Source organism: Miscanthus floridulus, chromosome 4 (assembly GCF_019320115.1).
Source record: "Miscanthus floridulus cultivar M001 chromosome 4, ASM1932011v1, whole genome shotgun sequence".
Lineage (NCBI taxonomy): Eukaryota > Viridiplantae > Streptophyta > Magnoliopsida > Poales > Poaceae > Miscanthus > Miscanthus floridulus.
Genome location: NC_089583.1, coordinates 82,200,562 through 82,260,654, shown reverse-complemented (window position 1 = coordinate 82,260,654; position 60,093 = coordinate 82,200,562). Strand labels below are relative to the sequence as shown.

The 60,093-nt window shown below is 44.5% G+C and overlaps 3 protein-coding genes and 1 pseudogene across 4 annotated transcripts; 1 reads left to right on the top strand and 3 right to left on the bottom strand.

Annotated features, from left to right (window-relative positions):
* The first annotated feature begins 14,540 nt into the window (after positions 1-14,540).
* On the top strand, positions 14,541-21,852 carry LOC136549888 (aldehyde dehydrogenase family 7 member A1-like). The gene is made up of 14 exons (XM_066541312.1): positions 14,541-14,875; positions 14,999-15,085; positions 15,612-15,743; positions 16,243-16,315; positions 16,977-16,999; positions 17,089-17,152; positions 17,529-17,574; positions 18,434-18,614; positions 18,855-19,031; positions 19,113-19,277; positions 19,897-20,037; positions 20,133-20,230; positions 20,761-20,910; positions 21,468-21,852. The coding sequence occupies exons 1-14, from the start codon at positions 14,738-14,740 to the stop codon at positions 21,520-21,522; spliced, it is 1,530 nt and encodes a 509-aa protein (XP_066397409.1). The 5' UTR covers positions 14,541-14,737; the 3' UTR covers positions 21,523-21,852.
* Positions 21,853-21,892: 40 nt separating this feature from the next.
* Positions 21,893-25,936, bottom strand: LOC136549887 (uncharacterized). 2 transcript variants are annotated; one of them, XM_066541310.1, is made up of 10 exons: positions 25,309-25,936; positions 25,123-25,214; positions 24,895-24,997; positions 24,532-24,794; positions 24,145-24,309; positions 23,924-24,040; positions 23,232-23,384; positions 22,594-22,811; positions 22,363-22,516; positions 21,893-22,253 (listed from the first exon to the last, which is right to left on the bottom strand). In XM_066541310.1, the coding sequence occupies exons 1-10, from the start codon at positions 25,529-25,531 to the stop codon at positions 22,035-22,037; spliced, it is 1,707 nt and encodes a 568-aa protein (XP_066397407.1). In that variant the 5' UTR covers positions 25,532-25,936; the 3' UTR covers positions 21,893-22,034. The 2 variants fall into 2 exon arrangements, with proteins under 2 accessions (XP_066397407.1, XP_066397408.1); XM_066541311.1 differs by having other exon boundaries at positions 24,145-24,276; positions 25,309-25,933.
* A 7,711-nt stretch (positions 25,937-33,647) lies between these two features.
* LOC136548708 (uncharacterized) lies at positions 33,648-35,246 on the bottom strand. Its single transcript, XM_066540140.1, has 4 exons — positions 35,102-35,246; positions 34,549-34,859; positions 34,385-34,463; positions 33,648-33,901 (listed from the first exon to the last, which is right to left on the bottom strand). The coding sequence occupies exons 1-4, from the start codon at positions 35,244-35,246 to the stop codon at positions 33,648-33,650; spliced, it is 789 nt and encodes a 262-aa protein (XP_066396237.1).
* Positions 35,247-49,423: 14,177 nt separating this feature from the next.
* LOC136551857 (uncharacterized) lies at positions 49,424-50,172 on the bottom strand (annotated as a pseudogene).
* Positions 50,173-60,093: the final 9,921 nt, after the last annotated feature.

Genomic DNA, 60,093 nt, shown 5'->3' with positions numbered 1-60,093 from the left:
AGGTGAACTCGCTACGAAGGAGTGATCGGACTCTGTCTTTCAGCGTCCGGTCAGAAGACGTCCCCGCGTCCGGTCTCTGGATGCGTCCGGTCGGTGTCCACTAGATGCATTCGGTCGTGATTCTAGAGGATATGGACCTCTCTAGAATCGACCGAACGCTGGGTGGTAGCGTCCAATTGCTACCACTAGAGCGTCCGGTCAGTTGAAATCGTGCGCGACTCAGATTTCTTTCCCTATTTCTTTTTCTGACTCATGGGGCCACCCTATTTAATCTAAATCGCTGGCGGTCTGACCTAATTCGTTTTTGCTCATGCCGACATCAATGCCCGAGTCCTTTGCCATGCTGTCGTGTTCACCTCTGCCCTAGCTGCTGCTGTCGTGACAGCCCGCGCCAAGCTCCTCACACCGCCACGCCCGAGCATCACCGCCGCACTCGCCCCGTGCCAACACGCCCTCACGCCTCCACTCCTCATGCTGCCACACCATGCTCCCGTATAGTGCCCTATCCAGAGCCACCGTCGTGCCCGCTGCTCAAATCTCTCGAGCGTCGCCAAGCACCCTAGTCCTAGCTCCAGTCGTGCAGCCAAGCTCCACCACAATAGCATTGCCATTGCACTTGCCCTAATTGCTGTGAGCTCGGTCCTTCATCCTCTCGGTCATCGATTCACCGCTTGCGTCACCAATCTTTGTCGAGTCAGAACCCTAACCCTAGCCGAGTCAGTGGTTCCCCGCGGGTCGCTTCTCTTCTTCTTGGATTGCCGGTTCATCAGGTAGCAAGCCACTCGCTTCTATTTTGCATCTAAATTGCTTGCTCTCTTAGGGTTCCGCATCTATTAGAAATATCATACTTATTCGTATATCTATCTATTCCATCATGCAGCGAGTCAGTGTCATTAAGGTGATAGGTGCTGTTGTTAGTTAACTTAGAGCCAAGCTCGCGAGTATGGATCGAGGCCAAGCCTCAAAAGTGTCAGTGGACAGTTGATCTTTTCAGCGGCAGTGGTTCTAGTCAGATCTGATGGCTCGCACTAAGAATATTGGTGGTGGTCCAGGAGATGATGATCAGAGGCCTTCGCCTTGCCTGCCTACAGGTCCTAAAGGCAAGGCGACGAAGAAGGTTACATCAAAGAAGCGCAAGTATCCTGATGCAAAAATAGCCAGAGTAGCTGCAGTCGCTGAGGTCGTAGAGCGTGCCGAGAGAGGAGGTGCCCCATAGTGAAGTTGTTATTGCAGATCATCTGTCACCAGAGGCGTAGGGCAGACTTGAGCGTATTGAGCCGTCTTCATGGTAGTCTAGCTGGGACTATCATGATGGCAGGACAACGTCTTCTCATTGTGGATCCTCAGCCTCAGGGGCTGTCACAGCAGGAGCACAGCAGCAGCCCCCACCAATAGAGCCAATAGAGCATACTTAGGAGGGCCAGCAGGCCGAGGAGGCCGAGGAGACTGAGCAGGCACCCCAGCCACAGCTACGCCGCTCTGGTCATAACCCGTGTGTTCTAGTCTCACCAAGGCCAGCTACTCAGTGTAGGGGATCATGCCCACCGCCTAGACCACAGGGTCCGCCTCCAGTGACCCACCTTGACTTGAGGGCCGCCATGGCCAAGCAGGTTTAGCAGCTAAGGTTTGTAGAGTTTGATGTATGGTTTCCTCCGAGGAGGGATGAGAGAGTATCTGAGGGATTCTACACACCGCTCTAGGAAGACTTCTATAATGCATATCTGAACAGTGGGGCAGTTTTCATATCTCAGTGGGTTTGTAGCATTGAGGCTATAGTCGCAGCAGCTGGAGAGCATATTCGCCCCTACCTTGCATATTTGTCGGGGTTGACAGATTTGATTGGACGGACTAGAGTATATGTTCCATCTTGGGTTCGTCAGTTTTATGCTTCTCTCTATATTGACCCGCACCATAGATATATTCACTTTGCATTTAGAGGCAGAGACTACCGTCTGATGAGTCAGAGGGTCAGGGAGATACTAAGGCTATAGGAGCAGCCTGTCAGGTTACATGAGGTCTGTTATGGACAGACAGAGCCTCCCAGGCGTCCTCATGGTGGCAATGTGCCCCCTACGGACTTGGTTCGGCACTGCTTCAAGGAGCCTTTTGGCGAGGGCTCGCGTAGGAACCCCAGTGACCTTACTCCGACTGCTCGAGTACTAGAGGCTATTATGAGAAGGACACTGCTTCCTAGGATGGGATACAGAGAGAGCTTGACTCGTATCTAGCTATGGCTCCTCAATGCCCTGATGCAGCAGAAAGTGTTCAATATTTGGGATCTTCTTCTATCTGAGATGGAGGACACGATAGCTGAGGGCTTCAAGGGTCGTAGGCAACTACCCTATGCACACTGGATTACCTTCATTATCCTCAAGGCAGTGACAGTTAGGTCACCAGAGATGGTTGCAGAGTACAGAGGTGCCACCACCGAGTTTCCTGCTTATAACATGGCATAGAGGATCAGGCATAGCACGCCATAGGCACCCAATCAGCCTCACCATCGTCCAGATATACCAGAGTCTGTAGCTCAGCAGGATGAGATCATTAGAGGCATAGCAGCTACTGAGGAGGAGGAGCTTGAGGCTTAGTAGGAGAGGAGCGAGTCTAGTGATAGTTCGGATGATGACTACCTACCTATTCCTTTGATGCCTCCATGCAGACATGATGTAGAGGCCGACAGTTCTAGTTTCGCTCCACCTGCACCGTAGACGGACCCTGCTTTGATTGCTATCCTTGAGTGGATGTAGCAGGATCAGGCTAGATAGGCTCAGGAGACTGCTACCAACTTTGCACAGTTTCAGGCTCGTCAGGATGAGTTCCAGTGACAACAGCAGGTCCACCAGCAATAGCAGTAGCAGATGCATCAGTAGTAGTTACTCATGCAGCAGCAGCTTTTGAGATTCATGCAGCATGTAGTGACAGCCATTGGGGCCCCATAGCCACAGCTTTTGCCCCAGATTGGTCAGCCTACTACTACTATGATGACTCCAGCAGTACAGCTGAAAGGTCCTAATATGGCTAGAGGGGGGGTGAATAGCCTATTTAAAAATCTACAAATCAACTAGAGCAATTTGATTAGTATGACAAATAGCGTAATGCAAACTTGCTCTAGCTCTACAAGGGTTGCAAGCCACCTATCCAACAATTCTAGTTACAATGATTACTTAGGCACACAAACTTGCTAAGCTAGAGAGCTCAACTAGATGAATGTAAATAATAAAGCAAGCTCTCAATTCTAATTACACTAAAGAGATTGTATCAACTAGTTTGCAAGAATATAAATAAGTGAGTAGGGTGATTATACCATCGTGTAAGGGATGAGCCAATCACAAGATGAATATATAGCCAATCACCGGGAGAATGCCAAAGAAAAGAGACAATCGATTTTCTACCGAGGTTCACGTGCTTGCCAACACGCTACGTCCCCGTTGTGTCGACCAACACTTGGTGATTCAGCGGCTAAGAGGTGTTTCACAAACCTCGTCCACACGATAGGACACTACAAGAACCGACCCACAAGTGAGGTAACTCAATGACATGAGCAATTTACTAGAGTTACCTTTCGGCACTCTGCCGGGGAAGGTACAACTCCCCTTACAATCACCGAAGATGGCCACGAACAATCATTAACTCGTGCTAATCCTCCACCGCTGCTCCAACCGTCTAGGTGGTGGCAACCACCAAGAGAAATAAGTGAGATCCGTAGCGCAACATAAATATCAAGTGCCTCTAGATGCAATCACTCAAGTAATGCACTTGGATTATCTCCCAATCTCACAATGATGATGGATCAATGATGGAGATGAGTGGAAGGGCTTTGGCTAAGCTCATAAGGTTGCTATGTCAATGAAAATGTGCAAGAGTTGTTGCTTGAGCCGGCCATGGGGCTTTAAATAGAAGCCCCCATCGAATAGAGCCGTTGGCTCAAAAAACAGGCTGACTGCACGTCGACTGGACGCTCCGGTCACACTGCACCGGACGTAGCATCGGATGCTTCGGTCGGGAATACCGGATGTGTCTAGTAGCTTCCAGACTGCCACGTGTCCTATTCAAACCAGCCTAGCCGTTGCTGCTCATTTTGCCGATGATCGGACGCTGAAACACAAATGACCAGACGCTCAGTCGCTGCGTCCGGTCGAGTCCAGTAAGCCTCCTTGCTCGACCGGACACATCTGGTGATACCGGACCAGATGCTGCTAGCATCCGATCGGCTGTCCTTCGTATACTGTTGTTTCTGATTCACACCAGACGCGTCCGGTGTGGCGACCAGACATGTCCGATCGCTGAGTCTGTCGCCAAAATACCGGACATGTTCGGTCACCGACGCATCCGGTCACTCTATAACCAGCGCGACTAACTCCTCTTCGACTCTATCTTCTACACCCTTGCTCAAATGTGCCAACCACCAAGTGTATCACCTTGTGCACATGTGTTAGCATATTTTCACAAACATTTTCAAGGGTGTTAGCACTCCATTAGATCCTAAATGCATATGCAATGAATTAGAGCATCTAGTGGCACTTTGATAACTGCATTTTGATATGAGTTTCACTCCTCTTAATAGTACATCTATCTATTCTAAATGTGATCACACTCACTAAGTGTCTTGATCACTAAAACAAAATGGCTCCTACAATTTTACCTTTGTCTTGAGCCTTTTGTTTTTCTCTTTCTTCTTTTCCAAGTTTAAGCATTTGATCATCACCATGCCCTCACCATTGTCATGATCTTTGTCATTGCTTCATCACTTGGAGTAGTGCTACCTATCTTATAATTACTTTGATAAACTAGGTTAACACTTAGGGTTTCATCAATTAACCAAAACCAAACTAGAGCTTTCAATCTCCCTCTTTTTGGTAATTGATGACAACCCTTTCACAAAGATATGAATTGAGATTTAATTGAATCCATGTTGCTTGCCCAAGCATATTTACCATGTGTAAAAGAATATGGACAAGTTTCATGAACTCCAAATGATAGTAATTGCTCCCTCTACATATGTGCTAAGAGTTTGGATTGTAGCTTACACATATGCTTAGATAGGAAATATAGGAGTCAATTTCTACCAAATGATGCTAAGGTATAAGAGATGGACCTTTGAAGCGTGATACCAATCAGAGTGCACCAATATACCATCCTTAGCATCATTAGTGACTAGACATAAACAAAAACTAGAGTACCCTAGGAGATCAACATTATATGCAAGGGTCTAGTTTCCATAGAATGAGCATAAGTCTAGTTACTTAGCCTATGCATACTAGTTTTTCATTTCATCATTCAAACCTATAACTAGCATACACCACACAAGCATGGATATTGAAATTAAGAACTTGTACCATGCAAGCAAATATATGAAATGTTCATTCAAATGCATCATATATGAAATGTCTCTTATACCATGCTCTAGGTGCTTGTTTCAATCCATACAAAGCCTTTCTCAACTTGAACACATGGTTGGGCTTCTTTTCATCTTCAAAACTGGGAGGTTGCTCAACATACACAAGCTCATTGATGTACCCATTGAGAAATGCACTTTTCACATCCATTTAGTACAATTTGATGTTGTGGGCACAAGCATAAGCTAGCAAGATTCTAATTGCTTCCAATCTTGCAACCGGGGCATATGTTTCTCCAAAGTCAAGACCTTCAACTTGAGTGTAACCTTGAGCCATTAATCTTGTTTTGTTCCTTATCACTATCCCATCTTGATCTTGCTTGTTCCAAAAGACCCACTTAGTTCCAATCACATTATGATTCTTAGGCCTCTCAACTAAATCCCATACATGGTTTCTTGTGAAGTTGTTTAGCTCTTTATGCATAGCATTGATCCAATCAACATCCCTCAAAGCTTCATCTATCTTCTTAGGTTCAATGGATGACACAAATAAGAAATGCTCACAAAATGAGGCCAATCTTGATCTTGTTTGCACACCTCTTAAAATATCCTAATGATAGTGTCCAATGGATGATCTCTTGCAACATTGGTTGGTTGAAGTACTTGCACTTGATTGCTAGTATTTGATTGATCACTTGGTTGAGATGATGAACTAGCCATTTGTTGATCTTACACATTGCCATCACTAGTGCTTGCTTGGATTTGATCATGAGAACCACTAGCTTGTACATTTGAGTTAGAGAGTACTTGATTCTTGTCATCTTCAATATCAATCACCTCTCTAGGCCTTAACTCACCAATGTCCATGTTCTTCATTGCATTGACCAATTGAGTGCCTCTTACATCATCTAGATTCTCATCTTTCTCTTAGGAACCATTTGTTTCATCAAACTCCACATCATGAACCTCCTCAAGAGTACCACTAGCCAAATTCCAAACTCTATAAGCCTTGCTAGTAGTGGAGTAACCAAGCAAGAAACCTTCATCACATTTCTTTTTAAACTTGCTCAATCTAGTGCCTTTTTTCAATATATATCATTTACAACCAAAGACCCAGAAGTATGCTATGTTGGGCTTTCTTCCATTCAATAGTTCATAAGGTGTTTTCTTTATCATGGGGTGACAATAGAGTCGGTTGCTATAGTAGCAAGCCATGTTGATTGCTTCGGCCCAAAATGAATGACTCACATTGTACTTACTCAACATTGATCTTGCCATATCAATCAAGGTTCTATTCTTTCTTTCAACTAGCCCATTTGATTGAGGAGTATACTTGGCCGAGAATTGATGTCTAATTCCAAATTCATCACATAGCTCATCAACTCTAGTGTTCTTAAATTCACTACCATTATCACTTCTAAATTTCTTGATTGTTGTTTCAAACTCATTGTGAATGCCTTTGATAAATGATTTGAATGTTGAAAACACATCACTCTTATCACCAAGAAAGAACACCCATGTGTATCTAGTGAAATCATCCATAATGACAAATCCATATTTGTTTCCACCAATGCTAGTATATGTGGTTGGTCCAAACAAGTCTATGTGCATCAACTCAAATACCTTAGATGTGCTCATCATGCTCTTCTTAGGATGTGTATTACCAACTTATTTTCCAGCTTGATATGCACTACATAGCTTATCCTTCTCAAATGTGACATCTTTCAAGCCTCTAACTAAGTCATGCTTGATCAATTTGTTCAATTGTTTCATTCTAACATGACCAAGCCTTCTATGCCATAACCAACCCATGCTAGACTTAGTGATCAAACATGTTGACAATTGAGCTTCTCTAGCATTGAAATCAACTAAGTATAGATTCTCATATCTAAATCCTTTAAATATCAAGTTAGAGCCATCTACACTTATGATCTATACATCATCCACACCAAATATGCACTTGAAACCAAGATCACACAATTGAGCTACCGATAATAGGTTAAAGTTCAAACTCTCTACTAGTAGCACATTGGAAATGCTCAAGTCATTGGATATTGCAATCTTACTAAGCCCATTGACTTTGCCTTTGCCATTGTCACCAAATGTGATACTATCAATCCCATTGCTCTTGCTTTCATTGATTGAACTAAACATTCTTGGATCACCGGTCATGTGTTGTATGCACCCACTATCAAGCACCCAATGCCTTCCTCTGGCTTTATAATTTACCTACAAAAGAAGATCAATTTTTTTTAGGTACCCAAACTTGCTTGGGTCTTTATAGGTTAGTCACCAAGGTCTTTGGTACCCAAATGACCTTCTTCTTTGGGCCCACAATTGGTGTACCAATGAACTTAGCCTTCACACCATTGGCACCCTTATAAAGCATGTAACAAGAATCAAATTTGATTGAAGATACATTAGGTAGCTTGTTCTTGTTAGTCTTACAATTTTGCTCTATATGCCCAACTTGCTTGCATCTATTGCAAAACCGACTATTATCCTTCACAAAGCTAGCTTTGTGAGTGACAAAGGCTACCTTGCCTTTTTTGGGGGTATAGCCTAATCCCTCTTTGTTGAGAGAAAACCTTTGGCTACCCAAGCACTTTAGCAAGTGAGCATCTCCACCATAGGCATTGCCTAAAGCATGAGTGAGCTCATTAACCTCCTTCTTGAGGGTTTCATTTTCCACCATTAGTGATGTATCATTCATAGGTGAAGTAGAAGTGATAGTGCTACAAGAAGAGTTAGTGGGAGCAACTATAGTGGGCATAAAAGAATTATCAATAATATCACATGTTAGTCCCACATCACATGTATTTATCACTTGCTCTTTCTTGGCCTTCTCCTTCTTGACTTGCTCAATGAGAGAGAAGTGAGCTTTTTCAAGCTTAGAGTGAGTTTTGCCAAGCTTTTCATGGGCTTCCATTAGCCTATTATGAGTGGCATTTAGCTCATCAAAGGATTGCTCAAGAGATTTTAATTTCTTGTGCAATTCTTTGCACTCCTTTCTCTTCATCTCATTGCAAGTGTGCACTTGCTCACACATGTCCAAGAGCTCCTCCTTGGAGTACTCCTCCTCATCATCATCATCATTATCATTCCTACAAGAGTCACTTTCACATTCATCATCATCACTCTCATCATATTTTACCTTGGTAGGCTTTGCCATGAAGCATATTGATGGAGTGTCGAAGATGGAGGGCTTGTCGTTGATGGCCATAGCCTTATCATCAATATCACTTATATCTTCATCATCACTTGATTCTTTCTTGGACTTGCCCTTGTTTTTGTATGATGATGAACTAGCCTTGAATGCTATGCTTTTCTTCTTCTTATCCTCTTCTTCCTTCTTGTCCTCCTTGTCATCCCCCTCTCTTTCCACACGGTATGTCTCTTGTGTCATGACATCACCTAGTACTTGGTTGGGGGTAATGTCCTTTAATCCTCCTCTTATGATGAGCAATCTTAACATCTCAAATCTTGGAGGTAAGCACATCAAGAATCGATGGGAGACATCATCATCCTTGATCTTCTCTCCCAATACCTTCAAGTCATTGATAATGACTTACAATCGATGGAACATCTCCGGAATGCTTTCATCTTCCTTCATCTTGAAGCTTGTCAATTTATCCTTGAGGATATACAACTTGGCACTCTTCACCGCTGGTGTGCCCTCATATGTTTCCTCCAATCTCTTTCACACCTTATTTGCTCTATCACAATTCTTGATTTGCTCAAATACCTTGGAATCAATGGCATTGTATATGGTGTTGAGAGCCATTGTGTTGCATTGCTTATTGATCTTATCTTGATTGGTTGGATCATCGGGATCAATGATAGCATAGTCATTCTCGATCACTTCCCATACTTGATCATTGATTAAACCAAGATACATCCTCATCTTTCTCTTCCAATAACCATAGCATGTGCCATCAAAGATGATGGTTTGCCCCCCACATGGTTGAACACAACTTGAGCCATAATTTGACACCGAGGTTGTTAAGCCTTTAATCAAACGGTGACCACGGCTCTGATACCACTTGAAAGGTCCTAATATGGCTAGAGGAGGGGTGAATAGCCTATTTAAAAATCTATAAATCAACTAGAGCAATTTGATTAGTATGACAAATAGCGTAATGCAAACTTGCTCTAGCTCTACAAGGGTTACAAGCCACCTATCCAATAATTCTAGTTGCAATGATTAATTAGGCACCCAAACTTGCTATGTAACTACTCACTAAGAGCTCTCAAACTTGCTACTCTAAATAGCTCAACTAGATGAAAGTAAAAAAGTAAAGCAAGCTCTCAATTCTAATTACACTAAAGAGCTTGTATCAATTAGTTTGCAAGAATGTAAATAAGTGAGTAGGGTGATTATACCACCGTGTAGGAGATGAACGAATCACAAGATGATGATTAAGCCAATCATCGGGAGAATGCAAATGATAAGAGACAATTGATTTTTCTCCCGAGGTTCACGTGCTTGCCAACACGTTAGTCCCTGTTGTGTCGACCACCACTCAGTGGTTCGGCGGCTAAGAAGTGTTTCACAAACCTCATCCACACTATTGGACACCGCAAGAACCGACCCACAAGTGAGGTAACTCAATGACATGAGCAATTTACTAGAGTTACCTTTCGGCACTTCACTGGGGAAGGTACAACTCCCCTTACAATCACCGAAGGCGGCCACGAATAATCACCAACTCGTGCCGATCCTCCACCGCTGCTCCAACCGTCTAGGTGGTGGCAACCACCAAGAGTAACAAGCGAAATCCTTAGCACAACTCAAATACCAAGTGCCTCTAGATGTAATCGCTCAAGCAATGCACTTGGATTCTCTCTTAATCTCACAATGATGATGGATCAATGATGGAGATGAGTGGGAGGGCTTTGACTAAGCTCACAAGGTTGCTATGTCAATGAAAATGTGTAAGAGTTGTTCCTTGAGCCGACCATAAGGCTATAAATAGAGCCCCCATCAAATAGAGCCGTTATACTTCTTCACTGGGCAAAACGTGCTCTGACCGGATGCTCCGGTCAGACTGACTGGACCCTAGACACAGCGTCCAGTCCACTGACTTTTGCCACATGTCATTCTGAGTTAAAACTAAACCATTAGATCACAACGGCTACGAAACTAACCGAACGCTCTGGCAAAACTGACCGGACGCTGAAGCCCCAGCGTTTGGTCGTTTCCAGTAAGCTCCCCGAGGCGTATTTCTTTGACCGAACGCATCCGGTCCACCTCGACCGAACACAGCCCAGCGTCCGGTGGTATACCCTAGCTACTGTACCGCCAGGTCAGCGCGACCAGATGCAGGCAGTCAACGTCTGGTGCATTTAGATTCAGCGTCCGGTCACTTGATCGACGCTGGCATCTCCTCTATCTTCTTCACCCTTGCTCAAATGTGCTACTCATCAAGTGTATCACCTTGTGCACATGTGTTAGCATATTTTCACAAATGTTTTCATGGGTGTTAGCACTCTACTAGATCCTAAATGCACATGCAATGAATTACAGCATCTAGTGGCACTTTGATAACCGCATTTTGATATGAGTTTCACTCCTCTTAATAGTATGGCTATCTATTCTAAATGTGATCACACTCACTAAGTGTCTTGATCACTAAAATAAAATGGCTCCTACATTTTATACCTTTGCCTTGAGCCTTTTGTTTTTCTCTTTCTTCTTTTCCAAGTTTAAGCATTTGACCATCACCATGCCATCACCACTGTCATGATCTTCGCCATTGCTTCATCACTTGGAGTAGTGCTACCTATCTCATAATTATCTTGATAAACTAGGTTAGCACTTAGGGTTTCATCAATTATCCAAAACCAAACTAGAGCTTTCACCAACTCCGTTTGCTTCTCCCATAGTATAGGTGTCCCAGTGGTTATCCTCGCCAATGGTAGCCCCGCGTTTCACACCACTTCAGATGGGCTTCACATTAGATCAGTTATCCTCGCTATTTGTGCCTGACACGTCAGTCTCTAAGAGTCTTGGAGCATCTTTTAGCGAGTTGACAGGGATGCCTATACTGCCACATATGCATGCCCCAGGTCCTTCTACAGCAGCTCTCGTCGCCGTGACTACTCAGAGGCTCACTTCTTCTATCACATCTTCAGATCCTACGATAGACATACCAGTAGCATCACGGGCTATACCTGCCTCAGCTCAAACCCAGACCGCTTCAGCGACGCTTCCAGCCATAAAGGGTCAGTCAGTACAGAGCTCAGGGTCAGATGATGATGGCGCCTAGTTCTAGCTTGCTCCTCGTACCTCAGCGCCCGGCTCGTCCACTACAGCCCCACAGACCGACCCTTAGGTTTTGGTGTTTGACGCCAAAGGGGGAGAGTGTTCGAGTATGTAGACTCAGGGGGAGCGACTTTTAGGGGGAGCCGTTTTAGCTATTAGTCTATTATATACATTTAGAGTTTTATTTGTGTGATACACTATTACTATTATGCATTCATGTGTTTACCTTCATGCATTAAACTATATTTATGTGATAGTGATATCTATGTGACCGTGATATATGATATATGTGCTCTCTACTTTAAATTATTTATATCATATCACTTATGTTATGCTCATTTGCCTTTGCTTCTGCGCTTAACTCTGATGCAAATAAGCTTTATTACTTGTACTCATGCTTATTTCATATCCTTTGAGTACATTATGTTGGCTTGGGTCAATAAGCTTGACTAACTCCTTTGTTCTTATTGACAAAAGCTTATATGAACCAAGCATGTCAAAAACCTCACTCTTTCACATACTCGAGGTGGTATTATCATCAATCACCAAAAAGTGGGAGATTGAAAGCATCTAGGCCCCTAGTTGGATTTCAATGATTAATGACAATACAAGATTACTATAACTAACATGTGTTTTGCAGAGGCAATTAAGTTAGGTTATGCTAATAGAGATCAATTAGGCAATCGAGGTGGTTATGCCCCTATGATGGAAATCATTTTGGTTTTCAAAGGATGGACGATAAGGTTAAAGATGACTAGTTCTAAGTGTCAATTGGAGTTAAAGAGATACTTAGAGTAGTTTAGGACTTTATTTTTCCTTTGGCCATACTATTAAGGGGGTATGGATGGGTAGCTTGACCTAGATGAGTCTAGTGAGTTAGGTGTGGTGCACACTTATCCAAACTAGCACTAGGTAGCTCCTACATATGCCTAAGATCCTTTGGAGCAAACTTCATTCACATATGATCGAGAGTTGGAAATGAATGGAGGGTCAAATGCTGATCGGACGCTGGCTCCGGTGAGACCGGACGCTGGCCACAGGGTCCGGTCAGTTCATTTGATCAAGGAGATTGCGTCTGGCGTGACCGGACGCTGAGTGGTCAAGTGACCGGACGCTGAGGTCCAGCGTCCGGTCGACTCCAGTAAGGTTCTAGAAGAGAAAATCTACGACCGGACGTGTCCGATCAGTACTGATCGGACCTTGAGGGTTCAGCGTCCGGTCGAGTACAGTAAGGTTCCAGTGAGGGTTAAATGCGACCGGACGCGTCCGGTCTGTGATGATCGGACGTTGCGAGCGTTCGGTCAACACTTAATCACTGGTGTGCGGGCTGAACTGACCGGAGCGTCCGGTCACCCCGCAGAGGCACGTAACTATTTGTTTTTCAGCCCTTGTTATAAATAGAAGCTTCACTCATATGTGGAGTTACTTTTACTTATTCCAACAGCTGAGAAACACGTTTGTGAATGCCAAGAAGAGCAAAGTCCTAGTGAGGTGATTGAGATTTGAGAATCCAAGAGAGTAGCCTCATTAGTGAATCAAGAGTAGTAAAGTGTGCATCCACCGTTCTCATTAGGCTTCGCGTGGTCAAGTGAGAGTTCATGCTTGTTACTCTTGGTGATCGCCATCACCTAGACGGCTTGGTGGTGATTGAGAGCTTGGTGATCACCCGGCGGAGCTTGCGGGTGACCTAACTCAAGTTGTGAGCGGTTGTGGGTGATTCACCACGACGGAGTGTTGAAGAATCAACCCGTAGAGAGCACTTGATCCTTGCGCGGATCAAGGGGGAGCTACACCCTTGCGCGGGTGCTCCAACAAGGACTAGTGGAGAGTGGCGACTCTCCGATACCTCGGCAAAACATCGTCGCGTTCCTCTCTCTATTTACTTTGAGCATTTACTTTGAGCAATTCAATATTTGTTTTTATATTCATAGAATTGCCATGCTAGAGTAAGTTTGAAACATAGGTTGTAAGTCCTTTGTGCGTTAGATTAATAGAAACATTTTTCTAGGCACAAGGGGTTAATTGGGCTAACCGTATGATTTAATTATTGCAAGAAAATTTAGAATTAGCCTAATTCACCTCTCCTCTTGGGCATCTTGATCCTTTCAGTGCCGTGCCGACCTGTTGGCTATCGAGCCATGCTGGCACGGGCCCGTGCCGTGCCGGACCGGGCCGGGCCGTTGGCCATCTATGAACACGCCCACGACCGCTTTCATCTCGTCCCGTCCCAGTTAAGGATGGCAACGGGGATGTACCCGTCGGGTATCGTTGAAACGTTCTTTTTCCCGCTACGGAAAATTTATCCCGTCCCCGTTCCCGTTAACCATCTCGGGTATAGATTCTCGCTCATCCCCGTACCCATCGGGCATCGGTCGGGTACACAGATATTCGACGGGTACTGCATACCCGATAAATAAGAACACTTGGGGTCGCAGCTTTGCAATCGGAGATGTTTTTTCTTCACCCGGATATAAGTGTCGGAGACTCAGAGATGCCGAGGAGAAAAAGCGAGGTTGCGAGGAGGACGAGCAAAGATGGCAGAGAGACCGAACTGAGGAAGCGAGGGACACGAGCGCTCGTGAGGTAGGCCTGCTTGTGCTTCTGGCGGAGATGGTGAGGAAAAATTGAACTAGAGTTTATAGAACACACAAACTATATATAAGATTGTTCATATTTGACAAAAATATCTAGGTTGAGCTTCTTTGGCCCTAATACTCGTATGACAGCTCAAATAGTCGAGTTCCCCAACGGGTAATAGGGACAGGTAAACAGGGAATGTTTCCGTACCCACTATACCCATCGGGAATAGATTCTTTTCTATTTAGATATCCACAAGTAAAGATATAATCCTATTTCCATCCCTTAACAGATTAAATACCCGTCGGGTATCGGTATCAGGGCCCGTTGACATCTTTAGTCGCAGTCCCGTGAACAAACAACAACAGTACAGCAGCACAGCCCATCGCACCACCATTCCTCCGCGCCCGGCCTCCTTCGTCTCCTTCCCGGAGCAGTTCACAGTCCCCACTCCACCTCCTTCTACAATTAGTACACCTCAGTACCTCACCACGCCTCCGCTCCCCTGCATTCCGCTTCCCTACCCCCCGCATCGTACGGAACCTGCCAACGCCGGCGCCATGGGGGCCTTCGCGAAGAAGGAGCACCAGTTCCTCGCCGAGCTCGGCCTCGCGCAGCGCAACCCGGGCGCGTTCGCATGCGGCGCGTGGGGCGGCTCAGGCCCCGTCGTCACCTCCACCAGCCCGACCAACAACCAGGTGCGTCGGTCCCCGCCCGGTCCGATCTGCTCGATTTCGCCGCTTCGCCTGTTTCGTGTTTGTTTTTTTTTGGTGGATTTTGATTGAGTGCATTTTTTGGGTGCGTGGCTGTTTGTGTACTAGGTCATCGCGGAGGTTGTGAAGGCGTCCGTGCAGGACTATGAGGAGGGCATGCGCGCCTGCTTCGATGCCGCCAAGACATGGATGGCGGTGAGTTCCACTGACTTGCAGTGCTCATAGAATCATAGTCATGGCAGTCCGCACGGATGGTGGAATGCTAGCATTTCTGGTTTAGTAGTTGCTACTGCCTGTGGATTTTAACTGCGTGGAAATGGAATTTTTCACTCCCGTTGGGTTGGAATTTGGAGACGTTACTTTAAACATCTGCAATTGTTGGTCCTTTATGTGTCTGATGAGTTTCCGGTGAAGTTTGCGTTGATGAGGTGATATGGGTTCTCGATTTGACCCAGGAACACGGATCTCTAGTGTACAGTCTGCATATGTGAACTAGAATTTATACTGCAATTTCAGAATTCATTCATGCATGTTTGGGGTTATCAGGTTTTGGAATCTATATGTTCTTTTTATGTCTACAACGTACATGACACCGCAAGTTCATTGCTGGGACTGGGTAGCATTCCAAAAAAACTTATTTCGTCCATCAAGTGATTTGTTTCGAAAATTTTACTCCTATCAATGTGCTCATAAATCATAATGCCATTGCCAATGTGTCCAGATTCCTGCTCCAAAGCGCGGAGAGATTGTTAAGCAGATCGGTGATGCACTGAGAGCAAAGCTACATCACCTTGGCAGGCTTGTGTCACTTGAGATGGGGAAAATTCTTCCAGAAGGGATCGGTGAGGTTCAGGTAGGATCATAGTTGCTTGATTGCTTCTATTGCATTGTCTGCAAACTGCGCATTATTTATTGTGCTCACGAAAAGTACCACCATTGAGTTCACACTTCACAGCGCATCTTTGCGTTTCTGTTTTATAGGATGTTAATTTATATATACTACATTATCATCTATGAGGTTTTGTTACTGTTTCCTTATCTGTTAGAACTGCAACTTCTCCTAAAACATGTCATTCTCGTATGTACAGCATTATTGAATAGGTCAGTTGGTACTGTATTACCAGAACATATGTCGATGTTGAATGACAATAATTTTAGTTGGATGATTTGATAACTTTGCTGAATCAGCCTGATTAATCATGGCTAAATCGTGACTTACTGTAGTGCATAAGCCCCCTAATCATGTTTAATCGGATGACTTGATAACCTTGCTGAATGATCATATGAGTTCAAGTGAAATCGGGTTTTGATTCCTATGTGCATGATGCATTGCTCTGTCCTCTTTTTTGTAGGAAATCATCGACATGTGTGATTATGCTGTGGGGCTAAGTCGCCAACTAAATGGATCCATTATACCATCTGAACGTAAGACCTTTCTTCCTTTAGTTATATCATGCCAGTTGAAAACTACATCTGCAGTGAAACTGCAGATTTTCACTGCAGATTTGAATATTTGATCATTCTGGTTGCAACTTGCAACTGATTCAGATTATCTATCACTGTTTAGGAGCCAGAAAGGGCCTTGTAAATGCTGGAAAATATATTTGAATAAAATTCTGATGGTCTAGCTTTGTAGGTTTGTGTATTGTATCGGATATGCTGAAATTGAGATCAGCCAAGATTTTGCACTTTCTTTTGCTATTAGATCTGCTAATCTGCAACACCATCGTTCATGTTAAATTATTTCCTTATCACTACTTTAGTGCTGTACAATAACACATCATTCCAGTTTTCTGTTTTGTACGAAGTTCAGTTTTCCCAATTCCCTGAAATGTTGCGTTATTACAATTATCACAATAAAGGAGCATAATAAGTAACAGATCCCGTAGAAAACAAGGTTTTAGAGTGTTAGCTTTCTGATCGGTTGCAGAAGGTAGAGTCCCAGTTGTCAGAGCCTTTTGCATTAGTCTTGGGTGGCTTCATATCATCTTTTCTTCCTAACTCCTGGTCCTGGATATAAAGCATATGTGCTGCTTGATGATGATATTCAGTGGTCTGAAACAGTGCACTTTGTGTTTTTTTGCAGGACCAAACCATATGATGATGGAGGTATTTTTTAACAATTAGTTTCCCATGTCGTATATCCTACTCTTAGATATCAGCATGTAACATGCTAATGACTATGCTTATCTGAGTAGGTATGGAATCCCCTTGGAGTTGTGGGTGTTATAACGGCATTTAATTTTCCTTGCGCTGTGCTTGGTAAGCCTCTGACAGCTCATATATTTGGTGCATTGCATTTCTACGGTGGCCTGCATTTCTAGAATTTCTATTGCCACAAAAATCAACATAGTGCATCAGCTCTCTCTTTACTTTGCATTTTAAGACTCCTCGTTTAGGGAATGTTTAGCCAAAAAAAGTTTTAACAACTCTTTGGTGCAGGAAGTTTTTAGCTGAAAAGTTTAGCAGTTGACAGTTAATGGTGTTTAGCTGCACCCATAGGATGCCTTTTAATCTAACTTTCATGAGTTCTTACTCCTTGCTCATTTCTAGTGCTATGAAATTGCTGTCAACATTTACCATATAATCCTGTAATCTTAATAGCCATGATACCTCAATAATCTCTCATGTCATGTAGGTTGGAATGCGTGCATTGCTTTGGTCTGTGGAAATAGCGTTGTCTGGTAAGAATGGTTTACTTTTCTGATAAACTTGTAGTGCTGATATATATGTGTATAGAAAATGTTGCCATTAAATTCCGAAATATTGAGTTTGGCTCCCTGATTATTCATCTATTAGTCTGTCCCTGCTCATACTGGTCCTGCCCTTCCAACAGAGTAAATTTAACTTTCTATGACTGTGACTGCATATGACATGTTACCTTCTATGAACTGTTGTGGGTTGTGATGTGACTTGTCCTGTTCATCTCATCATTTGTAGTTCAAGCAATTCGCACTCAGGAAGAACTTAGACAATGTGTGCTGCAACTTGTGTCATCCTTGTAGGCTTTTAGTAAATATATGTTGCAGAGTTGGCTGGAAAAAAATGTGGTGATGCAACTAAAAATTTAGTTTTAATAGGTAGACTGGGGAGACAATCTTGGTTCTCAAGTCTGAAAAGTGAAAACAATGTCCATCTTCTTACACAAAAAATATTCATATATGAATATTATCTGTGTGGAATCCTAAGTCAGGATAGTAACGTGAAGAGAGGCAGAGGAAGACCGAAGTTGACTTGGGTAGAGGCAATAAAAGGAGACTTGAAAGGATGGAATATACCCAAAGACTTAGCCTTAGATAGGAGTGCTTGGAAGACAGCTATTCACGTGCCTGAACCTTGATTGCTTCTGTTGGGTTTCAACTCTAGCCTACCCCAACTTGTTTGGGACTTAAAGGCTTTGTTGTTGTTGTTGTTGTTGTTGTTGTTGTTGTTGTTGAATATTATCTGTACAACAAACTCACCAGTTCTGTTTTAGTGGCAACAAACTTGGTCAGCACCGCAGGGAGGCTGTTACTTTGTGTAATGTTGTTGTTATTCTTACAGGAAAGGTGCTCCAACGACTCCACTGATCACTATTGCATTGACAAAAATAGTGGCTAGTGTATTGGAGAAGAACAACTTGCCAGGCGCAATTTTCACATCTTTTTGTGGGGGCACTGAAATTGGTCAAGCAATTGCCCTTGACACTAGGATACCTTTGGTTTCATTCACTGGAAGTACAAGGGTAAAACTCTTTGTTCTGATATTGTGTAGATCCTGTAACAACACCATGTTTTTTCCCTAGATGTATTTTCTGGTACGAACAGTTTTTTTTTTCCATAGATCTACTTTCTTGTAAGGACAGTACTATAAGACTGCCTTTTTTGGGGGGTGTGTGGGGGGTGTTGGGGGGTGCTTAACATTGTGTATGTCCATCGTACTGTGCTGATCTTTTTAAATATGCAACACTGGTTTCTTAATGCAGGCTGGTCTGATGGTTCAGCAACAAGTTAACGCAAGATTTGGTAAATGCCTTCTTGAACTTAGCGGAAACAATGCCATCATTGTTATGGATGACGCAGATATCCAGCTAGCTGTGAGTTCTGTCTTGTTCGCTGCTGTTGGTACAGCAGGACAACGCTGCACTACATGCCGTAGGCTGGTATGGTGTTTTTTTTATTTATCTTTTTCGTATTGTGGTTCATTTTCAATTTGTTTAATTGCCTTTCCCATCTTATTACAGATTCTTCATGAAAGCATATATCAAACTTTCCTTGATCAACTTGTTGAGGTATACAAACAAGTCCGAATTGGGGATCCGTTGGAGAAAGGCACCTTACTGGGACCATTGCACACTCCTGCTTCAAAAGAGAACTTTTTGAAAGGCGTCCAGACCATCAAATCTCAGGTGAAGGTTAAAAGTAGTGCTACATTATTCGTTCCTACAATTATTTCAATCTCCATTACAATCTCATCAATCAATATAAATAGCTATGAGAATCATGTGATTTGGAGTTTACTTCCTTATTGGTGTTGAAAGTTAAATGTACCCCTCTGGTCACAAAAAAATTGTTTTCAACAAGATTTGGTTAAACCGTAAAAACTACAAACATCAATAACTTTTAAATTATTTAGTTCTGAAGCATGAAGGGCGGGCCTGGTGCAAGCGGCAGAGTCTTACCGCCTGTGACTGGAAGGTCCCGGGTTCGAGTCGCGGTCTCCTCGCATTGCACAGGCGAGGGTAAGGCTTGCCACTAACACCCTTCCCCAGACCCCGCACAGAGCGGGAGCTCTCTGCACTGGGTACGCCCTTTTTAGTTCTGAAGCATGTAAGTTATCTGTGTCGATATGTATTCGAAATATTTGCAACTATAAATTTGAAGGATTTTAAGAATATATTCTAGAAGAAATTAATGGTCAAAAGATACGCATTGAAGTCAAATGTGACAATTATTTTTGCACGGAGGAAGTATTACTTTATGTAAGCCATAAAATTCTAACAATATAATTTGACCTGTTTTATTCAGGGAGGTAAAATCCTTTTGGGAGGATCTGCCATTGAATCAGTAGGAAACTTTGTGCAACCAACGATTGTGGAAATTACACCTTCTGCACCAGTTGTGAAAGAAGAACTCTTTGGTCCTGTCCTTTATGTTATGAAATTTCAGGTAGCATATAATTTTTTTGTATTTTCTTGCCTGTTCTAATTTCTGTAATTGGAAACCACTGTGTCTAATATTCACGAGGTTTGTGTTTCGTACAGACCTTGAAGGAAGCAATTGAAATCAATAACTCTGTTCCTCAAGGATTGAGCAGTTCTATATTTACAAAGAGGACAGATATAATTTTTAAGTGGCTCGGGTAAGTAGCTCAACAACACGGAGAATTTAATTGCTACTTGAAGAAAGGATGTCTCTGTATTGTGGAAAGCAAATGAGAATTGTATTGCTCATCCCTCCTCTTTAGCATTAGATGCCCCTGTGGTGGTACAACATCGGTAGCATTCTGGTTTTTGCTTAATTTATTTTGGTTTACAAGGTATAACTTGAGAAAGTCTGGTTCACTATTTTTCTTCCTTTTGGTTGGTATCTTTACACAGCACACTATTGAGCCGCCGGTCCCCTTCTCTAGGACAAAAATTCATGTTTTTTGCATGCCAATATCATATATTCAGTCTGATAATACCCAGTAAAGCAGTAAGCTCAGCTGGAGTTCCCATACATGGCATAAGCATTTAACCATACTCCTCTGCTACAAAATATAAATCCTATATAATATATTTTGAAATTTGAATATTCTTGCAAAAAAAATCCATCTTTTGTGGGGTCCTTCCAGTTATATTTTTTGATTGCCAATAAGACAGTCTCACTGTTCGTTCTCTTATTATGCAGGCCCCATGGTAGTGATTGTGGTATAGTGAATGTGAACATACCTACAAATGGTGCTGAAATAGGTGGAGCATTTGGTGGAGAAAAGGCAACTGGTGGTGGACGAGAAGCAGGGAGTGATTCCTGGAAGCAGTACATGAGGAGGGCGACTTGGTAAGAGTATACACATTTTAGCTGTGATTGGATTTGAAATGGTACTATAGGCAATCATTATTAGAGCAGTGCATAATAAGGGTCGCTGCGAAATAGTTGCATAATTTGATATTATAATATACTGGCACCAGTTGCCGCATGTCACACTGAGTCTAAGATTGTAGAGTAGGTACTGTGATGATGGTTATTTAGATGTCATTATTATACTCAGCTATCTTCAGCCAGGTTAGTTTCTTGCTTATAGGGCAGGCTGGAGACCCATCCCTAGTCTACGGTTTGGTTGTTTGGGTCCAGCCTTTTACTGTGCACTTCGCCAACTGCAAGTCTGCAACACATCTTTACTGGATATTCTTCTTAGCATAGTGGAATAACGAATCTACGCAGAGAGACATGAGTTACAAGTTACCCTTTGTTCTGATTGCCCCACTCATTTGTGGATTGGTATTTGTAACAATCCATTACTGCACAAAATTACCTTTTCTAAGTATGCTCAAGATTCTTCACGTGCTGGCTCTGCCTTCACCCCGGCTTTACTAACCCATTCCACACATTTGCAGTACAATCAACTATGGGAGCGAGCTACCTCTAGCTCAGGGAATCAATTTTGGTTAATCCTGCAAGAGGGTTGCGCTGGATCTCGGTGTTTTCTGCAGACGTGGATGACGTATGGGGGAACTGATGCAACCGCGTTTGAGATATCTGCATAGACTTGAGCAGCGTCTATCGGCGTCAGTTGTCAAACCTAAATTGCAGGACACCAGTAATAGCATGTGTACATAAAATAAGATGCTTGTTGCTCGTGGTCCGTGGTCCGTGGTCCGTGGCACGTTTAGGTGCCGGTGCCCCAGTCTATCTACTAATAAACCGGCTCTCCTAAAAGAGAATCTTCCCATGTAACCTTCAAAATGGACCATTTAATAAGTAAACATTCTCATTCAGGCTCATTGGTATACTATGCGGTATATTTTTTTCAGCCTTTTGATCTGGAACTGAAGTCTGTATTATTCGTTTTCAGTAACGAACACATCAAAGAAAAACGCTGCAAGAAGATCTGACAAAGCCATTTTCTTTCCCTTGGAAGGCAACAAATAAATTTGTCAGAAAGGCACCTGAGTGTGGTGCATTCATGCCCTAATTACAAGTTCATATACGTTGCTATTATTTTCCCTGTTGATGCGCTTTAGTGCCTCAAAACTTCTTCTGCTTCCTAAGAAGTTTTTTCTTTTAAAAGCTACAAATCCTTTCTCTGCTGATTCAGCACTTGAATACAAAGATAGAAGTCGATCGGCATGCCGGGAATCTGTATGCAAGGCCATGTCTATCTCGTTGGTTGACATGTTCTCCTACGAAAACGAGACAGTTTTTCTGCCATTAATGTTTTAGAAGATAAAAGGAGTCCAAACTGATATGCGTTTATCCTTGTGTGTGATGATGAGTGCTGAGTGGTTATACCTGGTAGAAGTTGTAGATGTGATCCAGTACTTGTATGCACGTAAAGCCACCATTGTTATAGAATGTCTTCGAGGAAGGTCCAAGCTCTCCAAAACGATCAATAGGGAAGAGTATGGTAAGGAAGTGATTCTTGAAGATCAGCTCACTTTGCTCACTGCAAGAACAAAAGAAAGCAATTAGAATAGCAGATCGGACGAGGGTTGATCAATTTCAATTCCAACTAAGGATCACCTTTCTTTCAGTGGACGGGAAAAATTATCAGTTGGTTGATCTGGATCCCTCACATCCCCATTTGCATCAAAGTAAGTGGTGCTTTGCTGCTCATTGGCATCATCGGACCATGAAGAATCCATATAAATTGACGCAGATGAAGTTGGCTCAGAGATTGTCCAGCAGATTGAATCCAGAAGCGTGGCCGGTGTGATCGGGTGAATGGGTACTTCACATGACTGGATTAAAACCAAAAGTTGGTCATTTTCATTTGACGAAATGAAATCAAGAATAGCTAAATAAATGTGCTGTATTTTATTAAGAACCAGAGAATGTTCAGCGTTCACTGTATAGTGTATCCTATGATCTTTTCTGGGTGATAAATCAACTTAAACTTTAACAGCTGACCACTAAACTGCCTGGGCAGCTGACAATGCACAAAAATAAGAAATCCATACACAGATTAATCCACACAAAAAAGAAGAGAAACAAGGATTAATTAGGCATGAAACGAAAGGCATTGCCTCAATATAACCATGATATAAATGACTAGACCCATATTATATGCATATTAATGACTGATAAATTGTTTCTTATTTACTTATCAGTTTTGTGGGTGCATGCCAACGAAATCTTCAACTTGTAAAAATAACTTTTACCTGCATACGACGAGCACGGCGGTCTCGGACTTCTTTCTTTGCCACTTCAACAAACTTTTGCCTCTCTTGATGGACTTCATCGATCTCCTCTTGGGTTGATGGACGACCACACGAGCTTATGTTTATAGAAAGAACACTTCCAAGTTTCCTATTCTAAACGAACAGAAGATCTAATGTCACTTCAGTTGTAATCAAGCAATAGAAACTTACCGCAAACAACAAACAAAGCATAAAATTTCAAATGCAAAGGATCGTGAAAACATAGGATCAATACATCACAGAATTCATTGGAAGAAAATTTAATGTTGTTCATCATGCAAAATAAGGAAACAATGTCAGGTCCATTACTGCCCTTCTACATGGACCACAATACTGCAGTATCTTGTCCCTTCTCACTAAACATGTCGCAGAAGGGTAGCTGCCCATTATCAAACATACTCTACTCTGTACTCTGTACTATCCATTATGAAGATAGGTACAGTAGGGTTTGATCATGTAATACTCCAGAAATCAATTCGGTATTTCTCAGATCCAATACAAAGAGGACCAAGAGGGGAAATGTCACAGCAAAATAAGCATATAAATGAAAACTCCTTGTTGGTCATGATTTTTTTTTCTAGCTGATCAGAGCACAAAAAGGCATTTTTTGGATAATTGGCTCAAGAGTACAATTGTACAACATAGTAACTTACCTCTTCTGATGTTCGGACATTTTCCAGAACCATGGCAACATGCCTAGCTAGGTCAGAAGACAAATGGACAAGGCGCTGCAAGTTTTTTTCCTTCACTGTTTTCAAGATCCAAAGCGGCTGATAGATGGAAGGAGTAAAGGTAAAGACAAAGCAACCCCTGGTAACTTAGCACCTAAGAAACAAATTCAAGGACAGACTGATAGTAATGCACTATTGCTTACAGTTACAATGTTGTCTGAGTGGCCTACATATCTCTTAACACAAGCATCCTCACAGACAATATACGTGGCAGGGCAACCAATAAACCAGTGCTCCAGCAACTTTGCACCTTCTCTAGTAGCAGCATCAGAAATCTGCAGTGAAGGGGGTTTGGTAATCCTCGTAAGCTAAAGAAATTCAGATTAGTCATTGCATCACTTGAGCTGATTAGCAATTTTGTTTGCATGAAGTATTAACAGATTCATCAATCCAAATGGTGCTGCAAATGCAACATTCCATCAAAAGAAACAATAGACATTACTCTTTTCCTGCCTAAAAGTTACAGTTCGGTAGCTTCGATTAATTGAGCAACCTTCAGGAAAGGTGGGAAGAAATTAGTTGGACAATACCTTTTTCCTCAACTCATAAGATATCCCAGGGTCAATGTAGATTGTGTCATTCATAAAAACCAACCCATCATGACCACCTTCTTTCCCAGGAGTCTGGAGCAAATCCTTCCGGGTCATATCTGAGCATGCCTTGTCCTGAAATATCAGTGGTGGAAGGCAAGACTTCTCGTTAACAGGAACTCCAACAAGGCGGTTGAACTCCCCGAGCGGCACACCATTCTCCCCAATGCTCTTGATGGCATACAAGGATTCGTCCAACCTCACTACAGTCAAAACATCACAGGATACAATGAAGCGTTAGACCGTCAGTAACTTCAGCCAAAATCGAAGGTCACAAGGTTGGTTCATGGAGCTTGAGCTTACTGTTCCTCCGCACGCAGTCCACAAACCAACCCAGGGTAACGAGGAATAGCCCGTTCCTCGGACCATGCTTCAGTGCATGCTCGAACTTGCGTCCGGCAAAGCTGTGCTGCAGGTTAAGGAGCCACAGCATCCATCCTGAATTGGGGAAGCAAATACTACTATACTAGTGATATAGTGGACAGAGAAGAGTTTTAACAGCACGCGACGTTCATGTCGTGCAAAGGATATCTGAACCACGAGGTGCGTGCACTTGGGGTGCAAGCTCCCGCTGTACTCGCCCCCCAGCCGCTCCGTCGCCTCCTTCACCTGAACCCTCGCCTCTGCAACCAACCAGCCGAGAACACCAAAAACCCATCAAACAGGCAACCTTTTTCAACCTTCACCAGAAAAATCACAAGCAATTAAACCGCGCACCTTTGGACAGCCCAGTGACGCAGATGACGAGGCCTGCGAACGGCCCATCGGCGCGCGCCGCCGTCGCCGCCGCCGCACCGGCGGCGGCCCCGCGCGAGGCCGCGGAGGAGGAGGAGACGGATGCGGCGGATGATGAGGGGTTGTGATGCATCCCGGGGATCACCAGCCGCGCGCACCCCCTACTGGCGACCACCTCCACCCCGCTACGGCTACGCATCGACATCGCGGCCGCGTCGGAAGGCGGCGGCGGCTCTCGCGCCACGCATGTGCGGCGAAACTATTAAAAAGGGCGGGCGGGGTTCCGTGAGGTGGGGAGAAAGGGTGAGTGAGGAGGGCCTCGAGGAGGAGCCGGATCCGGTGCCGCTTTCGAGGGAGTTAATGGCGGCGATCGCGCGGAGACCTTCTCCGTCAGCCAGTGGAGGCTGGAGGGGGGGCCTCGCGGGCGGCGGTGGATGACGATGAGGGCCGAGGGAGGCTGGAGGCGATCTGGCTGCGAGGTGAGGTGACCGTTGGGAGGGTCTGGTTGCCTTGGCTTTCCTTTTCTTTTCCTCTTTTTTTTTTTTATTGGTGTTTTGGGTGCTGGAGGCCGGAGCAGCAGATGAGAGGCGGATGGAAGAACAGCGGTGGAGGCGAATGCTCAGTCTGGGCATTATTAGGTGTGGACACTGGACACATGTGGTGAGATCATGTGATGGCGATAGTCGGTGCGCCAATCTGTGGTTGTTTACTGGAGTAGGCAGTGCGTTTTATTATTTGAAATAGTTGGGCATATCGGTTGCTCTTGTTGAATATGCAAGTGGGTAGACGATGCCGTGGTGTTGATGTAGATTTTTTTGCTAGTGTCTCTTTCCGGAGAGATTTGAAGATATTAGCGTGTTCAGATGTATTAGTCTCTTGATGATGAATCTTGATGCTCACTGTTCAGTCCGTTTTAAGTTCCCTTTAGCTTCGTCTTAAGTTAAGCATATTTAATTTTAACCAGATTTATTAAAGAAAAATACACCAACCTCTTGATCACTAAATTTGTTTTATTAGATTTGTTCATGTAATATTTTGACAGAGGATTTATTTGGACTTGTAGCTGTGAATATTTTTTCTCTCTAAAAGCATGATTAAAGTTTTAAAAGTTTGACTTAAGACAAAGTTAGAGTGAACCATAAATTAAAATTGAGAGAGGAGCACTGCACATATTTTATTTGTATCAATTGATTTGAGGTTCAACACGACCTCAATGATTCGTCTTCAAGAAAGCTAGGCTGATGTTTGATTTGAGGGATTCTCTTGAAAAGCAATGGCCTAGAAGTCGCTATGTATAAATGCTGTTGCTTAGCCATCTTGTCTTCCTATGGCCGAATGCCATTCGTGGTAGTACCGTACACTATATCCTCCACACATGCCCAAACAATGTTTGGGGCACCGTTGGCAATGAATGGTAAAGGATGGTAGTTGACTGTTGTGGTCGATAAGGAGCGCTCGGAGGTAGCATGGTAATAACATCAATAGAGATGTTGTTGACAAGGAGTGCCGAGTCTGAAAGATGAAGACAAAACAGCTGTAGCAACGATAACAAAACACAAGAAGTATCGTCGTCCAATTATAATCAGCATAACAGTCTTGTTTTACGAAAGATAGAGAAACCTATTTTATTGGGCATCAAATAAAAGGTTGAACTCTAAGCATAGGCCTTTGCGTTCTCAACTGGGTCTTAAATTTTATTGCGGTTCTAGCAAATTGCTAGGACTATCATGCTTTTATCCATCGTTACTATGCGCACGTCATTGCAATATTATTTCTTGATCGTAAATATAAATCCACCAGAACATTGGTACAATCTTCAATAGTGCACTTTGACTAACAATATTTACAAAAATACACTACTTAAAATTATAAGAGTTACTGTACTATATGTTTTATGAAGTATGATCCACGATAAATACAGTAAAATCAGCCTCAAGTTGTCAACACTAAAAAAGTTTGACTTAGAACAGAGACGAACAGGTTTATATTTTGGGATCGAAAAAGTGTAAAATTTGATACTCTCGAGGGTTTCCCGCGCGCCGGCAATTTCCCGCTGCCGCTTTTCGCGTGGTTATGTCCAATCCACCATCACTCGCATGGCCCACGGCCCACCCAACATCTACCGTCACTCGTGCACTAAAGAACATAGGACGCTGACTCGCACAACACCATACAAGAAATAGAAATATTAATTATTAATAGAGAAACAAAAATAACACATGGGAAGGGTTGAACACTAGATCAAAAGGTTAAAGTAATCAGTCCTCACCACTACACCATACAAGAAGGTTTGTATTGCTTATAAAATATTTATATTATTATAAACTGTATTAAAGTATTTAAATATAATAAAAAATATTCCACCCTCACTAGAATAATGTTTAGATAAAAAATACCAGGTGACATCTCATGAAATATATAGAAAAGCTATGTGAGAGATAAAATAAAATAAAAATATAAAAAAATAGAATACAATCAAAAGTAATAGAGGAAACAAGGGAAAAAACATAAAATCATCAAAGAACATCACATGAATACTAATTGAATAGCCTAAAAATAAATACCATAGAACATCTCATGGTTACGATATGAATACTCAAAGACAATCGTAGAACATCTTATTTATAAAATGCAAACATTCTAAAATACATCGTAGAACATCGTAGGTGTACTACGTGAACATCACAAAAATACATCATATATAGAACATCACATGTATACCACGTGAACATAACAAAATACATCATTTTACATCACATTTATACTACACGAACATCATAAAAATATATCATAGAACACCGTGTGTATACCATGTGAACATCATAAAGTACATCACAGAAACAACACAAAATATATAATAGAACATCACAAAATACACTATAGAACATCACATTTATACTACGTGAACATCACAAAAAATATCATAGAACATTATTGTATACAACGTGAATATTACAAAATAAATAATAGAACATCTCATGAAATAAAAAATAAAAAGTAAACATGAACAAAATAATTAATAAGGATAAAATAGAAAAAGAAAAAAAATAAAAAACTCTACAACAAACATAAAGACAAAAAGGAAAAAGAAATAAAAATAAAAAAGAATAAAACATAAGAAAAAATAAAATAAAACAAACAAAATAATTAATTATAGTAAAAACAAAAAAAGAAAGATAAAAATATAAGAATAAAAATAATAATAATAATTCGCATAAGACAAAAATAAAAAGAAAACAAATTATAAATTGAAGCATGAGAAGAAAAAGAATAAGAAAAAGAAAGAAAAAGAACAAGGAAAAAGAAGGAAAAGAAAAAAGAAAAGGATTTTTTTAAAAAAATATAAGAAAAATAAAAGGCATGAATCAAAGAAAAACATAATTAGAAAAGAAACAAGAAATAAACAGAAAGATAAATAAAAAGAGAAAAAAAACATATGAAAAGAAAATGAAAAAGAAAAAAGGGAAAAGGAATATATAATAATAAAAAAAGAAACCAAGAGAAACACGTACCTTCCTACCACAGGCTGGATCCCGTGCCGTCCCGAGCGAGCCCGAGGCCGCGAGACGCGTGCCAGCCCACGCGTGGTTTTGGCGCGCTTACCCGATGGCGCTGTTCGGCGAAAAGATCAGGTCCGGCCGTTCGGACCGGATGAATCCCGTTATTTATCCGATAGAACATGCAAATAAATATGAGATCTCAATAAATATACAATGCCCATCGCCAAACCTACTGAATAAATGACAAAGAATGAATTAAGAAGCCATAAATTCCTGGCCAAACCTGTCGATTCATCCTTCCCTTTGCCACCGGACACGACCTACGGTGTACACTGTACAGCACAGCGCCTCAACAGAGAAACCCTTCCAATCCAACCGTCCACTTTCTCGCGCACTTTTTGTACCGGCGCACAGTGAAGCCGCAGCCCGGATCACGTGCCCTTCTCGTTGCCCGCCGAGAAAGCCTGCGCCTGCGGTTGACCAACAAACCCCTTCACGAGCGGTGTCCGGTGCGCCCCTTTCCCTCGTCTGGTCCACGGGATTGAGCGCGGAAGACGCAGAGCCATTGGAGTCTGGCAGTGCAATGATTAGCACGGCGCTGCCCCGGCTCGGGTCTCCATCACCGACCTGCGATCTCTCCGTCCGTTGATGCGATGCGAAGTGTCCTTGGAAAGCAGTCGCTGCGCGCATCAACATTCTGTTAGACTCGGAACGCACACCCGGGCGCTGGTTTAGCTCAATCAAGCGTGATGCATCATGCATCCAAACATCTTTACGTACGCCGTCTTCGAATGTTCCTGGACCACTGGAAGTCTAGAACATACCTATGTGCTGCCTGAATCTATCACCTGGCAAAACTTTCAGAAATTGGGAAACGCGCTCACTGTTCACGGATACTTCGTTCTATTGTATTCTCTCACGGGGATCAATGACGCATTGTGTAGCACGAGATTACAAGAGCTTGGTTGGATTATTATCCATCTGATTTCAGGCCCACTATGTGGTCCTGCTGCTCGTGGACGACGCCACGTTGCAAACTGCCAGAAGGCCATGGCCAGCTGCTGTTGATTCGGCCCGTTCGTTTGTGGAAGTCGTCCAACCAAGTAAGCTACGGGTGGCCCATCCCATGCGTTGGCCCACGTAACATCATACGGCCGCGGATGAGCCGGGACAGAGAAGGCGGAGCAGTGATCAAACGCAGCATGGGCATGCCGCTCTGGTCCCGCCTCCCTGGCACGGGCCGGCACAGGCCGCGTAGAAAATCGCCCCGCGTCCGTGTGAAAATCTGGGCAGAAACGTGGCCCACTTAGACCTTCTCTAAGGCCTCGTTCGTTTTGTTCCACCCCAGGAATGAGTGGATTCCTGCCTATCACTCCTTCCCTGACTGTAACCATTCCTGCCTGTAACCGTTCCCTGCCTGCTGTTCGGTTAGACTGTCCCGTCGCTAACAGTCCAGGAACAGAAACATGACTGATCTCTCTAGGCCACGTTCGTTTGCTTATGGTACTGAACGAGTGTTGGAGTACTACAAATACATCTCATGAAATACATTGCGGCAAAAACAGGCTCTCATACATTGCAGCAAAATAAAATAGATAAAATCTCCCATATTTTGGAGTTCTTTTATCTGTAAGTCTATCATCATGCTCTCATACATGTAGAGACAATGGGCAGCAACAATAGCATAGTACCACAGATAATGTGCAGCCATATATAAAGGACATGCTAGCTACTGCCAAAAGTGACAAAAAGGTGCACCAAAAGGCTACCATGATCCACTCATAGAATTACAATCTTCATAATTTAAACCAGTAGATAACTTATCTAAGCATAATCAAGTGTTCAGGCACTTTGTCTAATCCAATGTTTCTTGATCATTGTCTCCTCCCTAAAAATGACAGCAAGCTTTCTTTTACAAATAATTGAATGAAAACGTCTCACGATGTAGTCAATCAAAGCATAATTGAATCAATATGTCAGTTTAAAAGCTTTGATTAGTTATGAAACTAGTCAGTGCCTTCACAGGCTCTATCCTATCTCTTGCAAAAAAAAAAACATGTTGAGTGGGCCTCTGTCAGTGCTGCTGCCATTACAGAAACATTAACAGAAGCAATTAATGAAACATGCTTTGAAGGTACAGTATGTCCTTCACTTTGATGGTATCTGTTGTTCTGGTATTTCTGCCTACTAGAAAGACTACTGCTAGATGTCAAGAGAAGGATTTCACCAAATACAAGAACTAGGATGCTATTAAAAGTTTGACATCCTTTTAAACTTGCAGATATCCTTCGGCAACTTATAAAAAATCCTTTGGCAAAAAAAAGAGAAAAAGAAAATTGTACAAGCACTATTATCAATCTACTGAATGGTCTGCATAGTCACTAACTCACTATCTTCAAAAGGAAAATGTACAGCTCCAGTTACAAGACTGAAACAGATTCATTTTAGGAAAGTAAGACAGGAACCATGATAGCCATAAATCAAGCAACAAAGTAGATAGCAAGATTGATAAGTAAGCAAGCAGCTCCTAAACAAATAGTGCAGTGAAAATTGAGCCCCTATGAAAGCTCTAGTTTGATTTTGGTGAATTGATGAAACCCTAAGTGCTAACCTAGTTTATCAAGTGATCATGAGATAGGTAGCACACTCCAAGTGATGAAGCAAATGAAGATCATAGCATGATGATGATGATCAAGTGCTTGGACTTGAAAAGAAGAAAGAGAAAAACAAAAAGCTCAAGGCAAAGGTATAAACCATAAGAGCCATTTTATTTTGGTGATCAAGACACTTAGAGAGTGTGATCACATTTAGGTTTGATAGCCGTACTATTAAGAGGGGTGAAACTCGTATCGGAATGCGGTTATCAAAGTGCCACTAGATGCTCTAACTCATTGCATATGCATTTAGGATCTAGTGGAATGCTAACACCCTTGAAAATGTTTGTGAAAATATGCTAACACATGTGCACAAGGTGATACACTTGGTGGTTGGCACATTTGAGCAACGGTGGAGAAGTTAGAAGTGAAATGGAGTTGGTCGCAATGATGCTGGCGTTGGTCAACTGACCGGACGTTGGGTCGCTCTACGACCGAACGCTGAAGGGCTATGTCCGGTCGTGTTGTCGGTCGGCACAGTGATTAGGGTTAAGCACCGGACGTTGGGCTGTGTCCGATCAAGCATGACCGGACGTGTCCGGTCGGCAAAAACTCGTTTTGGACCCTTACTGTAAACGACCGGACGCTGAGGGTTCAGCGTCCGGTCAGCTCTGTCGGAGCGTCCGGTCAACTTTTCGACCGTTGAGATCAAACGTTCACAGTTGAATGCAGGAGACACGTGGTCGCCATCGGGCAACCAGATGCTGATGAGCAGCGTCCGGTCAGTTGGACCGGAGCGTCCGATCAGCCCGTGTTATGCCCGGTGAAGGGGTATAACGGCTCTATTTTGAGGGGGCTTCTATTTAAGCCCCATGGCCAGCTATGGCTCATATCTTTGGCCATTTTCATTGACATAGCAACCTTGTGAGCTAAGCCAAAGTCCTCCCACTCATCTCCATCATTGATTCATCATCATAGTGAGATTGGAAGAGAATCCAAGTGCATTGCTTGAGTGTTTGCATCTAGAGGCACTTGGTGTTCGTGTTTCGCTGCGGATTTCGCTTGTTACTCTTGGTGGTTGCCACCACCTAGACGGCTTGGAGCAGCGAGGATCGTTAAGCAGAGGGTGGTGATTGTCTCCGGCTCCGATCGTGGTGATTGTGAGGGGTTCTTGACCTTTCCCCGGCGGAGCACCAAAAGGTACTCTAGTGGATTGCTCGTGGCTTGTGTGATCCTCATCTTGTGTTGGTTGTGCGGCACCCTATTGAGGGTTTGGCGTGTGAAGCCAATTAGCGCGTGAACCTCCAAGTGAGTGAATCGCCACAACGAGGACTAGCTTGCCGGCAAGCAAGTGAACCTCGGTAAAAAATCATTGTGTTCATCTTTGATTCCGAGGTGATTGGTCTTCACTGTTATTCACCCTTGTGATTAATTGGTTCATTCATCTTCACGGTGGTATAATCTTCTTGATCATTCTCTTTACATTATCGTAAACTAGTTGACAAGCTCTTTAGTATAGCTAGTTGTGAGAGCTTAATTGCTTGGTTGGTGTGGCTCTTTAGTTAGCCTTTGAGAGCACACTAACATAGGGTAGTGTTATAGCTCTTGTGTGAATCGACACTATCTAAACTAGAATTGTGGTAGGTGGCTTGCACTTTGAGTAGGCTAGCGCAACACTCGCTTCGCCTCATAATTGTCTAACCATTTTGTTAAGTGTTGTTGTAGAAATTTTATTAGGCTATTCACCCCCCCTCTAGCCATTAGGACCTTTTACCCTACTTGACTGTCATGGAGTGCGCGGTTCAGTAACACAATAAAAAGTTGAGCCCCTAAACTAATAGAAGGAAAAAATCAAGTTTTTAGAAATTAAGTAGACTGAGCTGTTAGACCATCGCATTTTTGAGCCAAACCAAAGTTGCTTCTCGATCTAGTTCACAACCACTTAGGAAGGCCTCTCTATTTTCTTTGCTCTTGATGAACACTGCAAATGCCTTTGCCTTTTCTTCCTTGTCACTTCCATTGTGCTCAAAACGGATATACACCTTTTGATAGAGAAGTCATTACCTTGAGCAACCTCCTTTTCTTTGGCTAGATCTGCAGACTCATCTTGTACTTGCTTAGTCCTCATGTCTAGGTATCTCCCCATCATTTCTTCAATCCTTTCACCCTTCTTAGGTCTCTTTTCTTTCTTTTCATGTTTTTTGCTTGATGTAGTAGTAGTAGTTTTTCACTGCCTGCTTCTTTCAATAGCTACGACCTCATTTTCTTCATCTCGTGATAGAGAACCTCGTTGTTCATTTCTTTCAACAGCTATAACCTCACTTGCTTCCTCTTGTATCTTAGTGATTGAATCATCTTCATCTAGTACTTCATGAACCTCAATGTTGTCCAAGTCATCTACATCATGAATTTGTCGAAGTGGTGCTTCCTCTTGTGGTGGCTCAAGAGAAGTCAGATTGTAAGTACCTTCAGCCAAATGACCTACACGATAACAAGGAAATAGCTATAGAAAGTGGTCTTTCCTCATGAAATTCAAGTATAAAGAGAACCAATATAGTTATGACAACTAGAAGGAGTTAATTGGGGGCGGGGGAAATATCATGCAGAGCAACTAGTAGTGCATAACTGAAGAAAACTCATCACAATACAGATGAGAAGAACATGGATGTAGAGTTGTTGTTCTGACATCTATAAATTGTGACAAGTAGAAGCATATAACCTAACTCTATAAAACTAGCATATTGTTGCTTAGTCATCAGCACTAGTAGAAAAGCATTACTGTAACTAGCATATTGTTGCTTAGTCATCAGCACTATAAAAAATACTTGATCAAAGACTACTAGACAAGTCAAGTGAATCATAGGATAATATAGAGCAGCAAGATAGAAACAAACAAATACTAAAGTGAGAAGCTAAAAGAATATATTGATTGGCACTGTTTGCAACTATAGAAAGTGAACCTACCATCATAAAGCTCTCCCAAAGCATCAAATAGTGGAAATCTTGCCTTACTGTTGCGGAACTTCATAATTTTAGGGAATGTCTACACATTCAAAGAGAACCATTGATCAAATATGAGGTTATCACTATGAGGATATCCATAGAATTACTTCAAGAAATCAACTTACAATTTCAAGGTTATCCCACATAGATGGTGATCCTTCAACCATATGCCTATCTTCATTCCAGGTGGCCCCACTCTGCCTCCTTGCCTCTTTGAGCATCCTATAGTCTTTCTTTAGCTGTCCTTCTTTGTTTTGAATCTGACTCTTTGTGTAGTTGACATACTTGTTCCTCAGATGGAACTCCTTCACCATTTTATTCCACCCTTCAGGGGTCCATCCGTTGTCACCTCTGTAGCCACTATCTTTATACTCATGGAGAATGTCTACTAGGGACTTCTCAAGGGCCGGATTCCAGTCCGCTCTTTGCTTTACTACTATGTAAACCATGGTCAAACATCAGGTTACCAAAAATCAACAAATATAAATAACAGTAAAGAAATACTAGTTTACAGGTTACAGGTTTACTAAAACTACTATAATAGCACATGGTGCAATAAACTGTATAGAAGAGAATTACTTCAAGAAAGTTCTTTTTAGTAGCAAACAATTGCAAAGAAATAACAGCAATAATAGCAGAGAAATAACAACAATAATACCAGAGAATTAAACACCATACCTCTCGGAGAACCTCCAGTCTTCTTTGCCTTACTGCATTTAGGAGAAGCCTTCTTTTTAATACCACTTGTTGTACCCAAGAACCGGTGCAACTTTGGTGACACCCTTGCAATCATATTGAACTTCGAGGAGCCTTTTCCAACCATCGCTGTCAAATATGATACAAGCCTATTCACTTATTACAAGCTTATTCAATTATTACAAGCCAAGTTTATTACAAGCTTATTCATGACAAAAGCTTATTACAACCTATTCAAAGACTAATTTAAAGACTAAAAAGAAGTCTCTGCTTAATTACAATCCATGCTTATTACAAGCTTATTAACTTATTATAGCCTATTCAAAGATTAATTTAAATGTTGTTGGTACTGAACCCACATTTCTTGGGCGATGGTGTCTCTTAAAGCATTGCCTTGTACTAAACCCACATTTAGGTCATTCATTTGATCACCACTTGGTACAGCAACAAAGTTTCTTGGAGGGATATTATCCGGCTGATGATCTAATCATTCCTCATCTCCATGAAGTAATCGGATCAGATTATGGAAGATGGAAGCAGCTATAAGTATCTTTACTTGATTTTCCAACATGTGGAATGTGGCAACTTTTAGAATGGGGAAGCACTTCTTAAGCACCCCAAAGCCCTTTCCACATGGTTCCTGTCGATGTTTTACCACCGATAGCCTACCACGGGGGTACCCGAGGCAGTATGTTCGGGCTTTAGCGTATACAGAACTCGATGGTGAACGCAAGAGACAAACGACTTATCCTGGTTCGGACCCTCGATCGTTGATCGAGTAACAGCCCTACGTCCAGCCGGCGTTAGCCTCTACGTTGGATTGATTATGAAGTGTCGTACAATTGTTGTTCTGTTTTTTCTTCTTCCCCAGGAGCCCTACCCTCCTTTATATAGTCAGGAGGCTAGAGTCCTAGTCGGTTTACAATGAGAGTTCTTAGTAGAATTACTAAATAGTACTACTACTAAGATTATATGGGAAGAATCCTAGTTAGACTAGATCTTCTCTCTCCCTTATGGGGTATCCTATGGGTCCCGCATCGACAAGCCCCCGAGCACTTCATGGTTGAGCTCTGAAAGTCTCGTTTTGCTCCTTCAGGTCTTGTTGAGTAGGAACAAACGTCATCCGAGTGCTTTCTGGAGTGAAACCTTGTAGCGCTTCTTGGGATCTTCGAGTGGTGAGTGCTTTTTGAAGAAAAAGTACATCCATCTGGTTGTAGCCCCCGAGCCTCTTGCTATTTGGAACAAGGAGCTAGAGGATCTTGTCTTGAAGTTGCTCTGATTGTTCGTTGAAGTTTTATCAAAAAGAACTCGAATATGGCTTGTTCCGAGTTCTTTTTGTCGTAATGTCTTGAAGTGGTCTGCGTTGAGGAAGTCTTTTGGTGACGTGCGCTTTTTCGAAGAAAAAGTGCACTCACTGAGTGTAGCCCCCGAGCCTCTTGCTATTTGGAACAAAAAGTTGGAGGGTCTTGAATCTTTATGTTGTTTGAAAATTTGTGTTCTGAAGTAGTCCCCGAGACTTGGATTATGTCATCATCCGAGTAGTTTTGCGGCATCTTTCCGAAGCAGCCCTTTAGTCTTGGATTAAACCATCATCCGAGTAGTTTCACGGCATGCAGCCTCCGAGCTTATGTTCGGGTTCTTTTTTTTTGGAAAGAACTCGGTTACATGGCCTTGGCATACTCTCCGCTAGTCTTCTATTGTCGGATGTAGTTGTGTGGAGTTGGTTGGGTGTAAATGCTATTTGTTGACGGGTTGTACCGTGGTGGTATATCCTTCCAAATATGCTTGTCCTTGGTCACTGTTCCTTCATGCCTGAGTCCTTTTTCATTGAGTTCTATCTTTTCACTGTTTTCTTTGTCAGGTCTTTACCTTTGGTGCTCCCGGTTCATGTGCACTGCTCTTTTGGTCTATAAATACCCTCCTGTGGTGCCTGTTTTTGAATCATTGAGCATTCTGTTGTGTGGCCTGAAGTCTTTGTAGTCATGGATATGGTAGTTTGTGAAGTTGAGCAGCCCCCGGGCGTATCTTGTAGTTGTTGTGTATCTCGTCGTAGCTGGAGGAAGTCTTGTGATAGGGGTTAGAGGTAGACTAATCCCGCAGTGGCGTTGCATCAGGAAGTTGGTGGTAGTTGGAGGAAGTCTTGTGATGTGGGCTTTGTTCCTTCATCTGACAGTTCTGGGTTGATCCTCGTCGCCTGTCCTAAGACTGTCCGGTGCAGATCAACACCATATCCAGCATCACATCGGTCTTGGGTAGACAGATGCCCGCCGGCCTTCTCTGCTCCATGTTGTCCTACCGTGCTGCTGATTTCTACCTTGGACGCACTGCATCCGTCCTTTGAAGAAAACAGTGTAGCTGATGGCGGTTTGTCCTTCCGAGTAGCAATTTGGGACACGTAGTTGTTCCAGAGCCTAGCCGTGTCCATGTTCCTCTTTGCTACTTTGCTTTTCGTGGTACCGAGTTCATTGGGTCTTGTAAGATTTGTAATCTTCTATTTTTGAAGTCGCTTGTAATGGAACGAATCTTGTCTTCTGAGTTGTCCTTTACTTTTCTGCTGTGATCCCTGTCGTTCATGAGATTACCGAGTTCTTTCTTAAATAACCGGGTTCTTTTGTTCCTTGCGAGGTAGCCCTTTCTTTCTTCTTGGTTGACGGGTTGTTCTTGTAGTGATCTGATAACCCTGTCGTGGTGCTGGATGGATAAGTCTGAAATCTGCCCGTTAAATTGTACCGTTGTGTGGATTTGTGCCGTCTGTCATTTTAGCGGTGTCTGTAAATGGACCGTTGTGTTCCCACACCGTGCTTTAACGGGCCTTGTGGGCCATTTTTATCACTGAAAAATCTATTTAAAGACCTTTTATCTTCCTTTCCTTTGCTGCCCAGCTCTTGCTTTGAAACCCTAGCTTTCAGAAATCCGCCGCCGTCATCGTCGCCGTCTCCCGAGCACCACCATTCTAGCTTCATCTTGCCTAGTACCTTTTTGCTTCCGCTAGTTCATGGGTAAGAAGAAAACCGCGAGCAAGTCCCAGGCGACCTTCATGGACGAGGAGTCATCCCTTTCTTTGATCGAGAACCAAGAGTTCGTGGCTATGAGGGCTGCTCAAAAGGTTTGGCCGGCTCCAACAATAAGCGAAGATCAGCTGCGTGAGCTCATCAGTGACGGCTTGATCCAAAGCAAAGACATCGCTGAATGGAGAGTTCCGGGCGAGCATCGGGTTCCTGCTCCAGGTCCTGGTGAGATTGTCCTTTTCATTTCCTTTGTCCGCGCTGGACTTTGCCTTCCTGCTTCCGCCTTCCTTCATCAGTTTCTTGGTTATTTCGGGGTTAGTCTGAACCATCTAACCCCTAATGTCGTTCTCCATCTTTCCGTTTTCGTTCATCTCTGTGAAACTTTCCTTGGAATCCCTCCTTCTATATCTCTTTTTCGCTACTTCTTTCGTCTAAAACCTCAACCCCGTCGCGAAGAGACCAATGTTCTCGGCGGCTGTGGGATCCAGTTTCGCCAGGGTCTTAAAAGCAAGTTCTTTGACTATGACCTAGTTGATTCTATGAGGGATTGGCGTGCTGATTGGTTTTATGCCGCAAATTTGATTCCTTCTCTTTCCATACATTCTGGGTCTGGTCCCTTGGTTAATGACTGGTGGGATAAGAACCCTGTGTCACCCACTGAAGTCCAGGCAATCCAGCCACTTCTTAATAAGATTAGTATGCTGAAGCAGCAGGGTTTAACCGGTTTTGGGATTGTTTCGAGTTTCCTTCATCGCCGAGTTCAGCCTCTAAAGGAGCGTGAGCATTTTGGCTTCGAGTACTCTGGGGCTAAGGATCCTTCACGTATGGTCCCAGCCCTTGAGCTGACCGATGAGGAGGTACTTGAGCGTCTCCAGACGATGTTGAAGGGAGCGAGCGTCGTCCCGCTTACTGTCTCCAAGTTCTCTGCTAACAACTCGCCTCCAGCTATAAGTTGTTTATCTCTTTGTCCAGGTACTTTGTGTACTCTTGTTGTATCCATTTTTGTTTAACTTTTCTCTGTCTTGTTGTATAGGAGTTAGGGTGCAACTTTGTTGACCCGATCCCCCTAGATGTTCTCCTTGTTTTGGAGAAAGCTGGGGAGAAACTTGCTGGAGCTTCCGCAACTAGTAAGTTCCTGTTCTCCACAGTGCTTCCTGGAGTTTCTTCTGGATTTATTGACATATATGAAGAATATGTTCCTTGTCTAGTCCCTCACGGTCCTCGTAGTGTCCCGAAGAGGGGGCGAACGGATGGGTCTTCATCTGGCCTACCTATTTTAAAGAAGTCTCGCAAGCCAAGTACTCTTCCAGGTACTCTAGTTGTAGCTAGCATGCTCTTAGGTGAGCATATTTAATACTCTTTGTCTCTTTGTCTTCTCCTTTCTTTTTATCTTGAACCGGGTACTTTTACCTTTCCTTTAGCGGGCAGTCTGGTGGCCTTGGTTGAAACCGAGGAAGAAGATGATGAAGTTCCCCTCATCGTGCGGCGGTGAGTTGCTTTTATATTCCCTTTCTATTGCATTCCTCCTCTTTGTCTTGATTTTTAGTCTTGATCTTTTTGAAGGAAACGGGTGTCGGGTACGAGTTCTTCTGAGGTCTCTACGCCGGCTTCTTCTGAAGCTCCGGTGTTGAGTTCCTTGGTGCTGAGCTCCTCCGCACTTCCAATGCCTAGCTCTTCTGCAGCCTCAGCTCCGGCTTCTTCTGAAGCTCTGGTATCAGCTATACCGCTCCTGTTGCCAAGCGGTGGGAACGTTTTCGCCGCCATAGTTCCCCCTGCGAAGCCTTCTTTGTGTTTTACGAAGAAGAAGATAGTCGGGTGAGTAACTTCTGGTTTCATCCTTTTGCTTCTGTCTTCCTTCTTCTGGTTCTCATCGGTGATTTCTTTTATCAATTTTTAGTCTTTTGTCTTCTCTTGTTTCTTCATCGACTTCTTCTCAGCCTTCCACCGTGCCATTGAGTTCTGAGCCTCAGGACTCGCAACATACTATTGGTGAAGTTACTGCGGGGGCTTCGGAGCTACCTGGCGAAGTTGCAGACTTGGCTGCCCCGGAGGTGACTGTGGCCGTCGCGTCGGGTCCTTCTGAGGGATTGGCTTCGGCTTCCCGGGAGGTTGCTTTGGTCGTTCCTTCTTCGCCCCAGCCGGTCTCTCCTTCCCCTTCTCTCGCTTCCGGCGGTCCCTCTTTTACCGATGACGTGGTGCAACAGTTCGATGCCACCCATCGGCTATCAGAGCTGACCGCAGCCTAGGGGAGCTTGGCGTCCTCTACGACTTCTTTCGGGGAGAAGCTTCACGTAAGTTTTTCTGAGATTCTTTCTTAGGCCATTTGTTTTGCCTTCGTCCTTATGCCTTATTTTTCTCTATCTTTAATTGTTTAGACTTTCTCTCGTGACCATACCGGCTTCTTCTTTTCGTCTGAAACCAAGAAGAAGTTGTCCTCCAAGGTAAGTTCTCTGAAGACTGACCTTGACCTCCTCCGGGCCAAGTTGGAGACTGAGTGTAAGTCGCATCAAAAAGAGGCAAAGGCTCGCCGTGCCCGGGTGGTAGAGGTAGAGAAACAGAGAGACACTGTTGCCTAGGAGTTGGAGAAACAGAAAGATGCTACCATCCGGGAGGCTTCAAAGAACTCGGAGGCCATGAAGAGCTTGGAAGCCGTGAAGAAAGAATGTAAAGGTATTTCGGGTTCTCTCTGTTTCTTTCAGTATTCAAACCTTTCCCTCCTGCTGACTTGTTGTTTGGTGTCTTGTCCAGCTCTCCGAGTTGAAGGAAAAAAGCTCTCAGAGGGCATTGATGAAATGAAGACTCTTGTTCGTACAAGTCATAACAAGGCTGAGGAGGCAATTGCTCATGCTGAAGAAGAACTTGCACTTGCTAAGTTGATCAGGCGTGGAGCTAATAAAGATCTTGTGCAGGCCCAAAAAACTATTGAAGACTTGTCTAGGAAGCTGGCGACGGCTACTAAAAATTGGAACATTTTGTGGAAATCCTTTCATTCAGTAGCTGATGTTCTTCGAACTCCAGCGGATGATGGACAATCTTGGGCTCAGTTCATTCCTCGGATTCTGACTCGTTTCCAAGAGTTCGCGAAGAAGTGCACTCAAGTATGTACCAAGAATGTGCTGGCCCAAGTCCGGGTCCTTGCTCCAGAGGCGCCTCTGTCCAAGATAGCAGAGGAAGCTGATAGCCAAGAATACCTTGATGCCGTTGAGAGGATGGAGCCTGAGGTCAAAGGTTTAGCCAGTAGGGTTGTAGATAGTCTTAATATTGATATTTCCCTTCCTGATGACAATGCCTGATCCAATTGACTAGCCTCTTGTAATATTACACTCCTCTTCAAATGAAGATTCTTTATTTTCATTGATGTATTCTTTGCCCGGGTGTGGTCGGAGTTACTTGACTTGCTGAGTACTTTGTTCTATTTTCGTCTCTGCCATGTAAACAACTCTGTGCGTTATCCTGACGAAATCCCTCGATTTGTCAAGTACTTTTCTTTTCTTCCTCTTTTGTGATCCGTCGAGTGCTTTGTCCACGCTATGACTTGTTAGATGTAGATCTTTGTGTTGACAACCTTTCGTCTGCGCTATGTAAAATGACTCGGCATAGAATGTTGCCTTGACAAACTTCGGCATCCGAGTGCTTTCTTGAGTGGCGCTTGTGCTTTTCTGAGGAAAAAGTATTCCTATCTGGATGTAGCCCCCGAGCCTCTTGCTTTTTGGAACAAAGAGCTGGAGGGTCTTTTTAAGCTTAATTTCGGTCGACTAGTTTTAGGTGTTAGCTTTTAGCTACCCTCATCGGCGGGCTCAAGCGTCTTTTCAGCTATTTTGCTCTCGGCCGGGATGCTCAGGCATGTTTTTCAGCCATTTTGCTTTTTGTTTCGGGTGTTAGCTTTTAGCTACCCTCATCGGCGGGCTCAAGCGTCTTTTCAGCTATTTTGCTCTCGGCCGGGATGCTTAGGCATGTTTTCAGCCATTTTGCTTTTTGTTTCGGGTGTTAGCTTTTAGCTACCCTCATCGGTGGGCTCAAGCGTCTTTTCAGCTATTTTGCTCTCGGCCGGGATGCTCAGGCATGTTTTCAGCCATTTTGCTTTTTGTTTTGGGTGTTAACTTTTAGCTACCCTCATCGGCGGGCTCAAGCGTCTTTTCAGCTATTTTGCTCTCGGCCGGGATGCTCAGGCATGTTTTCAGCCATTTTGCTTTTTGTTTTGGGTGTTAGCTTTTAGCTACCCTCATCGGCGGGCTCAAGCGTCTTTTCAGCTATTTTGCTCTCGGCCGGGGATGCTCAGGCATGTTTTTAGTCATTTTGCTTTTTGTTTCGGGTGTTAGCTTTTAGCTACCCTCATCGGCGGGCTCAAGCGTCTTTTCAGCTATTTTGCTCTCGGCCAGGATGCTCAGGCATGTTTTCAGCCATTTTGCTTTTTGTTTTGTGAAAACAACTCGTTGAAAGTCATGACAAGACATGCTGTGGATGAATATCATCTTTATTGATCATGAATATAAACTAATACATATGTTGTCGGGGAATATTGTCCTTTGTCGATTGTGAACGTTGGTCCCTTGTGGCTTGCATATCTATTTTTTCTTGAGTTGTTTTTACGCGTAGAATCTTCTTAGCTGGCTGATGTGCCATGTATTATTGACTTCTCTTCCATCTTCGGTTATTAACTTGTATGTGCCTGGTCCGATGACTTTTATGACAATGAACGGACCTTCCCATGGACTGAGTAGCTTATGTCGTCCGTCAGTTTTTTGTATCCTTCTTAGCACTAAGTCTCCGACTTGTAATGATCGAGGATGGGTACTCTTGTTGTAGTGTCGTCTTAAACCTTGTAGGTATCTGGCTGATTGGAGGATAGCATTTACTCTGACTTCTTCTGAGCTATTGAGTTCTAATCTTCTTGTGTGTTCTGCTTCTCCTTCATCGTATTGTTCTATCTTTGGTGATATCCAGATCAAATCGACAGGCAGTACGGCTTCTGACCCGTAAACTAGGAAGAAGGGCGAGTAGCCTGTTGCTCTGCTTATTTGAGTTCGCAGCCCCCATACTACTTTAGGTAATTCTTCAATCCATTTGGACCCATAGTCCACTAGTTCTTCGTATAACCTTGGTTTTAATCCAGCTAGTATGAGTCCATTAGCCCTTTCTACTTGTCCGTTGGCTTCTGGATGTGCAACAGACGCGTAGTCTATACTGAAACCACAGTCTTGTGCCCAGCTTTTGAATTCTGTAGCTATGAAGGGGGAGCCTAGATCTGTGATGATTCGATTGGGCATGCCGAAGCGGTGCATAATGTCTTGGATGAACTCGACTGCTTTGGCTGCGCTGTATTTCACGAGTGGTTTGTATTCAATCCACTTGGTGAACTTGTCGATTGCTACAAAGATGTACTCGAAGCCGCCTTTTGCTTTCTTTAGAGGTCCTACTTGATCCAGCCCCCAGCAGGAAAAAGGCCAAGCGGGTGGGATGCAGATAAGATTGTGAGCTGGCACATGGGCTTGTCTTGCAAACATTTGGCAACCTTTGCATTTTCTGACAAGTTCTTCTGCGTCTTTTAAAGCGGTTGGCCAGTAGAATCCGGTGCAAAATGCTTTGCCAACCAGTGTTCTTGAAGCGGCATGATTTCCATAGCAACCTGAGTGTATTTCGTCTAGGATCTCTTTGCCTTCTTCAAATGAGACACATTTTAGGAGTATTCCTAATGATGCTGCTCTTCTATAAAGTCTATCTCCTACTAGAATGTAGTTTTTGCTTCTGCGAACAACTTGGGTGGCTTCTGCTTTATCTGCTGGCAATTTATTTTCTTTGATATAGTCGATGAAAACTTGGCTCCATGAAGTGTTGATTACCAAGATCTGAACGCCTTTAGCCTGAATTTCATGGGTTGTTTCACCGGGTTGTTTGATAGAGGGAACTAATAGCTCTTCTATGAATACGCCGGGTGGAACCTTCGCTCTGTCTGATCCGAGCTTAGCGAGGACATCTGCTGCAATATTGGAATCACGCAGGATGTGTAGAATTTCTAATCCTTGGAAATGTTTTTCAAGTTTCCGTATTTCAGCACAGTAAGCACCCATGTTTTCTTTGGTGCAATCCTAATCTTTGTTGACTTGGTTGATGACTACTGCTGAATCGCCATATATGAGTAATCTCTTTATTCCGAGGGTAATTGCCACTCGTAGCCCATGGATGAGGGCTTCATATTCTGCTTTGTTATTTGTAGCTTGCCATAATATCTGAAGGACGTACTTGAGTTGTTTTCCTTCTAGAGAAATGAGGAGAACGCCTGCACCGGCTCCGCCTAGTTTGAGTGACCCATCAAAGTACATCTTCCAGTGGTCAAGGATTGTATCTGATAAAGGCTGTTGAATCTCTGTCCACTCGGCCACAAAATTGGCAAGGGCTTGAGATTTGATTGCTTTCCGCGGGGTGAAATCGATGTTAAGAGCTCCAAGTTCAACTGCCCACTTTGATATGCGTCCCGTCACATCTCTGTTATGTAAGATGTCTCCGAGCGGGAAGTCTGTCACCACTGTGATCTGGTGGCTTTCAAAATAGTGGCGAAGCTTGAGTGAAGTGATCAATAGGGCGTAGAGTAGTTTTTGCACATGCGGGTACCGGATTTTTGATTCAGATAATACTTTGCTGATGTAGTATACGGGTCGTTGTATTTTATATACGCGTCCTTCTTCTTCTCTTTCTATGACTATTGCCGTGCTGACCACAGCAGTGGTCGCCGAAATGTATAGCATCATATCTTTGTCTTTCCTTGGGGGTGTGAGAATTGGTGAGGATATGAGGTATGCCTTAAGTTTCTTGAAAGCTTCATTGGCTTCTTCTGTCCATTCAAACTTATCTGTCTTCTTTAGTAGTTTAAAGAAAGGTAACCCTTTTTCACCGAGCCTTGAAATGAAACGATTGAGTGCCGCCATGCAGCCCATTAGCTTTTGCACATCTTTGATGTTTCTGGGTGGGCCCATCTCCGTTATGGCTCTAATTTGCTTGGCGCTTGCTTCGATTCCGCGATGACTGACCAAGAAACCGAGTAGTTGTCCTGAAGGAACCCCAAACACACATTTGTTTGGGTTCAATTTCCATCTCCACTTTTTTAGGTTCTCAAAGGTTTGTCTTATGTCTTCAATCAGTGTATCCGGGTTCTTTGTTTTTACAACTACATCATCCACGTATGCTTCTGCGTTTTCACTGATTTGATCGCCAAGGCATGTTTGGATAGCTCTTTGGTAGGTGGCTCCAGCGTTTTTGAGTCCAAATGACATGGTCTTGTAGCAGTAGGCACCAAATGGGGTGATGAAAGATGTCTTGCTCTGGTCTTGCTCTTTTAATGCTATCTGGTGATACCCTGAATAGCAATCAAGAAAGGATAATAGGGTAGATCCTGCTATTGAATCAACTATCTGATCAATGCGTGGCAGCCCAAATGGATCTTTCGGACAGTGCTTGTTGAGATCTGTGTAATCAATACACATGCGCCATTTGTCCGTGTTCTTTTTCTGTACTAGAACTGGGTTTGCTAGCCAGTCTGGATGAAGGATTTCTCTAATGAATCCGGCTGCCATTAGCTTTGTGATTTCTTTTTTAATTGCTGCCTTCTTGTCAGGTGAGAATCATCGTAGCCGTTGCTTTATAGGCTTGGAGCTTTTGTTAACATCAATTCTGTGCTCAGCCAACTCTCTTGGGACACCTGGCATGTCGGCCGGCTTCCAAGCGAAGATATCTTTATTGTCCCAAAGAAAGTTAGTGAGCGCGAGTTCCTATTTTGCCGAGAGGTGAGCACTGATGGTTGCTGTCTTGGAGGTATCGCCAGTGCCCAAGTCGATTTGCTTGACGTCGGCTTCTTTTGGTGGTGCGATGATGCTGGGCTTTTTAGCCGGTATTTCTAATTCTTCTTGGCTCATCTCTGCAGCAATTGTGGCTATTTCTTTTCTTCCATTGTCGGCTTGTGCTTTGGCTGCAATTTGGATTGCCTGAACGTCGCAGTCAAAAGCACGCTTCAAATTACTTCGAAGAGAAAGGACACCATTGGGTCCTGGCATCTTAAGCAGTAAGTACGGATAATGTGGTATTGCCATGAATTTTGCCAGTGCTGGGCGTCCGAGGATTGCATGATATGACAAATCGAAGTCTGCGACCTCAAATTTGATAAACTCTGTTCGGTAGTTCGAAGGAGTTCCAAAAGTAATGGGTAGAGTAATTTGTCTGAGTGGCATGGCTGCCTTGCCTGGTACTATGCCGTAAAAAGGTGTACTTGTTGGTGTAATCATCCCGGCGAGTTGTAGTCCCATCTTCCTTAGTGTTTCTGAAAAGATGATGTTGAGTCTGGCTCCCCCGTCGATTAGTACTTTGGTGACAGTCATACCAGCAATAGTTGGATCTAGAACTAGTGGATAATGGCCTGCGTTTTCCACGCTAGTCCATTGGTCTTCTCTGGTAAATTGGATAGGATACTGTGACCAATTGAGATATCTTGGTGTAGCCGGTTCTGCTGTCATGATAGTCCATAGTGCTAGTTTTTCTTGATGTTTGCTTCTGCAATCTGGAGCCCCTGAGAAGATCACTGCTACCGTTCCCCTAGGTTTTTGGAATCCTTTGTCCTCGTGGTTGTCTTCATCTTTTTTCTGATTGTCTTCTTTGGTGTTCTCCTTACTATCTTTTCTTGTGTATCGATCATTGAAAGTGTAGCAATTTCCGATGGTGTGCCTCCCATTAGGGTGTAATGGGCAACGTATGTTTTCAATGTCATCATATCTTCTGGGTTTGGAAAACTTCTTTGATTTGTCGGCCATTGCCACGGTATTGTCTAGTCTACATTTTCTTTCTTGATGTCTGCTATTTCGATGATTTTGCTTGTCCTGGTTGTCCTGGTTGCTTCTATCCGGGAACCTCTCTCATGTTTTTTCTTCTGCAGTAATCATCTTTTCTACTGTTCGTCTGAATTCTTCATTGTTTCTCAAATTTTCTTTGCAGAAGTCTTGAAATTGCCACCTAGCCATGATTCCGTGAGAGAAAGCTTCAATTACTTCTTGTTCGGTGATGTCATGCACTTGAGCCCGTAGTTCACCGAATCGTCGATAGTAATTTCTGAGACTTTCGCCTCCCTTTTGCTTGAGTCCTTTTAGTTCTGCATGAGTAATTGGGTGTGTAATGATTCCTGCGAAATTTTCACAAAAAGCTCTTTGCAGGTCTTCCTAATTTCTGATAGATCCTGGATTTAATTTGTTGAACCATTGGAGGGGCATGGCTTCTAGTGCCATGGGAAAGAACAGGGTCTTGATATCGTCGTCTCCTCCGGCTAGTTCAATTGATTGTGAATATATTCTGAGCCATTGCCTTGGTTTAGTTTTGCCATCATACTTGGAGTGGTTAGACGGTTTGAACTTGTGAGGTAATCGTACCGATGCAAGCCTGTTCACGAAACAGGGGAATCTGTCGTGTGTTCCGGCTTCTTTGAATTCGGATTCGGCACCTCCTTCTGGCCAACTGTTGTTTTGATGGGAATAATTCTGCGAGGCTATCTAGGTAGGCACCCTACTCCTGGTCTTTCTTGGTTGTTCAAATTGGTGGCCTTGATTATGTTCCTTCCTACTTTCTCCGTTATGGCTTCCGCCTGGCCCAAGTCTTTCAAAAATGGACTTCCTTTGATTTTGATCTTCTTGCCTGTGGGTTGTTGATCTGGCGGGTAGTCTTGATTGGGCTCTCTCTTCATGCGTTCTTAGGATCGTCGACCGGAGCAAGTCCTGGAGCTGTTCATACTTCTCACCGGGATGTGAAGTTGCTCTGAGTTCTTCTAATGCTTCTCGAATCTTATCGTAAGGAGTATTTGCCGTGCGTCTTCCTTCGACTTCTCGTTGTGATTTTCTTCTATCGTATTCAGCCAACTCCGACTCGTATCTGATCCAGGCTTCCCTACGCTACCTAGCATGGTGTTGGCGCCCTTGCTTCAACTTGTTTTTCCTTTCTCTAGCTTGTTTCTGACTCTTGGTTTCTCCATCGTAGCCCTGGGCAAAGGGTGATATGTTGGATTCTGATTCATCTGATGACCTGACATCGGGTGCTTCTGGGGGATTTAATGGTGACCAAGGACGTTGAACCATGAGTACTTCCCGTGCGTGAGCCGTTCTGTTATTGGTGTTGGTTTTCATACTGTCGGAGTTGCTGATGACTTTAGTAGATGCCTCGATATCGCAGATCGAGTCTCCTTCTTGGTTGGGTAGAATAGCCGTCGTCGTCGTGTTGTCTAGTCAGGTACTGTTATCCTCAGGAACAGAGTCCAACCAGTGAATGATGCAGTCTTGAGATGTTATAGTCAGGATGAGACCTTCCTGAGCTCCCTTCAGTGGCATTCTTAGTACTAGATCAATGACTTCTCTGAGCCATGCCTGATAAGATGTTGCCATATTTAGGAGTCCGAGTGGAGGAAGATCTGACTTCTTGAAGGGATTCTGCGTGTACTCCGAGTTGTATTCTTGATAGGTCAGGGCCACGTTCTTAAGTCCCATCGGAAAAGAACTTGGTTTCCCAAAAGGACTTGGATAAGACTCCAACTTGGATGTGGAGCTCGAATTTGAGTCGGATGCGCAAAGCTGCGGAACCTAAGTTGAATCAGACACTATGAGCTGCGTGAATCCTCCAGAGATTTGATCTGTCGTGGTCGTTGAAATAGAATCATCTTCATGGTGTTTCGAATCCTCAAGGAGATGACTTTGGAGCTTGCCATTGTTGTCCGCCTCACAGATCCATGAGCCGAAGATGAAAGTTGATCCCGTTGAGAAGATCATGTTGTTGAGGTCCATCGAGCTCTCGGATGCAAATTCATGAAAAGCCCCTACCTAGCGCGCCAGCTGTCGATGTTTTACCACCGATAGCCTGCCACGGGGGTACTCGAGGTAGTATGTTCGGGCTTCAGCGTATGCAGAACTCGATGGTGAATGCAAGAGACAAACGACTTATCCTGGTTCAGACCCTCGATCATTGATCGAGTAACAGCCCTACGTCCAGCCGGTGTTAGCCTCTACGTTGGATTGATTATGAAGTGTCGTACAATTGTTGTTCTATTTTTTCTTCTTCCCTAGGAGCCCTGCCCTCCTTTATATAGTCAGGAGGCCAGAGTCCTAGTCGGTTTACAATGAGAGTTCCTAGTAGGATTACTAAATAGTACTACTACTAAGATTACATGGGAAGAATCCTAGTTAGACTAGATCTTCTCTCTCCCTTGCGGGGTTCCTGTGGGTCCCGCATCGACAGTTCTCAGTAGTGCGTGGCGGTGGTTAAAGAGCTCCTTTGGGTTCTATGGCCTTCGATGTCTAGCCCCAAATTCTTTCAAATGGTATCGAACTCCCCGATATGGAGCAAGAAAAGATGGAGTATTTGCATACCCTCCATCAACTAGATAGAATTTGCCTGGAGGTACTTGGAAGCCCTTGCTCATAGCTGATCGTAGCACTCTAGAATCTGTAGCCGATCCCTCCCATCCACTAGAAACAAAAGTGAAGTTGAGATCGAAATCACATGCCACCATCACATTAATGCTTAGTGTGCCCTTCCTATTTCTAAAAGGAGAAGCTTTCTCAGAGGCTATGGAAATAGGAATATGAGTTCCATCAATGGCACCTAGACAATTCTTGAAAAATGGATAGAATCTAGGATTGTCTTGGATTTTTTATGCACTTGATTAGGATCAGGAGCTTGAAGGTAACGGCGAGAGAGTGCGGGAATGACCACCTTGAAGAAGTGGTTGTTGTGATGATGGAAGGTGTCATTGCTGTGCCCAAAGAACACTTGGAGATCCTCATACGAGGCATTGTGACTTAACATGTATAGGAAGAAACCCAACTTCTCCTCCACAGTTATCCTAGTATCAACAACAAGCCTTTTGCTTCTAAGATAATTTGCCAATTCTCTAAAGATGTGTGGTTCCATCCTAAATGCAACTTGACAGTTCTTGACATGTCCCTCGAGGAGTCTTCGAACTTTAACCTCGCCTGTTTCTTCTGAAGTATGACGTTTCTTCTTTTCCCCTCCTCTAGCAGAACTCATAAGATATAAGGCGGGGAAAATAAATAGCATCATGTCATCGTCTTCTTCCTCCCTCCTCTTTCTAATATGATCTCGTAGTGAGAGACGCAATGTAGGACTGAAGCATACAATTTTATAGTCATATAGAAGCTAAATATTATTAACCATGTCATATAGAAGTTATATTATTGACCATGTCATATAGAAGCTGTAATAAAGATTATAGTCGTCTTATAGAAGCATATATAAACTTATAGTCATATAGAAGCTTTTGGAGTACCTTTTGGAGTTGGCACTGGATCCCAAGAAGGCGGAGGTTCACCTTCCCCAACTCTAAATGGTGCTGGAGAGATCTACAAGTAACAAGAAACCATTTGGCAAATCAATACATCATCTAGATAATAATACAAGTAACAAAGTGAGCTAATAGGCTAGGTATGTCAACTTCAGTCTTCACTACAAACTAAAACAAAGGGACATTCTTTAATTCTGGAGGACTGATATTAGCAGAAATCCTCTTTTTATAGTACAAACGAACTAGGCTAAGCTTGGTGGTCTCTCGCTGCCTTGCTATTGGAAGTAGACTTAACTGATGGACTGAACGCCCAAACGAGAAAAGTATATGGCGCAACGAAAGAACTACACTTGCTCGGCTTGTGTCAACTTGCTTACTGCAATCTAAAATTACTCTAATCTGAATATACAGTAGGACATCTCTTGCTTGCCATGGACACTGATGACCTACGTTTACATACAGATCTCCTATTATTGCTTGCCATGGACACTGAATATACAGATCTCTTGCTTGGCTTGTGTCAACTTGGCCTAAGTTTATATATATGGTTCGTAGAAAAATGCCAACACAATTACCACATGTCTAATGCAGCATGTTTTGAACCAGAGGAGCAACACTAATGTAGAGCTTCAGAAAACTAAAGGTACAGAAACAATGACAAGCTACAGACCCTACTGAACCCAACGAATGAACTGCAAGGCTAAAGAGGTCCTACCTTTCTTCTTAAAAACAAAGGATAATAACAACTCACAAGCCTTTAAAACAAAGAAGAAGCTCAATTTAGTTTGTAAGAAACTAAGGAAGCAGCCAACACATAAACTGGAAATTTAGTCTGCAAGACACAGAACACAACCTGCAGACTTGAACCTGATTCTTACCCACCAAACAAAAAGCCGAATAAAAAAGCTCAAACAAAGGATCATCTAGTTGGGCCATGCATTAAATGATGGATGAGAGTTTATTCCCTGAAATTAGAATCTTTTTTTTAGAATAGAAGGGTCACTCAGTTCCTAAGAAGGTGATATAATGTCAGTCCAAATTTGCAGACTAAAAATATAAGCTTTCCCTTAGCTAGAGTTTACTTAATACTGAGACACAAATAGTAAGTGAAAGTAGAGGTAATCCTCAGCAAGTGGAGAATTCCTAGTCATTATGAGTTGTGACCAAATTCATTAAACATAAAAACATTCAACAGAAGGGCAAGGAACATTCCATTGTTTCATATTTGAGGTACCAGGAACTAGAGTATGGAACGTTACCAGTAGTAACAGAAGGACAACCGAAGTAGTTGCATTTTTAATACTAAAAAAGAAGATAATGCATTAGTATTTCGTTTCGATAGGGAGACACTGTCTAGGCAAGCAGATGGTCAAACCAAGAGATGATGCAAAGTGTTGTTTCTAGAAGACACTATTGCATGTGTTTATGCCTGAATATAATCCTATTGATGCACTGCACCAGCAAAACCACCTTAGAACATGGCTGTCAACCGGTAAAGCTAGCTAGATGGATCACTCCAATACGAGTAGCGCACAATCAATCCACCCCCATAACTCAAGAAATCAAATTTAGACCCTTCAATGTGTCCTTCAAATGCCAATCAAGCTAGAGATTTACATCTAATAATATAAAATTTTTAGTATGGAGCTGATTTAAATATTAAAGAATGCAAGATCACATGGGGTGCCCTTCAATGTGTCCTTCGACAGAAATATTTTTGCTTCCACTAACAGAACTGAAAGGCCCCACAATAAGTAAATGTGAATATTTCAATATAATGAAAATTAGCACATGGCAGTACTAATTTTTAATAATACAGACTGGACTTGCATAGCACGGTTAGCACCATACACATTGCTACCTTTGATTACGAGAAATCAAACAACCGTGATTTTTTCCATTTTTTAGCCATCTAGCCAAAATCAATTTTCCATTCTCTTAACATCTAAACGATGGAAGCAACTGACCAAAATGCTCCCAACTAAGCACTAAACAAGCAAGCAGCAAGCATATACCTCTATCAATTATTCCTTCTCCACTCACTTCTACGTGAGCATAGCAAGCTAGCACCTCCCTACACCCCTCTGTACCTGGGCAAATTTCTCTCTTTCTCTATGCTACTTATTCATCACGAGCAGATCAACATTAGGCCAGAAGTAGCAGCTCACACTTCTCCCTCTGCTCTCTATTTCCCCCAAAATCAGATGAGGCATACAAGCTACAGCGGTCCAGAAGCTAGCAGCTACAGCACTATGAGCTCAGATCAGGTCAACCGACCCATGATTCCATCCCTCCCCCAGCCGCTCCGCTCCCCACACAAATTAAAGCCCCACCTCCGAGCATCCTCACCGGCCGGCAGGAGATTTTTTTTCCTTTTCCAAGAACCCTAGAGAACCCTAGAGGAGGGAGAGAGGACGAGGATGAAGGGGAGAGCGAGGGAATCATCAGCGAGAAGGACGAGGAAGGGGGAGGACGTAGGGTTGCCATCGCCTCATGCCACCCCACGGTCTCCCCGCGCTGCCCCATGGTCACCTCGCGCCGCCCCGCTGTCGCCTCTGCTGCATCGTCGTGTGCTCGTGTCGTGGAGAGTGGAGACAGGGAGCCAGCACTGATTCAGATGGTAGGAGGTGTGGTTCCGTTCCGGGCCATGGAGACTGGGAAAAGAGAAGCTGGTTTTGGTTCTGAGCCAGTTTTTGTTCCAAGCCGGCCCGAAAGAACGCATAGTCTAGTTCCCATCCGGATTGGAAACGGGCCACAGCAATCTACCCGGAACGGGCCAATCCGGTAGAAACGAACTGGGCCTAAAAGTGCCCAAACATCATCCTAATAGGGATGAAAACGGTACGGATATTTTCCGACCGTATTCGAAACCAAATCCGTTTAGAGGGGTTGAGATCTGTCCGTATCCGAGTCCGAATATCCAACATCTGATACCATATCCGTATCCGAATACTCAAATCGCATATTTATGATGTCGATATCCAATCGTATCCTATCCGATATAGTTGACACTATCCGTATTCGAATCCGAATCTGGACATAAATATGAAAAAATGTAATATCGGTGATATCCATCTGTATCCGATCCGTTTTCATCCCATAACCAAAAACTTATTTTAGGTATTTGCATCCAATAGTTTTTTACGATCATCCAAAACTATTTTTTTGCCTTTTTTTTGTTAACCTTGGAGATGCTCTTAGAGCGAGAAGCCCATCATTTTGGTTGGGGCACTGTTGGGCTTTCTAATCCCCAACCCGTTATAATGGAAAAAACAAACGAGAGAAAACTTCATAGTTGGTCCTATTAAAATTAAGTCTTCTCTTCTTGGTCCTGATAGAGTTCAACTTCCCTATTTGATCCATATCTATCTTTGATTCCTTTTATAGCCTTTTCGTTACTTAGAGCTTCTCTAAAGGTGTCCAAACATCATCATAACCAAAAACTGATTTTAGGTATTTGCATCCAATAGTTTTTTTTACGATCATCCAAAACTATTTTTTTGCCTTTTTGTTTTGTTAATCAACAACAATAGCAATGGACTAACTCTGCACAAAATAAGAATGCACTGTATTTCAGGACGGAGGGAGTACTCCGTATTTATTATGGGACGGAGTATATATTTTGGGAACCCTGCACCAAATAGGAATGTACACAACCATTAAGCTCTTTTTTTCCCGAGACGAAAGAAGAATTATATTAGATCATAGCTGATTACATCATCACGTTACAATCATTCTAGAATACACTATTGTCAGGGACCTAACACCGGGGTACCCCAGGAGGTGGAACCAATAACCATCGAACATTAAAAACTTCTGGATGGACAAGGGCGCCGCTACGTTTCTTGCCCGAATGACGGGAGTTTGGTTCCGCCTTGCCCAACGCCTTTGGGCCAGCTCCGCCTCGCCCGAGGGCTTAGGGATAGACTCCATCTCGCCCGACACTCGAGGGCCAGGCTCGGTCTCACCCGAGGGATGCCCACAGCACTGCTTCCTGCTCCGACCCCACGACTCCGACCCCGCGACCGAGGCTCGTGGGAAGCCTGCTCACCGCTCTTCTCCGACTAGTGCACTAAGGGCTGACTGGAGCCATCTGACCGGGGGCTCCCCATTTGGAGGGAACCAGAAGACGTGTGGAGAAAGGTAAGGTATGGCTCATAAGTCAAAACCACTAAACCAGAGTCCATACGCTGCGCCCCGACAGGAAAAGTACTGCTAGGGAACGATGGGATGGGTGCTTTAGACCCTTCCAGGCGTAGCAGAGCCTGAATAGTGTTGTGGGCGCGTGCTCTTTGCCCTACAGAGTTGTGGGCACCGCCTTCAGCCCTTGGGCATGGAACCTGACGGTCCAGAAAAAGACTCGCGTCCTCCACAAATGATGGATATGCTATCACCACGATATGGTCCCAAGGGAGAGGCACCCGCTTCATGGCCCCTCGGGTCCACCAGATCGGAGTATTCGCTTTAGCCTCCGGATGCCCCCTCCGATCAAAAGGATTTGCCCACAGCACTGCTTCCTGCTCCGACCCCACGACTCCGACCCCACGACCGGGGCTCGCGGGAAGCCTGCTCACCATTCTTCTCCGACCGGCATACTGAGGGCCGATTGGAGCCATCCAACCAAGGGCTCCCCGTTCAGAGGGAACCAGAAGACGTGTGGAGAAAGGCAAGGGATGGCTCATAAGTCAAAACCACTATATCAGAGTCCATACCCTGCGTGGGTAGTACTCTATAGCCATCCTGATATTCTACATTGGCATCAATAGTATTATAGGTGCTTATCATCCTTTCGCACCCACCGGAATGGACAACAAGGCTTGGTAGACGTGAACAATAAGGCTAGGTAGCGTACGCATCTGAGCCCTCTCACTTGTAAAGTCGTCCCCTTCATCTATAAAAGGGGATGTGCTTCCTTCAACGAAGGGACCGACTCTTGACGAACAACACACATCACACACAGTCAAGCTGCTATCAGGCTCTTGACATCCTTTCGACCCTTCCATCAGAGATCTGGGACCAGTCCCTCTCTTGACCATTTGTACCCCCTACTACGAACCATTTTTGATGCTAATAACACGAGCAGCAACAGACTGGACGTAGGGACATTCAGCCCGAACCAGTATAAATCTTGTGTCCATTAGCGCACCATCCGGGCCTAACGCGCATAACTACAAATTTACTCACCGGTGCTTATTTGAAACACCGATAGTTGGCGCACCAAGTAGGGGCCTTTGTGCGTTCCAAATCAGGCCTCGGATGGCTAATCATGCAATCAGCTGGGTCCCGGGCGTACACGTGTGTTTCGGTGACTTGGATTTCATCATCACACTGGATGGAGAGCTGGCACTGACCCACGCGGCCGTCCAGTCTCTCCCTCCCATCAACTTCAGCTACTAGAGGCTTGAGGGTTAGCCCGGCGTCTCCCTTAGGCCCCAGTCATCTAGGGAGGCCCCGCGCCACATCACCCTCTCTCCGGAATGCTCCACATGGCGCGCCTTGATGGCATTGCCGTTCGGCCTCCGCAACACCGCGGCAACCGCTGGCCACCATCTGGCACTATGCATGGTTCAGCCACCTACGGACAGCGAGTTCGTGGGGGCAATTGAACATGATCTGGAGACACTCCATAGGCTCCTCATGGAGGAACTAGAGTCATCCTCCAGCTCTAACTCCAGCAGGGAGAGCCATCACCCTTCCTGGGAATGCTTCATGACGCAAACCTCCGAGGGGCATGTCCATAGCGTCTCTAGAGAGGAGGCAACCTCGACACCAGGACCAAGGGGGAGGTGGTGGCTCCATCTCACGTAAGGATGGAACAGCTAAGAGCGTAAAAGCTAGGGATCGATGATGCCAGACAACAGCTTGTTCGGGAGTACCGGAAGATCAATGAGGAAATCAAGCGTCGCGGAGACGGTGGGCACACACGCGCCGTGGCCTGTGATGTGCACCAGAGGATCCTCACCGATGATGGGACTCTCTCTCACTTCGCTTGGGCAATCTAGAACATTGCCGCCACGACGGCCTTGCTTCACGGCCTCCCGGAGGCCACGACGTCTGAGGATCGCCGGGCCCACCGAGAGATTCGCACATTGCTCGAGCGCGCGGTGGCACAGCAGGTGGAAAGATCATTGTCTCGGTGATGCGAATCCGACACTAGCTAGCGCACACCCTTGGTACGCCCCGCCAAGGATGCGTCCGTTCACCAGACACCGCCAGGTGGCAGGCAGCACTCCGCTGTCCTGGTACATGAACATCTCGGCCACAACCGCGACGTGCGCAGCACCATCGACGCCCGCAGGCGCACCCACGATGATGGAAGGGAAGGAGCCCACCATGACTATCATCCTCGACGCAGCGAACGCTACGACAGCAGTGAGGACTGGAGCCCGAGCCTCGGCCTGCTAGGCCCTCAGGCCTTTGGCCGACACATCCTCAACGCTGCTTTCCCACCAAGGTACCAACCACCCACCAATATCCCTAAATATTCTGGAGAAACAAACCCCAGACTTTGGCTCGAAGACTATCAGCTTGCCTGTCAAGCCGGTGGTGCGAGTGATGATGATTTCATTATTCGCAATCTCCCGCTATTCTTGGCCAATTCGGCATGAGCGTGGTTGGCGCACCTACCATCCAACGCCATTCAAAGTTGGGCGGATCTCATGGAGATCTTTGTGGGGAACTTCCAGGGCACGTACAAATGCCCTAGAAACCCATGGGACCTCAAGAACTGCCACCAGAAGGCCGATGAAACCCTCCACGGGTACATCCGGCGCTTGTCCCGGCAGTGCAACGAGCTCCCTAACGTTGCCGACGCCGACATGATAGGAGCCTTCCTATCCGAGGCAACATGTGAATCCTTGGTCCACAAGCTAGGGCACAGGGGCCCGCGGACCACCAAGGAACTCCTAGACATCACCACCAGCCACGCCTCAGGAGAGGAGGCGGTCGGAGCCATCTTTGACCGCCCCAATGGCGAGGCGAGGCGGGACAAGGACACCGGCGAAGGCACCTTCAACCGTCCCACCAAAAGAAAGAATAAGAAGCAACGATGCGACAACTCGCTCATGGCCGCTGCCGACCACAAAGGTGGCCGGAAGCCTGCGGAGGGCACTCCGAACCACTTTGAAAAAATGCTCGAGGGGCCATGCCCAAACCACGCTTTCCTGGCCAAGCATTTATATAAAGATTGCGGCCTCATGCGCAAATACTTGTCCAGGGGCCTCAACAAAGGGGGGTAGGGGAAGGAAGCTGCCCCCAGCATAGACAATGCCGAGGAGGACGACGCCGAGTATGACTGGTAGGACTACAGGAGACCCACGCCCTAGTGGCTACAACCTCTTTGCTCACCAGCATGATCAGAATAAATTCACCCGCACTCCTAGTTTCTTACAACTTGGGCCACGGGAAGGGTCAGAGGGCACCGAAACCTCTTCTCCAAGAAGAGGAAGCTGAAAAGCTGTTTACCGTCACACAAAGAACCCCCCAGCCGGTTCCGCTCGAACCACCCGGGGGCTCGGGGGCTACACCCATGGGTGCGCTCATGCGCACCCACCAGCTCAAATCGCCCAGGGGCTCGGGGGCTCCTGTCGGGTTCATAAACCTGAGGTCCCTCGAGGACCGGCTTCCACGCCCAGGCTCGACCTAGGAAAACAACATATATTCCATGGGACGGCCCAAAAAACTAAAACACAGCAGGCCGGAAGGGTAGTCCAGTCATTGACCGGAAGGTCTACCCATAAGAATAGGCGCCCGCTCATCAGCTTCTTTGGCTCACCTCTCCGACCGGAGCACTCGCTTCAGGCACTAGCCGTCTCCAAGTAGTCTCTCCAATCGGAAGGCTTGGCCCAAAACACTGCTTCCTGCTCTGACCCCATGCTCGAGGCTCGTGGGAAGCCATCTCACCGCTCTTCTTCGACCGGCACACTAAGGGCCGACTGGAGCCATCCGACCGAGGGCTCCCCGTTTGGAAGGAACCAGAAGACGTGCGGAGAAAGGCAAGGGGCTGCTAGAAACTCCCATACGGCATCAAGAAGTATTTTCAGGTACCGGTGTCCATCCTTCTTGAAGAAGATATCTCGACCCCCGTGCACATCTGACATCCTATAGCGACATCAACAATACAAGTACAATCTCTGCTTAGTTTTACTACATGTACTACTACGGCCGCCGCGCCAAGCTCTCCATCGGCAACGTCTGAGCAAGTACATGGGCCAGTTCGTCTACTGCGGCCACCGCACCATGCTCTCCATCGGCAACATCCCACCGCGCCGGGGGATCTTTGAAGGCACCGTCATCTACAACGTCAAGCACCACGCCGGCGAATGCGGTGCCCCTCCATCGAGGCGTTCAGGGACTACACCATCATCATCAGCTCCAACCCCGACAACGGCGTTGGGACAGGAGGCGCTTCCCGCCAAAGGAAGGCCGCAATGAACAACGGCAAGGTCGACGATGCTCGATGCCCTCTAGTGCCCCACCTCCATCAGTGGTGGTGGTGCACCCACAGCAAGGGCGGCTCGCACCGTCTCATCTATGTGGGATGACCTCCAGCTCAACATCACGCTGCGAATTCACAAGCAGACCTGTGAGTTGTTCTCTCCCTCGCATCACCCTCTCTTACTCAGGAACCGCTGCATTCGGTGAAAAGGAAAGAGAAGTGGTGGCGGCTCAGAGGCTGGCTAGGAATGGGGTGAGAACTCCTCTCCCCCTCCCTATTTAAAGAAGGGGAACAGTAGCAGAGGAAAAGTGAAAGGCCCATGGAACAACCCAATGACGAAACCTCCCTCCAGGGGGAGTCCAACGGGCCTCCTAGGTCGATTGGGCAGCCCAGGCAAAACAACGAACGAATGACCAATTGAAAGATAAGTACCCCTGTTTACTTACTTTGAGTATTAAATTCTTTACTGGGCCTCCGACCCCAGCAACGGTAGGGGCACAGACATCGCTCGGGGCTGTCGAGGGCGCATGTTTGTTTAAACACCCTCTTAGCCTGACCCCTCCTTATGTTTGGGAAACCAAAAGCACGACGTGTGGGAATACAACGATGAGTACAACTGGATGAACCACCAGACCCTATGCCCCGATGGCTATGGTGTTTTTTTGGTTCACCAGCATAATCGTGTTCACAATTCCTCACACTACTAACCTTAGCTCCCACCTTCCCAAAAGGAGTTTGGAGGGGTCCGCCTACAGAACCCCCTTCGGGGGGAAACTGATAGATCGCTTAGAAGCCACCGAGAGACGAAAACAAAAAATCGCGATACTTATGCAGGTTACGCTAGCCTCGTCACAAACGTCGGACCCGAACTTGGCACGGACATGTCTAGTAGGAGCTTCCCATGGCTCATACCACCAAGGTAATATTACTGACCCCCACTTTTATCTCGATTAAACTATATGTTAAATTCATGCATTCAAACATTGCATATGCAAACCCTTGGATCTTAATGCTTCGTGTCGCATCACGAAGCCTTAGCCGCCTCATTCAATATGAGCGATACCTGACCGAGGTTCGAAGGCCGGCCCATGAAGGGCTTGAGGTCACCTCGTGTCAAACAGAGCCAGGGGAGAAAAACCGAAATGAGCCCCAGTGGCCTTGCCCGACCCTGTTCAGAAGCCGACAGGGACATCTCGACCTTTCTCGTTTG

Bases quoted from the DNA above. Each gene is read 5' to 3' on its own strand.
- LOC136549887 (XM_066541310.1), bottom strand. From the start codon at position 25,531: ATGTCGATGCGTAGCCGTAGCGGGGTGGAGGTGGTCGCCAGTAGGGGG. The intron at 25,215-25,308 runs GTGCGCGGTTTA...GGTTGGTTGCAG, and splicing joins CGTCACTGGGCTGTCCAAAG to AGGCGAGGGTTCAGGTGAAG. The intron at 22,517-22,593 runs GTGATCCTTAGT...TTGTTCTTGCAG, and splicing joins TCCCGTCCACTGAAAGAAAG to TGAGCAAAGTGAGCTGATCT.
- LOC136549888 (XM_066541312.1), top strand. From the start codon at position 14,738: ATGGGGGCCTTCGCGAAGAAGGAGCACCAGTTCCTCGCCGAGCTCGGC. The intron at 17,153-17,528 runs GTAAGCCTCTGA...CATGTCATGTAG, and splicing joins TTTTCCTTGCGCTGTGCTTG to GTTGGAATGCGTGCATTGCT. The intron at 20,911-21,467 runs GTAAGAGTATAC...ACACATTTGCAG, and splicing joins TACATGAGGAGGGCGACTTG to TACAATCAACTATGGGAGCG.
- LOC136548708 (XM_066540140.1), bottom strand. From the start codon at position 35,246: ATGGTTGGAAAAGGCTCCTCGAAGTTCAATATGATTGCAAGGGTGTCA. The intron at 34,464-34,548 runs GTAAGTTGATTT...TTGAATGTGTAG, and splicing joins TGTGGGATAACCTTGAAATT to ACATTCCCTAAAATTATGAA. The intron at 33,902-34,384 runs GTAGGTTCACTT...GTTATCGTGTAG, and splicing joins TTTGGGAGAGCTTTATGATG to GTCATTTGGCTGAAGGTACT.